This window comes from Cetorhinus maximus, chromosome 5 (assembly GCF_964194155.1).
Source record: "Cetorhinus maximus chromosome 5, sCetMax3.hap1.1, whole genome shotgun sequence".
Classification (NCBI taxonomy): Eukaryota; Metazoa; Chordata; class Chondrichthyes; order Lamniformes; family Cetorhinidae; genus Cetorhinus; species Cetorhinus maximus.
In genome coordinates, this window is record NC_135883.1 from 98,985,398 (window position 1) to 99,057,486 (window position 72,089).

Here is a 72,089-nt window from a genome sequence, read left to right on the forward strand (position 1 = left end):
ATTGGCTATTTTGTGACTGCTACTGCCTGGGATCTTTTGGATAAGTTAAGGAACTGGTGATTCACAATATAGGTAGAGACAAAAAAAAATAACATTGGGGATCTTATCAACACCATTTAATCCTGATTATGTCTGCTGGGAACTCAGATCCCCTAAATCAAGATCAAATTGAGAATGGATGGACAATCAGTAATAAGTCAATTGATTAATTGTCTCTGTGTGGTATTGGCCCACTTTTAAGCATTAAAATGAATTAGCAAGTTGAAAATCACCCCCTGAACCTCTTAGCCATTAAAGATTCTCTCAGAGCTCTATTGCTTTTTACTTTCTAAACATTTTTTGAAACCTCTATTGAGACCAAAGAATCATCGTGGGCAGAATTTTCGGGTCAGTGAGTGGGGTCGGGGCTTGCTCGCTGACACATAAAATGATGTGCTGTGACGTTGGGTGTGCGTCCCGACATCACCGCGCGTCATTTAGATTTTCAGTTTGTCGGGCGCGCAGCCAAGTTAGGAGCGCTCAGCGCTTCTGGGCGAACGTCACGCTGGGTGGGCCTTAATTGGCCCGTCCATGCAAAATGGCATCGTGGACCCGATCGGGGTTACCCTTCGGGTTTGCGCCCGCTCCCGCCCAACCGCACCCCCCCGCCAACGGGGGGAAAATTCTCCCCCATATAATTTGTACAAGTGGAAGATTGTGAACCATGGTGGCCTGTGGAGAGACCATATTGTACTTGTAGAGAGATAAATCTTTGCATTTATTTATGAAGTACATAGTAATGACAACAAGGTAGCAGATGCACCTAATCATGGTTTATGCTATTATAACTCACGGTGCGAAACCTACAACAAATTGCTTTTGTTCTATAAAATGGAATGAAATTGAAACATTGACAGCAGTGTTATGACATGTAAACAGCCTCATTTATTTATATGCTCAGAAGAAAAACATACAGATGTATCCAAACAATTAGAAGCTATCCAAGGCTATTTTATATGATGACAGTTACAGCCTTAAATATTGTTGACATGTCACATATATTGCATGTCAGGTACTTATGCAGGTTTTTGATTTAATGCTTTAAATATAGAGCTAGAAGTAAAATGGACCATAAAATAAATGGATTATCATGCAAGCATTCATTTTTTAAATTCATTCACGGGATGTGGGCTTTGCTGGATGGACCAGCATTTACTGCCCATCCCTAGTTGCCCTTGAGAAGGCAGTTGGTGATCTGCCTTCTTGAACCGCTGCAGTCCATGTGGTGTAAGTACACCCACAGTGCTGTTAGGAAGGGAGTTCCAGGATTTTGACCCAGCGACAGGGAAGGGACAGTGATATATTTCCAAGTCAGGGTGGTGAGTGATTTGGAGAGGAACTTCCAGGTGGTGGTGTTCCCATCTATCTGCTGTCCTTGTCCTTCTATGTGGTAGTGGTCATGGGTTTGGAAGGTGCTGTCTAAGGAGCCTTGGTGAATTCCTGCAGCGCATCTTGTAGATGGTACACACTGCTGCTACTGTGTGTCGGTGGTAGAGGGAGTGAATGTTTGTGAATGTGGTGTCAATCAAGCGGACTGCTTTGTCCTGGCAACTCTCCTGATCTTGATCGCTAATAATAAAAGAAATATCTGCATTTATATAGTGCCTTTCATGATCTGAGAACATTTTAAACAATTTACATTTCAAAAGTACTTCATAGTTGCAATGTAGGAAATGTGGAATTCACTGTGCACAGCAAGGTCCCATAAACAGCAAAGCGATAATGAGCAGATTATCTGTTCTAATGATGTTGGTTGAGGGCTAACTATTGGCCAGGACACCGGGAGAACTTCCCTGCTCTTTGAATAGTGCCATAGGAATTTTTATGTCTGTCTGAGAGGGAAGATGGAACCTCGGTTTAACATTTTACCACTGGCGCCACCATCAGTGCAGCACTATTAGTATTGTATTGAAACGTTAGCCTAGATTTTGTGCTGAAGTTGCTGGAATGGAATTTGAAACTTCTTAATCAGAGCCCAGTGTTACTGCTGAGCCATGTTGAAAGTCCAACCATTCACAGCTTGAAAGTTATGCACCATTTTGCTGCTGAAGGCATGGCCCCTATCTTCAGTTTTTATTCAATTATTACATGTTTTATTTTTAAAAATTTAATCTCTATTTTCATTTCCAGTATTCCTCAGGCAATTCGTTATTGATGTAGGCTATTGTTACTGGACCTCTTGTTGATCCAATATGCTTATTTTTCTATCTATTTATTAAGTTTTAACTTGTGCTATATGACAACATTTGATGTTTCTGCAGAGATTTCCTAATTGGGTGTGTCAGTCGTGCTGGCTCTAATCAAACAAATAGGGTTTGGAAAATGGGCGAGTAAGCCTCAAGTCTGTTTCTTATTCACAGTACAAGGAAAGCTATTTTCTGCCTTGGGCTCACATCATATTTGCTCTATGATAATTGTAAAAAAAAATCAGGACATTTAAAAGGTGGCATAGCTGCTGAAAATGACTTGATGTTGGGCATGGAACCTGCTGGGAAAACCCAGTACAACAGGTGCTGCAATATTGACTTCCTCCCTTACTCCATTTAAATGACAACTTCGGGCAGAGATGGGTTGGGGTGATGGGTGACAAGCTCAGGAAACTGGCTGATTTCCCTGCTGACTCCGGAGTGGTGTTCCAGCCTGAAGCAGTGCTGGGTGGTCTGCTGAAGGATGAGGGTGCAGTAGCAACAATCGCTTCCTCTTCTCTGGCCCTAATCACTAACATTTCTTGGGCCTCAGTTCAGTCCCAAATACTTTGTTGCCTCAGGTGCCAGGATAAGGGAAAGACTGGCTTTTTTCCCCCCAGTCATTGCAGCCAAGTTAGGAGGAAAATATTTAGGAAAGAAAAGGTCTGAATCCCTGAAAAAGAATTTAAAGATATTAGAAGGCACACTTGTAAGCAGCACCTCAAGGATGGCCATCTCAACCATGAGCTGAGATAATAGGAAGGGAGTTTAACAAATCACTAAAGGTATGGATTTAGGTCTATTTTTATGGAAAGTTAGCACCAGATCTGGTGAAGATGGGATCCCACTTGGAAATGCTAGGTGCTTAATCTCTTCTGAGAGTTAGAGTAGTTTTACTGAGACAGAGATGGGATCCTATTAGAAGGCAAATGGCTTTGATCACCTCAGGGAGTCAGGAACTTTCCAGAGTACTTTGTTCCCCCCTTATTTGTCCAGTGTTTGTGTTTTTTCCTTATCTTTACCAGTAGCTCAGTGTTTAGTCAAGTTGCCCCAACTATCAGAAGTGTAGAACAGGCTCGATGGACGATCTGTTTTTCTTGAAGACTCGAAACGTCAACTCTTTTCTTCTCCGCCGATGCTGCCAGATCTGCTGAGTTTTTCCAGGTAATTCTGTTTTTGTTTTGGATTTCCAACATCCGCAGTTTTTTGTTTTTAAATCTGTTTTTCTTTCCGTGTCTGTCTAGTTCTTGATTTGTACCATGGGCTGTATTCAAACAAGGAGAAAGTTAATGAACTGGCAAAACAGATAATTGGAGAAGTGAAGAATCATTTAAATGAGAAAGAACTAGGAGACAGGAAAGTGTAGAGAATGTAGAAGTAAGTAAACATGAAAATATGAATAAAAAGCACCAAAAATGATAGCAGGCAGAAAGAAGAGGGAGAAAAGTAGAGAAAAAAAGCCAAACCTTAACAGGGAAAAAAGCAGTTTAATAAATAGAGTAAATAGCTTTGACAAAAAGATTAAGGGAAAAGGATGTCTTTAACCCAAGGGACAAAAAGATAGCAGGCAACACTCAGTATGGGAAATAAACTTGGGTGGGTGGGGTGGAAATGGGGGCACATTAGAAAAAAATGCCATTCTGATCAGAAAAATGGCTGCAAAATAAAATCTCAGTTTTTTTAGTTTTTAAGATGCACAGAAAAGAATAGTGGCAATATTGGTGAGTGATGTGTGAGTGAGTACAGACTCTAGAGGTGTGTACACAAAGTGTTAGAGATCAAGGATAGACAAAGGCTTTCTGTAGTACCAGAGGCTGTACCACAGATCCTTGAATTCAGAGAGAGAAACATGTGGACTGATAGCATCCTAGACTGAAGGAGGCTATTCTGCCCATCACGCCTGTGCTAGCTCTTTGGAAAAGCCATCCAATTATTCCCATTCCGCTATTCTCTCTATAGCTCAATATTTTTTCCCTCATGTAAGACGAGGAAGATGGGCAAGAAAAAATATTACCAGCTCCTTGAATGGGAATGATGGAGCAGATGGAAAAATAGGAATGGAATTTCTAAAATGCATACTTCATCCTCAAGAAACAGGTTCATATGCTGAGAAAGGAAGATGTTGGTAGATCCAGTTATGAAAAACAAATCAGGCAGATGAGTTAAACATAGGATACAAAAACAAGGTCACTAGATTAGAACAGGGCAGATTTTTGGAAAGATGAGTGAGCTAGCTGAGCAGAAAGAAATTAGAATACAAAACTGTAGATCAACAATGTGTAAATTAATTTCAAAATTTAAAGCATCATGGTTTATGGTTAAAGTTCAGATACATATTCTCCATGTATAATAATCTATTGATTTCTTAGTTATTTGCAATCCCAAATGAATTTCAAAGGAACGTCCTTCATTCTTTCTTGGAACACTCGGTCAAACTTCTCTGATTGAGCCACAGTGAATTGATTTTTCCAGTCTCCAATTATGCCTGTAAAAGGAAAAAGAAGATTCACTTTTGGAATTATTAAATGAAACGAGCAGAATAAATAGAAACAACAAACCAAATGCACTTTGGCATTTTACACACTTTTCAGCATTGTGCATAACCATGGGCGTAACAATGATATCACCCAAAAGGCTAGTGAGTTTCTAATTTGGGTCTGTCTGGAGCATTTTCGTGTTGCAGAATCTGACAGTATTTCTACACCAACAATTTGTGGAACACAGCCAATCTGATTGGTTTGTTTTTTCACTTGATGTACTTATTGTACAGCTGGAAGAGGGCAAACATGCTCTGGCTCCAAACTCAAAGCCCTTTCCTGCCATTAGCATGTTTCACATTTGGGTCAACAATCACTGATACTGCATTTCCCTGCTCTGCAGAGGCTCTTCCAAAAGGCACCCACTGAATCCTTCCTCTTTCAGAGTGTGGATACCATGGACTGCAGCAGTCTCATTTAATAATGTCGCTAGATCAGATACCATCTGAATAAAATCTCCAAGACAGAACCCCTCATTATGCAGCCCAATGAATTTCATCCTCACTTGCTCCTAGTTCTGGCCACAGGTTAAGCATTAAAAGGGCTTGATTTCCCTTCACATACCCACCTCAAATTAAGCAAGATATCAAGAAACAGGGCAAAATTTTCCATCTGACCTCTTAGCCAACTAAACACAAGAATAGAAGTGGCAAGGTATGGTGCAGGTTCCTGACAAATTGATCCTATAGTCTCGGTCAACCCAAGGGAATGTGAGAATGGTGGTTATTCCTGGACTTGTTAGGAAGCTCCCTAGGTAACTGGATGAGGGGACCAGGGAATGGCCTCTTACTTCTGGGACCAGAAACTCAAGGCCAGCCCAAGTCCTTCTGCGCAAACAACTCCAAAGCTCCAGAGTGCGCTCCCCCATTAGGAGCTTGCTTGCCTTTAATGCTGCAGTGGATTTCTTACTGCAGCATTTCCCTCCTTTGTAGGGGTAGACTCTCCATTTGAGAATGCAAGGACATTTCAGAGAATTTTTAAAGATAATGGATAAAGAGTGACAAATAAAAAAGAGATAAAAGGAGGAGGATTGGTGTATTAACTGCCTGGTCAAAAAAGGGCTTTTAGGAAACTTTAACAGTTTAACTGAGGACAGTGCGTAAATGTAGCACTGCTTCAAAGAAAAACAGCCTTTCCTCTAATGGAATCAGGAGTTCAGTGCTAAATACATAGGAAGTTAGGACCCAAATTCCAAGGGCCTCATGCTGCGACTGTTCCCTAGTGAAATTAGCTCTTGTAATTCCAACTTTTCTTAAACGTTGACCACCCTTGGCATTGTGTACTGAATAAGTGCCCAAATAGAACATTTAAAAAGGTATGGATAAAGACACTAAATTGGATAATTCAAATGAAAAAGACCTTCCAGCCCATTTGACCTTATCCTTCCAATATACCAATTCTAACATCTTCATATTATAGCTTTAATGACCATCAGGACCTTTTAATCCAAAGAATAATACTTCTTTCCTTCAGCATTGTAACATACATACCAATTAGGAGCAAGAGTAGGCCACTTGGTTCCTCAAGCCTGCTCTACCATTCAATAAGATTTTGGCAGATCTGAATGTAACCTCAACTCCACATTCTTGCCTACCCCCAAAAACCTTTCACTCCCTTCACAGAATCACAGAATCACACAGTGCAGAAGAGGCCCTTCGGCTCATCGAGTCTGCACCGACATGTGAGAAACACCTGACCTACCTACCTAATCCCATTTACCAGCACTTGGCCCATAGCCTTGAATGTTATGACATGGCAAGTGCTCATCCAGGCACTTTTTAAAGGATGTGAGGCAACCCGCCTCCACCAGCCTCCCAGGCAGTGCATTCCAGACTGTCATCACCCTCTGGGTAAAAAGGTTTTTCCTCACATCCCCCCTAAACCTCCTGCCCCTCACATTGAACTTATGCCCCCTTGTGATTGACCCTTCAACTAAGGGGAACAGCTGCTCCCTATCCACTCTGTCCATGCCCCTTATAATCTTGTACACCTCGATCAGGTCGCCCCTCAGTCTTCTCTGCTCCAATGAAAACAACCCAAGTTTATCCAACCTCTCTTCATAACTTAAATGTTTCATCCCAGGCAATATCCCGGTGAATCTCCTCTGCACCCCCTCCAGTGCAATCACATCCTTCCTATAATGTGGCGACCAGAACTGCACACAGTACTCCGGCTGTGGCCTCACCAAGGTTCTATACAACTCCCTATTTTTGTAATGTATGCCTCAATTGATAAAGCCAAGTGTCCCATATGCCTTTTTCACCACCCCACTAACCTGCCCCTCTGCCTTCAGAGATCTATGGACACACACGCCAAGGTCCCTTTGTTCCTCAGAACTTCCTAGTGTCATGCCATTCATTGAATACTTCCTTGTCAAATTACTCCTTCCAAAGTGTATAACCTCACACCTTTCAGGGTTAAATTCCATCTGCCACTTATCTGCCCATTTGACCATCCCGTCTATATCTTCCTGGAGTTCAAGACACTCAACCTCACTGTTAACCACCCCGCAAATTTTTGTGTCATCCGCAAACTTACTAATCCTATCCCCACATAGTCATCTATGTCATTTATATAAATGACAAATAATAGGGGACCCAGCACAGATCTCTGTGGTACGCCACTGGACACTGGCTTCCAGTCACTAAAGCATCCTTCTGTCGTCACCCTCTGCCTCCGACAACTCAGCCAATTTTGAATCCACCTTATCAAATTACCCTGTATCCCATGTGCATTTGCCTTCTTTATAAGTCTCCCATGTGGGACCTTGTCAAAGGCTTTGCTGAAATCCATATAAACTACATCAACTGCACTACCCTCATCTACACACCTGGTCACCTCCTCAAAAAATTCAATCAAATTTGTTAGGCATGACCTCCCTCTGACAAAGCCATGCTTACCAAACCTTGCCTCTCCAAGTGGAGATAGATTCTGTCCTTCAGAATTTTCTCCAATAGTTTCCCTACCACTGATGTGAGACTCACTGGCCTGTAATTCCCTGGCTTATTTCTACAACCCTTCTTAAATAGCGGAACCACATTAGCTGTTCTCCAGTCCTCTGGCACCTCCTCCGTGGCCAGAGAGGAATTAAAGATTTGGGTTGGAGCCCCTGCGATCTCCACCCTTGCCTCCCTCAGCAACCTGGGACACAAATCATCCGGATCTGGAGATTTGTCCACTTTTAAGCCTGCCAACACCTCCAATACCTTTTCACTCCCGATTTCAATTTGCCCAAAAACCTTGCAGTCTCTCTCCCCGAGTTCGATACCTTCATCCTCATTCTCTTGGGTGAAGACGGATGTGAAGTATTTATTCAACACTCTAGCGATGTCATCTGGCTCCACCCATAGATTGCCCCCTTAGTCCCTTATGGGCCCTACTCTTTCCCTGGTTATCCTCTTCCCATAGATATACTTATAGAATATCTTGAGACATTCCCTACTTTTACCAGCCAGAGCTTTCTCATATCTCCTCTTTGCTTTCCTAATCGCTTTCTTAAGCTCCACCCTGCACTTTCTGTACTCCACTAATGCCTCCGCTGATTTGCATCCCTTGTACCTGCTAAAAGCCTCTCTTTTCCTTCTCATCGTAACCTGAATATCTCTGGTCATCCATGGTTCTCTGGGCTTGTTACTCCTTCCTATCACCCTAGAGGGAACATGTTGAGCCTGTACCCTCCCCATTTCCTTTTTGAATGCCCCCCACTGCTCCTCTGTAGATTTCTCCACAAGTAACTGTTCCCAGTCTACCTTGGCCAGATCCTGCCTTTTTTTTTTAACTAAAATCCGCTCTCCCCCAATCCAAAACATTTTTTTGCAACTTGTCTATTTCTTTGTCCATAACAAACTTAAATTGTACCATGTTGTGATCGCTATCACTACAATGCTCCCCCACCACCACCTCAGCCACCTGTCCAGCTTCATTCCCCAGAATTAAGTCCAGCACTGCGCTGTCCCTTGTTCAACCCTCTACATATTGACCTAAAAAGTTCTCCTGTACACATTTCAAGGAATCCACTCCATCCAAGCCCTTAACACTATGTCTATCCCAATTAATGTTGGGAAAGTTGAAATCACCTAATATAATTACCCTATTGTTATTGTTTTTACACACCTTTGCAAATTGTGCACATATTTGTTCCTCAATTTCCTGCTGATTATCCGGGGGTCTATAATAAACACCTAACAATGTGGCTGCCCCTTTTTTATTCCTAAGCTCTACCCACAAAGTTTCATTCGATGCCCCCTCCAAGATATCATCTCTCCTTACTGCAGTAGCTGACTCCTTAACTAATAATGCAATGCCTCCTCCTCTTTTACCCCCTCCCCTCTCTCGCCTGAAGACTCTATATCCTGGAATGTTGAGCTGCCAATCCTGCCCCTCCCTCAACCACGTCTCAGTGATGGCTACTATATCACAATTCCACGTGTCAATCCTCACCCTTAACTCATCCGTTTTACCTACAATACACCTGGTATTAAAGTAGAGGCCATCCAGCCTTGCCTTACTCCCTTGAAACTTACTGCAGCTGTACTCTCTCTGACTTGGTTGTTTTACTATATTATGATGTGTCCCTATTCTGCAAACATTCTGTATCCCCTCCCCCTGCCCTAATCAGGCTTCAGGTGAATGACAGTTAACTGTCGCACAGTCAGCTGAGTCAGCTATCTTACCAACCTTTTGACTAGACTACAGAACTTACAAAAATTAAAGAGAAATTAAAGAGAAAGACTTACCAGTTCAATTCCCACTGTGCACCAAAATTGCCAATACCCATGCTCACTCTGGTTGTATCTCACTCAGGATGAGCTTTCTCCCATTTGTGTGCTTATCAAGGACCTACCTTTGCCTTTAAAATATTCAAAGGCTCTGCCTCAGCCACTTTTTGAGAAAGAGAATTCCAAAGTTTCACAACCCTCCAAAAGAAAGAGAGAGAAAAAAATCCTCATCTGTCTTAAATGGGCGACCCATTATTTTTTAACAGTGGCCACTAGTTCTAGATTCTCCCACAAGAGGAAACATCCTTTCCACCTCTACCCTGGCAAGTCCCTCAGGGTCTTATGTTTCAATAAAACTGCCTCTTATTCTTTACTCCAGCTGATACAAACCTAGTTGGTCAGCCTTTCCTTATAAGACCACCTGCCCATTCCAGGTATTAATCCAATAAATCTCTTGGAACTGCTTTCTGCTGCATTTATATCATCCCTTAAATGAGGCCAATACTGTGCACAGTACACCAGATGTGGTCTTAACAATGCCCTGTATAACCGAAGCATAACCTCCCTACCCTTGTATTCAATTCCCCTCGCAATAAACATTCTATTAGCTTTACTAATTACTTGCCGCACCTGCATACTAACCTTTTATTAGTCATGCACTGGGACACCCAGATCCCTCTGCATCTCCGAACTCTGTAATCTCTCACCATTTAGATAATATGGCTCTATTTGACGTGCCAAAATGGACAACCTCATATTTTCCCACATTATACTCCATTTGCCAGAACTTTGCCCACTCACTTAAGCTATCTATATCCTTTTTGTAGCCTCCATGTGTCCTCTTCACAACTTACTTTCCTACCTTTGTGTCAGCAAATTTAACAACCATACCAATCGGTCCCTTCATCTAAATCATTATATAAAAAATTGTAAAAAGCTGAGGCCCCAGTATTAATCCATGGCACAGCACTTGTCACAGCCTGCCAACCAGAAAATGACCCATTTATGCCTGTTTTCTGTTTGCTACCCAATCTTCTTTCCATGCCAATGTTACACCTAGACTATGAGATTTTATTTTCCACAATAAATAGTTGATGAGGCAGTTTATAAAATGCCTTTGAAAATCTATGTACAGTACATCCACTGGTGCCCCTTTATCCACAGCACTTGTTACTGCTTCAAAGAACTCCAATAAATTGGTTAAACAGGATTTCCCTCTCACAAAAGCATGTTGATTTTGCTCGATTACCTTGAATTTATCCAAGTGCCCTGTTATAACATCTTTAATAATAGCTTCTAACATTTTCCCTATGACAGATGTTAAGCTAACTGGCCTGCAGTTACTTGCCTTCGGTCTCCCTCCCTTTTTGAATAATGGAGTTAAATCAGCTATTTTCCAATCTAACGGAACCTTCCCGAATCTAGTGAATTCTGGAAAATTAAAACCAATGCATCAATTATCTCACTAGCCACTTCTTTCAAGACCCTACGATGAAAACCATCAGGACCCAGGGACTTAGCAAATTGTTGGAACTGTGTGTTGACAAGTACCATTTCACTGGTGACTGTAATTTTGAGTTCCTCCCTCCCAATTCCTGATTTAGCACTATTTCTGGGATGTTACTTGTATCTTTGATAGTGAAGACCAATGCAAGATACCTGCTCAATTCATCTGCCATCTCCTTATTTTCCATTATAAACTCCCCAGACTCATTTTCTATAGGACCAATGCTCAGTTTGTTAACTTTTATTATTTAAAAATCTATAGAAATATAAAGATAGTAAGAGTTTCAAGCTAGCTTTCTCTCATTCTATTTTTTTCCCTCAATCTTTTAGTCATTCTTTGCTGTTTTTTATATTCTGTCCAATCTTGCCACCCATCTTTGCACAATTATATGCTTTTTCTTCAAGTTTTATACTGTCTTTATCTTTTTTCAGTTAACCACAGATGGTGGATCCTCCCATTGGAAATTTTCCCCTATCGTTGGCATGTATCTATTGTGTATTCTGAAATATCCCTTTAAATGTCTGCCACTGCATCTCTATTGATCTATCCCTTAACCTAAATTGTCAGTTCACTTTAGCTAGCTCTGCTTTCATGCCTTCATTTAAGTTTAAAATACCAGTCTTAGACCCAGTCTTCTCTCCCTCAAACTGAATGCAAAATTTAATCATTTTATGATCACTGCTACCTAGGGGTATCTTCACTATGAGGTCATTACCTAATCCTATCTTGTTGCACAATACCAAGTCTAGTATAGCCTATTCCCTGGTTGGCTCCAGAACGTGCTGATCTAAGAAATTATCCTGAAAACATTCTATGAATTTGTCATCTATGCTTCCTCTGCCTATCTGGTTCTTCCAGCCTATATGTAGATTAAAATCCCCTATGATAATCAGTGTACCTTTCTGACAGGTTGCCACTATTTCTTCATTGATACCCTGTCCTCCCATGTGATTACTGTTAGGGGGCCTGTATTACCACTCCCACAAGTGACTTCTTGCCTTCATCATGCCTCATCTCTACCCAAACTGCTTCTATATCCTGGCTTCCTGAACTTAGGTCATCCCTCTCAATTGTGTTAATGTCGTCTTTAAAAGAGAGCCGCCCCTCAACCTTTTTCTAGCTTCCTATCCTTCCTAAATTCACATACCTTTCAATATTCAGGTCCCAATCTATGCCATCCTGCTGCCATGTTTCTGTAATGGCTATCAGATCATACTTATTTATCTCTATTTGCACTGTCAGTCCAGACTATCTGCTCAAGCACTCAACACTCTAATCCAGCAATGAGTGCTAATTAAATGACCAATTAATGTATTTATGTCAACATTTAGAATTATTACCTTTTCTAAGAAAGGCCCCACTTGGGTTTTTGTTTTCAACATTTTCATAGTTCACCAATGGATTCATTTTCATATTTTTGAAGGTGCTTTGCTTCACAACAGTGTCAAGTTTCTCATCATCCAATTTTTTCCCAAGAAAGTCACATATTTTTTGTACTGATGTTCTTAAATCCTGTAGCATATAAATGTGGTCAATTCATTATTAAGCCTTGGCAGTTCAAAGGTAAGGATAACACCAGTTTTCATGATGGTACATGATGGTAACACCAATATTGTGCAAATACACTTTGAGAAATTCATCACAATTTAGCCCATGAGCTAAACCACAAAATATATTTCTTTAAGCTCCAAAAAATATAGCAGGGCAGAAGTTAACCTGGACAAAGTGGGGTGGCTCTAAAAGGAACAAGTAGCACCTGGTCCAAAGGTGAATTTGCCTCCAGAGTAGGGATCTAAATATTGGGCCCCAAGTTTAAAAAACCACACCACAATGATCTGGAAAAACTTTGACTGTCATGCTGAAGCAAGTTCTCCTGACCTTTTATAGGTGGAGGCTTGCGAAATCCTACAATGTATCCAGGAGTTCATGGACACCCTTTTTGCTTAGGGAATTAACCTTTGTCAACTTCGACAGATAGCAGGGAAGTCAGGAAGCAAGAGGGCTTTTAAATCTCCCTGGCAACAATCAGTCCAGTCAGTATATGAACTGCAAAGGCTTCCATTCTCTCAATGTTCAGTTGTTCTGCGACCATAACAAATGGTTCATGCAGGTGCGTGCGCGCAAGATATGAGGCGGGGACACTTCCAGAGTACATCCTCAGGTCCCAGATCCCTGAGATCTTCCAGGGAGCACATAGAATGCAGTGTTGGCTCCTCAGGGACAAGGGCTATCCACAAAGGACATGACTGATGCCACCAATGCCTCAGGCTCATGGTGAGAGAGAGACAGAAGGTACAATGAAGCTCATGCCGAAGCCTAGAGTTTGATTGAGCACACCACTGGAATCCTGAAAATGAGGTTCCGGTGCCTGGACAGATCTACTGGAGCAACCCAGTACACTCTCCAGAGGATGTCACGCATTACAGGGGCTTGCTGCACACTATACATCACCCAGTTGTGATGGGGAGAGGACCTGGATGATGACGAGATGCAAGAGTTGCACCTCTCTTCCGATGAGGGTGCAGACGATGAAGCCATTGAACCGGCCATATGAGGTAGGCATACTTGAGGCCCACATTGCTTCAAGATTCCAGGAGGATGATGAGATGCAGTGAGGAGAATCCTGAGACTGCTACACACGGTTGTCTGTGATGACTTTGGTGGATGTCCTATGGAAGGCCAAGACCTGGAGGGCCTGGCCTATTTTGGGGTCCTGCTGTGTGGCAGTGCCATCTTCCTTGGCCTACAAAGCTGGAGACAGAGGAAGAAAGGATTCAGATGGGCTGGACACTCCTGGAGTCACCTGGGTGGATGGCCCTGGGGTGTGCACCTGCTGATCCTCCTCCCAATGGGTGCCCAATGGCCCCTGGCTGACTCCTTGAAAGGAAGGGAAAGCTGGACTGAGCTTGAGATACCCAGCTCCCCTCGTGGTGACACTGATGAGTGCCGGGAAGTGCCTCAGCAATGGAGTGCAGCTCCTGCAGCAGTGCAGGACCGATGTCCTGGACCAAGGTCTTCATGGCAGCTGCCATCCTGCCAGTGTTGACCTCTGCGCATTAGCATGCTGGCGCTCATCTCAAATGGACTCCTTCATCATGCCTTGCAGTCTGAGGAATACAGCGGACATTCCTTCCCAATGTTCCCAAGCTTGCCTTTTCAGCTCCAGCAACTGTGACATGACCGAGTCCAGAGGCTCATCATCTGACTCGGACTCAGCAGATTTCTGGCCTCCAGCAGTCCTCCAAGTGCAAGACACCTGGAAAGTCCCTGCCACTGCCTGCTGTGGATCAGATGGTGTGATGTACTTACTAGATTGTGACCCCGCGGCTACTTTAGAACTAGGTCCCACTGAAGTGCATTTCTGCAATGGTGGAGGGTGTGCATGAGTCATGATGGGTCTTCAACTAGGGTGTCAGATTCCTCTTCCAAGGTGTTTTTGAGGCTGGAGTCAAGGACCTGGCTTGTAGACCCCCTCAGCTGCTTCCCTGCCTACAAAAGCAAGGGGAGATAATTATGCATGGCAGGAGACCTCACTCAGTATGGTTGTCTGATGGATGATGCACTCCTGGATCCTCACTGTCCAGCATAGGAATGGTCCACATCATTGCTGGGCAGCTGGATGGCTCTACTTTCAAAGAATGAGGGGGCCTTGATGTCAGGCATTCCTTCACCAGTCTGCAACCTCTCCCTTTTGTTGTGTGCCAGCTTGTCCTGTATGAATACAGATGCAGAGAGTAAGCAGGACACTGCTGCCTGCCAGGTAAGAAAGATGCCTGACATGTGGGTGGTGAGTTGGGCCATGGACAGGATGAGGGCACTATCTGCAGGGCAGATGAAGGTGAGAGAGATTGGTGATATCTCTTGAACTGGATGTGTGATGGGTTTGTGAATGTGAGAGGTGAGAGCTGAGAGTGATGAAAAGATTGACTTACCCTGGCGGAACAGAGGAGATCATTCATCCTCTTTCGGCACAGGGTAGCTGTGCTCTTTGAGGGAGATTGTGCTGACCACTGCCTCCCAGGCTGGGTTTGTCACTTTGGATAAGGTCCTTTGCCCAGAGTGGGGAGAGATGACATCGTGGCAGGCCTCCACTATAGCCAGTAGATGCTCGAGGGAATTGTTGCTAAATTTGGGGGCAGCATGTTTCCTCCCTTTGCCAGCCATCAGTTCCCAGCAGCCTCCTATCCCTTGAAGGGTGCAAGCTCTGTGCAGGGGCGGCCTTTAAATATGGGACTCGGTTTACTGAAGTCTTGATTTCATGGTAGGGCGGGGGAATCAGAGGCTGCCCTGCCAGCGATATGATGTAAAACCTGTGCTTCTCAATTTTTTTGAAACAAAGTGGCGCATGATATGGTGGAAAAAGCTGCCATTGCCATTGGCAGGCCACACACCAATTTCCCCGCCCGATTTTCGGCTTTGCCGATTTCTGGGACGATCGCACCCGTAGTCTAAGTACCTTGGTAACCATACAACGGACACATCAAATCGCTCTCACTCCTCCCCAACTCACCCCTACTCTCTGACCAACCCCCTCCTGACCCGACTAGCCTCAAACTTCTGACTACAACTCCTGACCTCACCACCCTACCTCCTCACCCACTTACCTTCTGTCTGTGGCTTTCCAAAGAAACTTTTGGACATTTCAACAGCTAATCCTGTAAAATAAAAGGGAGGGTGATTTCGGTAGGATCTTCAATTAGAAGATTGCCCCAAAACATTGGAGGAAGGCATGGGTGTCATTTTTCATCTGATCAGGGCCAGAAATGCTCTTTCCGACCCTGAACGTAAGATTCAGGCCAACATTGCTAAAGTAGAGCGGAGTAATTTGGTACTACCACCATGGGAGCAGCCCAAGTTAGATGGTAGTGCAAGCATGTGTAGTGTTAAGGTAACTATAAATAAGGTACTGCAATGTAATCCAGCCAATACTTTGCCAAATGTGAAGGATCTGTTCCCAATGTCGTCAGGAGGCCAGATTTTTTTCAGGTCTGAAACATCTATCTGCAATTTGAGTTAGATGAGTCCAAGCATAATATTTCAGTTTCATAGGCTGCTGTTTAGTGTTTCTTCAGTCCCTGGAATTGAGCCAAATTTTGTAAGGAATTCAAGGAGTAGTATGCCATTTGGATGACACTTATTTAGTCTGACATGGGCTGAATCTTACCTACGTCAGGAGAGCTAGGTGGGAGCGGGCGGGGGCGGGCGTGGAGCTGATCGGTTGCACGCCGCCATTTTACACGGGCGGGTCAGTTAAGGCCCGTCCAGCGTAATACGCGTTCCGTAGCATTCAGCGCTACCTGTGCTGGCAGGGGAGGAGGGAGAGTCGGGGCATGCACGCGAAAGAGCACAGCAATCTCCGAGGCACGGAGCTGCCTCAGGGAGATTAAGTTCCTAATAAAACGTTTGAATAAAGGAAGTAAAAAATTATTTAAACATGTCCCATCATGTGACAGTGTCACATGAGCTGGGACATGTTTGTGAATTTTGCACAATTTAATTATTTATTTTATAAAACCTTCAGGAAATCTCATCCTGCCCGACAATGAGGTTTCTTGAAAAACGCGAAGGCTGCTTGGGCTCTTCATCTGGTTAACTACTTCAGCATGGTTAACCACTTTAATTGCTTTTCTAAGGGTCTTAATAGGCCGTTGACAAACCGAACGCAATATCGAAATGATGCGCGATGATGTCGGGACACACGCCCGACATCATCTTATGCGCGGCGTGTCAGGCCCGCCCCCGCACACTGACGGCAATATTCTGGTCCATGGGTCTGCCTGTTTGGAGCTGAAATAAGATGCTCCAATGTTAGGAAAAGCATGGAGTTCAGGGGAAGGCACACATGTGAAAGGTTTCAAAACTCTGTAGTGTATTTGGGTCACAGGGTAGACAAAGATGGGTTACATCTTACCAAAAGCAAGGCTCAAACAATAAGAAGTGCACTATTCAGTACTAGAGCTTAGATATTTTTGGGCTTAGTGGATCACTACAGTATATTCATACTAGATTTGGCAACTGGAGGATGGATGAGTCACGGCACTGGACAAAAATGTGAAAAGCATTCAAGTTGTGCAAAAGTCAACTGGTAGATAGTACAATGCTTGTACATTATGTGCATCCAAAGACATTAAGCTGGCACGTGATGCTATGCTCTCATGTGTTGGGTGATGGCAAGGAGAGACTGATTGCATTTGCACAAGTTGTATGGCATTTGAACTTTAGTGTAACATTTTTATTAAGGATAATTGTATCCTCTTGTGGCCATTTATGTATATACAGTCAAACCAGAATAAACTACTTTTCAGTTGATGCTTTGAACTCCATGTGCCACACACACTTTTCTGTCCAGAAGTAACCAAAAGATTTTAAAAGTTCTAAATAGAAAGGGAAAGGGTTATAGATAAAAACTCATCAGATTGGATAGGGTGGATTTTAGAACTAAGTTAGGAAGGAACTAGCTGGCAAGATGAAAGGGAAATTCATATTAGTTCCTTCCTCATTCAATTCGAAAATCCACCCTATCCAATCTGATGGTTTGTAATCATAACCCTTCCCCTTTCATTTTAGAACTCATTCTGGGTGGCAAACGGGAGGAAGCCCAGAAAACTGAGGTCTCATTTCTCAACCCAATTGTAACATTGACAAAACCTAGTCAGCACTTAGTGTTTCACTGGAAATATGGGCTTAGCTGTTCTTGGTTAAACATTGAATAATTGTGATATTATCACAAATGCTTGTGATAAAGGGACGGCAATAATCATGTGTGATTGTAATCTACACAAACTAGAAAAAACAGATTGGCAGTAGAATCCTGGATGAGGAGTTCTTAGAATGCTTTTGAGATAGTTTCCTGGAGCAGCATCTTCTGGAACTAACCAGAGAGCAGGTTATATTAGATCTGGTACTGTGTAACGTGACAGGATTAATTAATGACCTCAGGGTAAAGGCACCCCTAGGTAGGAGCAACGGCAATACGATTGAATTTTTCATCCAGTTTGAAAGGGAGAAGAGTGGGTTTAAGACTAGTATCTTAAGCTTAAATAAGGGCAAATATGTGGGGATGAAAGCTGGGCTAGCTGAAGTGAACTGGGAAACTAGGCTAGAGGATAGATCAATAGGGAAGCAGTGACAGACATTTAAAGGGGATATTTCAGAACATTCAGAATAAGTACATGGCTACTATAAAGACAAATTCTAAGGGGAGGACCCACCATCTGTGGTTAACTAGAGATGTTAAGGAAAGCATCAAACTTAAGGAAAAAGCATACAACTCTGCAAAGATGAGTGGCAGGACAGACGATTGGACAGAATATAAAGAATGGCAGAGAATGGCTATAAGGTTAATCAGGAGAAAGAAATTAGAGAATGAGAGGAAGCTGACTAGAAATGTAAAAAAGGATAGCAAGAGTTTCTACTGGTACTTAAAAATAAAAAGAGTAAGTAAAGTGAGTGTTGGTCCTCTAGAGAGTGACAGTGGGGAGTTAATAGTAGATAATAAGGAAATGGCAGGGGAAATGAACAAATATTTTGCTTCTGTGTTCACTATTGAGGATGCAAAAAACGGTCCATTAATAGCTGCAAATCAGGAGGTGGACAGGAGAAAGGAACTTGGTGAAATTGAAATCTCTAGGGAAATTGTATTGAGCAAATTGATGGAGCTGCAGGCTGGCAAGTCTCCGGGTCCCAATGGACTACATCCTAGGGTCTTAAAAGAGGTGGCTAATGAGGTAGTTGATGTGCTGGTGTTAATTTTCCAAAATTCACGAGATTCTGGAAAGGTTTCATCAGATTGGAAAGTAGCAAATATAACCCCTCTATTCAAGGGAGGCAGAAAACAGGAAACCATAGGCCTGTTAGCTTGACATCTGTTGTGGGCTAGTTATTAGAATTGATCATTAAGGAGGTTATAGCTGGGCACTTAGAAGACCTCAAGGCAATTGGGAAGAGTCAGCATGAATTTATGAAAGGAAAAATCATGTTTAACTGATTTATTGGAGTTTTTTGAAGGAGTAACACGCACAGTGGATAAAGGGGAGCCATAGACATACTGTTCTTGGATTTCCAGAAGGCATTTAATAAGGTGTCACATCATATTATGGATAATAAAAGCGCTTGGTGTAGTGGGTAACATATTAGCATGGATAGAAGATTGGCTGACTGGCAGAAAGCAGAGAATATGCATAAATGGTTTTTTTTCTGATTGGTAGAATGTGATGAGTGGCGTCCCTCAGGGGTCTGTACTGGGGCCTCAACTTTTTACATCAATGATTTAGATGAGGGGAGTGAAGACATGGTAGCAAAATTTGCAGATGACAAAGATAGGTAGGAAAGTATGTTATGAAGAGGACACGAGGAGGTTGCAGATGGATTGAGTGAGTGGGCAAAGATCTGGCAAATGGAATTTAATGTGGGAAAATGTGAAGTTGTTCACTTTGGTAGGAAGAATAAAAAAGCAGAGTGCTACTTAAATGGAGAATGGCTGCATAACTCTGAGGTACAGAGGGATCTAGGTGTTCTAGTACATGAATCACAAAAAGTTAATATGCAGGTACAGCAAGTAACTAAGGCAGCAAATGGAATGCTATCCTTTATTATGAGAGGGATTGAACATAAAAGTAAGGATGTTATGCTTCAGTTATACAGGGCATCTTTGTAAAGATGAGACTGTACCTTGAATACTGTGTCCAGTTTTGGTCTCCTTATTTAAGGAAGGATGTAAATACATTGGAGGCAGTTCAAAGAAGGTTTACTAGATTGATACCTGAAATGAGTGGGTTGTCTTATGAGGAAAGGTTGGACAGACTGGGCTTGTTTCCACTGGAGTTTAGAAGTGTGAGGGGTGATTTGATTGAAGTATACAAGATCCTGAACAGTCTTGACAAGGTGGACATTGAAAGGATGTTTCCTCTTGTGAGTGAGTCCAGAACTATGGGGTGCTGTTTTAAAATTAGGGGTCGCCCTTTTAGGGCAGAGATGAGGAGAAATTTTTTCTGAGGGTAGTGCAACTTTGGAATTCTCTGCCTCAGAAGGTAGTGGAGGTGGGGTCATTGGATATTTTTAAGGCAGAAGTAGATAGATTCTTGTTAGGCAAGGGAATCAAAGGTTGTCAGGGTTAGATGGGAATGTGGAAATCGAAACACAAGATGATCCAGCCATAATCTCATTGAATGGCAGAGCAGGCTCGAGGGGCCAAATGCCCTACTCCTTTTCCTATTTCTTATGTTCTTAATTACCTGCTTCAATTCCTCATAACTTATAAATAGGATGTTGAATTCATCTCTGTGGGTGTACCAGTCATGGATATGGTCAAACCAAGAGCTGAATACCACTATTAGAGAAAAAAATACATGATCAATGATAAAATTGAATTTTACAATGCAAATACCAGATAAGTTTAACACCTGCTGGATGCAAATGTTCTTGAGGTCATTGTACCTGCAGAAGGCAAAGTTTTTGCTAATCTTTGGTCCTGGGTTATTTGCATGCAGAGCAGCAGCTAGAAGACCCAGGCTCTGTACATTTGCCTGGTAGGAATGTGGTAGATCTGACTATCTTTGCATGCATGCAGCTCTTCCCCCACAAACACTTGTTCCTGCTGAGGTTGCAGAAAAAGTCATGAATTCTACATAGCAAAGGATGATTTGACCTCAGATGTCTCGAGAGCCAATCTCGGTTTTCCCAAAATATGGCCGACGGAAATGCAAAGCACCCAATTTCAGGGACTGTACATAAAAACTCAAATTCTCATCCTCATTTTTCGATCCCTCCATGGACCTTGCCTATCCCCTTTTTTGCACTTCCTACAACCCCAAGATTTGTGCTCCTCCCATTTTGGCCTCTTGCAGTGGTTGTGAAAAGTGCTATATAAATGCAAGTTTCTTCCCCACCCCCTACAATTTTAATCACTCCACCATTGGTGGTCATGGCTTCAGCTGCCCAAGTCTGAAGCTATGGAATTCCCTCCTTCTCCCCATTATGGTGCTTTTTAATATCTGCCTCTTTGAAGAAGAGTTGGGCCACCTGTCCAAATCTCTCTTGCAGATCAGTTCCAAATTTTGTTTGATAACTCTACTGTTACATGCCTTGGAATGGTTTAGTACATTATAGGGGGTATAAAAATCCAAGTTGTCATTGCTATCGTTAGAATTAAATAACTGTTGAAACCTAAAACCTATAATGAATCATGTAACGATACAGATAACAAACTGACGTGGTTAAAATTAGACTTGGTACTATAATATTTAGTAATTCATGGTCAGTAATTCTATAATCCTATGCTCAGTAAAGAAACCTGACTGCAGATCACTTCAATTGAATGTAATCATGGGTGCAACTGGCAAGAAATGCATAAAGGAAAATGCATGAAAAAGTTAAAGCCAAGGAAAGGATTACTTTTACCAACTAAATAAAAAAAATGGAGCCCACCACCTCAGGTGATGAAAATGGCTGAATCGTTCAGCCTTGAAAGCTGAGGGTGTGGGGCATTCTCTGTGAATGTCAGAGGTTTGCTTCCAAATCCCCACTACTCTGATTGCCGTAGACGCACTCATTAGGCCAAGGACTAAGGAAGAAAGAGAGAAGCACATGCAATGTGAATCTGTCAGATTTATGACTGGTTCATAGGACTGAAAGTCTATAGGCAAGTTCAACTGAAACTTGATAAAGGAAAAAAAAGGAATGGCAATGAATGAAATACACAATATGGTGAATGCTATTATTTACCTTTTCCTTCCAGGAATTTCTCCAGAAAATCTTCAAAACTTGATGGTGTACTTAATACTGTGACATAATTTTGAAAGTGATATAAAGACACAACAGTGTCCTTCGGATTTCGCATTACATAAATAACCTGTGTAAAATATCAGATCAGTCAAATGTAACATTATCAATATTCTAATATGCTATTAGAAGGTGATTACATGTAACTTATATTTCATAGCTTTATGTTTGAAATCATGCAATGAAATAGCAAAGTTGTCAAAATGAACTTCATTGATTTGTTGCTGCTCCCCATTGTTGCAGTCCTGTTAATTGGAGCTAACATTATGAGGTTACCTTTTAATGGTAGCAGTTTAAAGAAAGTTAATTTTGTCTCGATCTTCTGTCCTCACTAGCCCCAATGTCCTTCCAGTCCACCAGTTTCAAAATACTGATCCTCCTCTTCAAATCTCTCCGGTCTTGTCCTCTAACACTGTTGGACTTGTATGGTTTGAAAAGATTGCAGCAAACACCCTCTACACCTGCGACATCATGCTGCTTCATTAATTAGTGGCAGGGCCTTCAGCCACCATCCTCAGTAATCTGCAAATGTCTCTAAACTTACTCACCTTGCTTGCATTTCTCCCCACTTTCAGAAGTGTCCACAATACCCAAGTCTTTGCCCACATTTTCAGTCAACTTCTTACTTCCAACTTGTTTCTACTATCCACAAATGCTATAAAATGTAAACTATTGTTGCCTGGGATATTTTCAAAGCACCCAAACTACCAGTAGATAATGCAACTTACCACACTAGTGCTTTGATAAATTCTCTCTCGACATCTCAATTCTATTTCAGGCACTTCTGCTCTCATCCCTTCCTCTCCCAGGACCATGATAAGGTACCTCTTGCCCTCATATTCAATGGATCATCCTCTGCCATTTCCAGCATGGTACCAGGACCAAACAATTCTCCCCTCCCAGCATTCTGTAGGGGCTGTTCCCTTTGAGATGCCTTGTTTTTTCCACAATCACCCTCAACACTCCCCCCTTTCCTTGCGACACCTTTCCATGCAAGCAAAGGAGATGCAACACAGCCCTTTTGCCTCCTTCCTTCTCACTGCCCAAGAGCCCAAACAACCCTTCCAGGTGAAGCAGAGAGTTATTTGTTTCGACTTGGCATGTTGTATTCAATAATCAAGGTGGTTGCCTCTGCATTGGGGAGATAAAAGGCAGACTGGGAGTCAGATTTGCAGAATGCTTCATTCAGTCCACAAGCATGACCCTGTGCTTCCAGTTGCCCACCATTTTAATTCTCTACCTTGCTTCCACTCTGACCTTTGTCCTTAACCTGCTGCAGGTTTCTGACAAAGCTCAATGCAAGCAAGGAACAGCGCCTCATCTCTTGACTTGGCACTCTTACAGCCTTCGATTCTGTTACCCCAATTTTAGATCGTAACCTGTGCCTCAATATGGTTTGGTTTCTCTCGGATGTCTTTATTTCATTTATTTTTGGACAGCAGTTATTTAGGATCCTGCCATTCACACCTTCTCTACTTGTTTTCCTCTCCATTACCGTTCTTTTTGGCCTTGCACCATAGATCCTTATTTAATCCCTCCGGTCTTCCGCCATTTCACTGACGTTCCCTTTTGTTCTTCATCCCACCCGTTCACTTGCTCAAAACACCTTTACATTTCTAACTTTTCCATTTCTAATTTTTCCCAGTTTCAACAAAAAGTCACCAATCTGTAACATTAATCCAGTTTCTCTCTTCACAGATGCTGCCTGATCTAACTGAGTGGCTTCAGCATTCGGTTTTTATTTCAGGTATCTAGCATCTGCAGTATTTATGTCTATACCAACAGTTGTCCATTTCTTTACTGTTGTTTAGCGACAATTTTCCTGCTAAGAAAAGGTGGTTTGGGGACTGATAGGATGGTAAGGAACTGTCAAATTCTTCAACACAACCCCAACCTCCTCCAAAGACCACACTTCCAGTTTTAACAGAAGCTGTGTACATGTAACCTGCTCAGCTGAGGTGGTTCATCAGATATTTCTACAGGGAATTGAATTTAATAACTCTAGATGTCCTGGGGATTAAAAAACTCACCTGTGAAAAAAGACAAAGGTGCTTCATGAGGGTTTTTAAAAATTCAAGATTACTGGATAACAGGATAGATTAGTTCTTAGTTGTTTTTCAAAGAGGGGAGACAACTAATAGACCTCGTGCTTGCCAATTTGCCTGTCACAGATCCATAGGTCCATGCTAGTATTGGTAGGAGTGACTACCATTCCTTGAGGTAACAAAGCTCTGTTTTCACACTGAGGATACCTCCATTGCATTATGTGGCATTCTCATTGCGCTAAAAGGGATAGATTCAGAACAGATCTAGCAGTTCAAAACCTGGGCATCATGAGGCCGAGGGCCATCAGCAGCAAAATTGTATTCAATCACAATCGGTAACCTCATGGCCTGGCATATCCTGCAGTCTTATGGTCAAGAGCAAACCAGGAATCAACCCTGGTTCAATATTTTAGAGCATGTCAGGAGCAACCCCAGGCATATCTGAAAATGTGGTGTCAATCTAGTGAAACTGCAAACAGATTGCACGTAGTAGGCTGAATTCCCAGTATTTTCAGGCCACAGTTAATCCTGGAGCATAAGTCTTCAGTACTGCTGGCAGGCTATTGTCCAGGATCATAGCCTTTGCTATATACAGTGCCTTCAGTAGTTTGATATCACATGGAGCAAATTTAATTGGTTGAAGACTGGCATTGAGATGTTGGGGACTGGAGGAGGCCAAGATGGATCATGCAATACAGAGGTAAGGGACCCCACAATCAACAGATCAGATCTAAGCTCTGCAGTCCTGGTACATCCAGTCATTAGTGATGGTGGACAATAACTGGAGGAGGTGGCTCTACAAATATCCCCATCCTCAAATGTGTGAGCCCACCACATGCAAAGACAAGGCTAAAGCATTTGCAACTATCTTCAGCTAGAAGTACAAAGTGCAGATTTAGGCTGATCTTGACTTTCATGGGATAGCGAAAGCACGTTAACAACTTTACAACTCTCTCAATTTTAATTCTATGGACTTCAATGAAAACAGAAATGGGGAGAGATGTAAAAAACAGGCTGCCAACTCAGCATCCTATTGCTATTGATAGTGACGAACTCACAGGGAGTCATTTTCTGAGTGTGATGGTGGCAGAGAACCTCAAAATTACTCCATAAACAAGTTGTGGACTATGATCCATACCCTAGCTGTTACTGTAGCTCACTGGTGATCTCATCAGTTCAAATTATTTTATATGATTCATAACCCACAGCTTTGTTAACCTCCTCGACATATTGACCAGACCACGGAAGGACAGCAACCTACTAGTCAGGGCTGCCCAAGTTAAGGAGAGCAGTGGCTGACCAATGGGACACGATGGTCCCTCCCAAAACACAGCCCTGGCAGATGTGAACCAACCTCCCTGGTGTGTTGGGGGGCCGGGGGGTGGAGCTGGGGGGAGGGGGTGGGGGTGGGGGGGTTTGGGGTGGGGGGGGGGGGGGGGTGGGTGGTGAGGGGCGGGGGGGGGTGGAAAACAGTTCTTCTACTACCTTGTGGATATCCCAGGAGAGTTGAAGGCTAAGGGAGTAAACAACTGGTTGATAACGCATACAAGATCAACATGGGACTTGGGGATTGAGTGGGCAGATTTAAAAAGGTCATTGTCAAAAGCAGCAATGACGACATACATGAGGAAAATACATTTTCATGCAATGAGTTATTAGGATCTGTAAAGCACTGACCTAGACTGTGATGGAGGCAGGTTCATCAATTAAGGCATTCAAAAGGGAATTACATTGTTACCCAAGAATATGAAGGGTTATGGGAAGAAGGTGGAAGAATGGCGCTAGGTGAAATGCTCATTTGGAGAGCTGGTGCAGACATGCTGGGCCAAATGACTTCCTTCTGCACTGAAACAGTTCTGAGATTCTGTGAAGAGACCATGCTCACAATGTTCACCTGGCAGGGGAACAGTTCAGAGGAAACATTTTGCAAGGCTGCAAAGTATAGGCTCTGCTACTATCGACGATAGAATGCCTTACGAATGGTTCAGAATTTTTTTTTCTCTCTGCCTCAACTCAAACAAGGTCAGTTAACCTCATGAGTATTTATGTTCCAACGCTCCACTACAGAGTGAATGATCAGTTCTAGGAGGAGCTCGACACTGCTTTCAGCAGAATCCCCAAATCAGAACATCTTAATCTACTCGGGGATTTCAATGCAAGAGTGGGCATGGACCATGAGGCATGGCCCTCCTGCCTGGGACATCATGGCCTGGAAAGAAATAAGAATTGACAGAGACTACTGAGATTCATGTAACTAAACACCTTTAAAGCAAGCCATACCACAAGGTGTCCTGGAGATATCCAAGACACCAGCTGGATCTGATCACCAGATATAACTCTGAACCCAGGCAGCTACCACTTCACTGACTGTGATACAGGTCACTCCCTGGTGTGCATGAGGGTGAGGACATAATACTGGAAAACTTTTCATTCAAAGCAGAAATACTGCACTCATCAACATCAGCCATGCTGTGTACCCAGATAAGAACCAACAGATTCACAATTTGATTGAACAGGCACTCCCAACATTCCCACACAACGCAGACACAAAATGGAACAGAAACCACACTACATACAGGAAGCAAGAGTAGAAAAATGCTACGATGGAACCTGTCATTGAAGCCAAGTGGTCCCCTCTCATTAATTACAAGAGATTGAGTGAGAAAACTCAATGTATTAAGAGCTGCTTGAAGTAAACTCCACCTGCTATGTGGTGTGCCAATGACTACTGATAATGACTTCAATGTAGAGAATGTGAGGGGCATGCATGGAGCAATCAAAAAAACAAGTCCAAAGAAAAACATCTCCAATGAAAACAAATATGTGGGAGGTCATCAAATGGAATAGATTGTTGGAGTGTTAGGATAGTACACTACGGAGAACACCATGACAGAGGACGCTCTAGACACCATAGAAAGCTTGCCCATCAGGGAAGAGCTGTATATCGAACCCATGGTTAATGAGCTTGGCAAAGCTATTGTCTTGCTTACCATGGGCTAAACTCCAGATGCTGAACTCCAAGCACAGGAAACTGGCACTCCTCCAGCATCTGTGCAACTGTCTGAGGGAGCGGTGCCCCAGGATATGCGTGATGCAAAGATTGTGCTCTGTACAAGAACAAGGGTGACTGCAACAACTACTGAGGCAGCTCCCTGTGGGAAAAGTATTTGCTGATCTTGCCCTTTCAGACTGCAGCTCTTGGCTGAAGGCATCTATCCTGAATCAAAGTGATTTTAGAACTGGAGGATGTACAGTTGATGTGATCTTCTCTGTCTGGCAACCGAGAGAGAAATGTGAATGAAAAGGAGATACTATATATTAGCTTCATTGAGCACGAAGCATCAACCAGGTGAGCAGAAGCAGTCTATTTAAGCTGGAGAAAATTGGTTGCCTGAAGCTGCTCAATGTGATTTCCCCTTTCTCTGACCAGACGATGGGGTAACATCAAAACACTTTGAGAGCCACAGTGGGGTCAAACAGGGTGCTCTGGCACTGAGACTCTTTGGTATATTCTTCTCTTTGCTACTATCATGGGTCTTCAGATTATATGAGGGTATCTACTTAATTATCAGAACTGAGAAAGCTGTTCAACCTTGCCCACCTGAGATCCAAGTCAAAAGTGCAACAAGTTCTCACAGTTGTTCTGTGTTGACAATGTTGCATTAACATTTTCCATACCAAGGAACACATTCAGCAGCAAGTGGACAGACTCTCAAGCCCGTGAAGAGCTTGGTTTGACCATCAGCAGCAGGAAGACAAACATCATAGTCTAGGATGTTGCCATGATGCTATCAGCATTGACAATATGATGGAGATTGTTAATTGATTTGGAGCCTAAACTATCACTTGATGCTGAAAATCAACACTTGCAAAAGCTGCAGCTATTATGTCCAAACCGGGTAACATCAGCAACCTGACCGAGGGCACCAAATTGAGAGTCTACTAAGTATGTGTCCTCAGTGCACCCCTCTACATTAGTGAGCATAGGCAACACATGCTCGGCTGGAGAAAAGGCTGAACAGTTTCCATCTTTGCTGTCTCAGATGTATCCTTGGATGTATGTATCCAACTCAGATGTATCCTAGAAGGTTATCTCTAACCTTAATGTATTACTAACTCAATATATTATTCAACTCAGGAAATAGAATGAATATATATGGAGGAAAAACAGAGCTAAGAAAGGAAAAAAAAAACATCTGATTAAAACAACGAGAGAGCAAAGAAAAATTTAAAGCAATAAAAGGTGTACTTACTTTTCCATTTTTCTTTTTCAAACCCGCTGGAACAAAACGCTGAGGCAAATGTGAGACACACAAACGAGGTGAAGGCCGTGTCTGAAAATTTGAGTACGGCATTTCCATCCAGGGAACACGTTCCATTGTTGGTTTGCTTTGTACAACAGCTGCGTCACCATCAGAATAAATTAAACTCAAAATTTGTTGCATCCACACAGTTCCTGGCACGAGATAGAAATAGATTGTAAAGAAATGGTTGCAGAGTAAACCCTAGAATTACAAAATATTACATAAAAAAGTGGTCAAATTGTTAGATGATTTCAGCCCTCAAGTTGACTGTGTCATCTGCAAAATCTCTGAAGAAGTGAATACCTGAGTAAACCAATTTGTGTTCTCTAACCTGCCAACAACAACAAAAAAATGAATGTGCTGCATTGAAATTTCAGTTCTGCAAATCAACCATTCAATTCACCATGTTTCAAATTACAATAGTTCCAAATTGGTTCAGTCAGTTCTCCAAAGTTAATCCTATTCCTTTTCCAATCTTTGATCTCTGTCCGCCAAGTTAGTCTCTCAATTATCAAGGCAAAATAATTGATGTCATTTGTCCATCATTACCTATGAGTTTATGATATGTGTCCCTAATTTTTCCTTATGAGTCCTTTAAGATACTGCTTCTTTTCATACTTGACAGTTTTCACCTTTCTATTGTTCTTATGCCTTCTTTCCCAATCAATTCATATTCCTTCTATCTTTCTGTCACCTGTGTGCACTTTTTCACTTAATTTTTCCCCTCATTTCATTCATCCATGGTTGGGCTTTTTAAACACACAAGGTAAGAAAGTAATTTTGAACACAATCCTGTACCCCTTTCGCTACATCATGCCTGTTTTTGGGGGTTGTCAAAATCTCCATGATTATTTCTAGTGTGCTATATCCTTTACTCATTTCAAATATACTGGGCTGGATTTAATACTCCCCTTTGAAGGTGGGAGGAATGGGGACATGGGGCAGAAATTTCCCCCAACATGGGGGTTGTGCGGGGGCGGGTGCGAACCCGATCGATGCTGTACCGACATTTTAAATAGGTGGGCCAATTAAGGCCTGCCCAGCGTGACGCACACCCGGAAGCACTGTGTGCTCCCTGTGCAGGCAGGGTGGGGAGGGGGATTCCCTGAGTCCGAGCCTGCACTCTTTTACGTATGTCCGAGAGAGAGTGCAGAAATCTCCCTGAGACACAGGGGTGCCTTAGGGAGATTACTTTCACTTACGAAACATTGAAGAAAGGTAAAAAAAAAAAATTAAGGACATGTCCCCTCATATGAAACTGTCACATGAGCTGGGACATGTTCATTAATTTTTTCAAAAATTTTTACTTAATTTATAAACCCTTCATGAAACCTCATCCCATCTGTGGATGAGGTTCCATGAAAAATGTGAAGGCCGCCTGGGCTCTTTGCCTGCCCGCCAACCTTAAGATTGGACGGGCAGCATTCTTAACAACTTTAATTACTTTCTTAATGGCCTTAATAGACCTTTGACAGTTTGGCAGGTGCGTCGCCCACTTGGCTGTGCGCTCGCCAAACTGACAATCTAAATGACGCGCGGTGACATCGGGACTCTCGCCCGACATCACCGTGCATCATTTTACGTGTTGGCAAGCGGGCCCTGCCCCCGCTCGCCACCCCGAAAATTCTTCCCGTGATGTCAGGCAGCCTGCCGGTGGGTGATTTGAGGCCCTCAAGTATCCAATTAATGCCCAGTTAAAGATTTAATCTTGCTGCCATTTAACTGGTAGTGAGAGACCCATGCCAAGTGCCCAGTCTTGAGGTTTGCCTGTGCAGATGGTCCCACCTGGTGGGCAGGGGCCCCTCCTTAACAGCACCCCCCTTCAATGTTTTGGCCCCCAGGTTGCCCTCTTCCCATGGCCTCAAACCCCAGCCCTCTCACCCTGCCATTTGAACTCAGCAAGACCCCTATACTCTTATGAATCCAGTGCTGCATGCCTTTCTCCTGAAACACTGTAGAGCTGCTGGCCTCTGATTAGCTGGCAGCACTGGCGTAAGACTTCCTGATCCAGAAGGGTGGAAGTCCCATCTCCAACCTATTAATGGCCAATTGGCTGTTAAATGGCAGTGGATGTTCCCCTCAGTAGGCTCCTCCTGATTTTAACCAGGTTGCTGGTAGCTGATGCAGGGAATCTGTGGCAATAGGCTGTATTTACCTTCATGTTGGCACAAACTGGATTGCAATGTCAGTATTTGAGTGAAAAAGGTGAGCCTTAATTCAGGACAAAAGACCAGGCTGTACAATATAAGCAATACAAAATGACTGCACCTACATAGGCTCCCAGCCACCAGAGAAGGATATCAAAGGCATGGCATTTTCCCCCCTCTTCCCTGAAATTCCCTTCTTGTAATTTTTGGTAAAACAGTTCATTGCATCAGAATGAATTCTCAACAGCAAACATATGAGGCATTTTTTGAGCACAAACTCAAGAAACAAAAAAAGTGTCTTTGCTTTTGCATTGCAAGACATAGGAATGGTATGCGTATAAATAAACCCTTCACAGGATGTGGATTACTCTCCAGCCACATGGGCTTATTCTGACCCCAAATATCTGCATTAATCCTGAAGCATAAAATCTACTAGATGTTTTGGGAGGCATCTTACAAGCTCAGTATTTCAAAGCAGGCACTGAAGGAACAAGGCTAGTATTATGTAGATGAATGACTAGGTGTGCTAAAAGCCAATGTTAAAAGATCATGGACCTGTTCTGGGTGCTGCAAGACTGGATCGGATGATAAAGAGTGGCTCTGAATCAGGCATCTGTCTCCACATCAGGGGGCAGCTCATGAACCTGTTCCAATCAGTGATTCGGGGGACCCAACATAGGCACTAGAGTTTACACGGTTGACCCCCAGAGTTGACAGCACTGAAGCTGTGGAAGGTGTCGACAGCTTAGCTGATATGGGAGTTGGAGAGGCGGGGGACCTCTGAGGAACCAACCAGGAGTAGATGTTTTCCCTGGGTAGTGAGTCTAAGACTAGGGGACATGACCTCAGAATAAGGAGCAGGCCATTTGAGACTGAAATGAGGAGGAACTTCTTTACTCAGAGGGTGGTGAATCTTTGGAATTCTCTACCCTGGAGAGCTGTGGAAGCTCAATCCAGAAATCAATTGATTTCTGGAGACTAATGACATAGAGGGATATGGTGATAACATGGGAAAGTGGCATTGAGGTAAATGGTCAGCCATGATCTAATAGAATGGCGGAGCAGGCTCACCAGACCAAATGGCCTACTCCTGTTGCCATTCAAGAGTTTTCAGGAACAGACCAGATGGGTGGAGAGCATTCACTGTCTGGTAGAACCATAGTTGGAAGTGGAGCAGATCACAGAACCACTGTAGGAAGGAGGGACCTTGTAGCATTCTGATCTCTTCACTTTTTGAAAACCAATGAAATGGTGCAATATTGCACCAACTAGAGGTAACCAAGTAGCGTTAGCAGGCATGTGATTGGTGTGCTTGACTTTAATATATTCATTCATAGGATGTGGGCATCACTGGCTAGGTCAACATTTATTGTCCAGGTCACCAACATCAACTGAAGTGAGTGCTGCATTCCTAATGAGGCCTTAAATTTTTGACTATATGGTTGACAGACCTGGCAGAGTGAAGTAGGGTCTCAATAACCCCTTTGTCAGGCAGAGGAATCTGCATGTTCGTGAATTGGCCTCATCATTCCCTTGGAGAAAGGCCTTGGGAATGAAGGCACAAGTTTAAAAGTTGTGCTGTGATTTGATAATGTCACGGCAAATGAGATGTCAACCACCTCTGGAGGATGAAAGACTGTGGGGTGTAGGGGGGGGGTGGTGCGTTCTGGAGAGAAGTAGCTAACTGACCTGTTCAATGGGGGCATCCATGTCAAACACAGAGATATCAATGAATGACTGATCGAGTTGATGGCATAATGGGTCACCAAGATGTAGGTGGAGAGAGTGGTGATAAAGGTCTTCCAGGATGGTGATGCATTTTCTGGAGGGAGCAAAGAACTCATGGTAGCAACCTGGAGGTAGTGTTTAACACTTATGTTGGCAAGCTTCTTTGAAGGGTATGTGCCTTGCAAAGGTGGACATGCTTGCAATGAAGGAGGGGACATTTAGACTTTATAGCCTGCCATACTGGCAAAAAAAAATGGATACCTGGCGACCCATCTGGCTACTAATTTGAAGAGGAGGCCCTAATTGGTTCTTTAATTGGCTTCTGGGAGGAAAGACCATCTTCCATCTTCCCACCATGCCATGATGGCAGGAAGGTAATAGGCACATTACCCCACCCACCATCTTTCCTAGTCATATTGTGGCCCATCCCCTGCCTCCCATCCAATTCAGTCCCTAGAGGGATAGTAAAATCCAGTCCTTTAGATCCACGAGTTTAAAGTCCTATTGACAGCCTCATTTATCCCTCCTGTCCCAGTACTGTTGTCAGTGTCTCACAAAATGTTAACCCTTCTCAACCCAGTCTTTAAGAAACGTGAATGCATGGCTGATCTAGCTATATCTTGGCTGGAATCCTGAGATTCCCACTTGTAAGATTCTGTTTAGTTCCTAACTTCTGATATTGCCTTCTCCCTTTTCTTCCCTGTGACATTAGTATTGACAGATCACAACTGCACCTTCCCTCTCCCTTTCCCCAAGTTTCTGAAATTACGGATAGCTTTTACTTTTGAGAAAGGCAACACACTTGAAGATTTTTGAGACCTCAACTTTTCTAATCTGCTCTTCATCCCTATAGCCCTCTCCCTTCACCACCAGGACTGCCTCCTGCTCCATGGTTAAGAATATGCAGTCAACAGCCTACCATCTGTAAAGATACAGATGCAAGTACATCGTTTCTGTTGCTGGAATGAACTAGCATCTACAGGAGCTCCATCTTTATCATTCCTTACTCTGCTGACCACCAGTCACACTGCCCCCACCTTTCTTAACCTGTGTTTTTCTCAAATATGACTGTACCCTGAAATCAATTGAAAAATTCCTTCCCCATTATATCAATGAGTATCATTAACTTGCGCTCCAGCTCAAGCACAGACATGGCAGCCTACCCAAAGTTTCACATACTATTCTGACAAATACCCTGCCATTAGTATTTTAATCTTGAACACAACATCATGGCCTAGATTACATTCAGTTATTGCTTTTAGCTTGATTTCAGATTCATTTTTCAACAAATCTCTGGGCAGCAGGGGAGAAAATTAAGTCAGAAAATTCTCTCGATTAGCTATCCAGTGACCGCTGGTGAAAGTGAATGTGTGATCAAGTGAAAACAGGATTAGGCCTAGCTCTCATCCTCTCCTTTCATTTCCTAAGCTCATACATGAAGACTGCAGGCTTCCATGGGAACTGTATCCAATTACAATCACTGCGTTGTGAAATATAGGGGAAAAATAATTCTGGGGAAATACAATATTTTCTTACCAGATTTTGGATATGTGACTGCAACCACATCACTGTCCCTCATTTCGAAATGATACAATTCTTCCAGTTGTTCTATGTGGTGAATATTGTTGATAAAGTTACAGCCTTTGTACTGATAAAGATCATAATTTTTGGACATTGTTGAGAATCCTAGAGTAAAAAAAACAAACAAACCAATACATCCAATCTCAACCAACAACTTACCTCCATATAACACACATAATACAACGACTTGCATTTCTATAAAAATCTTTTAAGCATGGTCAAACATACAGGAGCCTTACAAAAAATTTGATAAGTCACTTGACATGTTAGGACATGTGAATTTAACAATTTCAGAACTGCCCCCACCCCTATTTTGTTTCCTTTTCTTTGCATGTTACCATCTTACCCTCATTTTGCCATTGGTTTAACAGCCCATGTACATCACTCTGCCATTCACACATGATCTCTTTCCTTGCCCCACTTCATTTGGGATGATTAACTCATTTAATCTCTCCCACCCTATCACAGGCCATGTGTATAAGTTAAATATATAACTAGACAGTCTAAAGTGATGTAAGATCACATACAGAGCATGCCGAGAGATAATTCTGTGTGAAGCACATAGTGGAATAGAATGTTCAACAAAAAGTAGTTTACCAACAGCCAGCTGGCCTTTAGCAGTCTCAATCAATCCAGACCAAGGATAACCTCAGCTAAGACCCACAGTGATAACAGAATGTGTTCTTTTCTCCATCCTCCCCATCTCACCTGCTTAAATGCTACTATATTTCCAAGTTCCTCTGGTTCATATGAAATGTCCAACAACCTGAATGTTGACTCAGTTTCTCTCTCCAGACCTGCTGAGCATTTCCAACACTTTGTTTGAATATCATCATCTCCCCTCGATTTGCCATCACTGACCCCACCTCCCAACTCATTAACAACTTGGGGATACCATTGACCAAAGTTTGAACTAAGCCAAGAGTAAGTAAGAGACTGGGTACTTGATGAATGGTTCACCTCTTGACCCCTCAAAGCCTTCATCTACAAGTCTCAAGTCAGGAGTGCGATTGGATAGTCACCCCTTGCCTGGATGTGCTGGCAATAACAAAAGCATTATCTCACCCAACAAATAAAAACAATTCAAATTACTTCCATTATTCCCCGTTGATCTAACTGCTATAAGTAGTATGAAATAACTCAAGAGCCATAAAGCTCTTTAAATACTTTTTGAAAAACAAACATTGAAATATTTTGTACCATGCATAAATATTGAATGCAATTTACCATCAGAATTATTTAATTCCATAATAAACTCATTTTTCCAATAGTTCAATGATAACATGTTACCATTGAAAAACTTTTCAATCTATAAAACTTTTTAAAAATGGCATTCATCCTACATTTCCTATGTTTTCCTGGAATTTGACAATTTTAAAATGAGTAAACTTTTAAGATTGAAAGCTCATTTTTAGTTGTTTGAAACACCATAAAGTTTACTTTTTTTAACTAAGTGCTTTCTAGCAACCCAGTTAATCTGAACTGGCCAAAAATTAAGAACACAACTTCTTTCAATGAACAGCAATCACAAACTTCATGCAAATACCAAATAACATGCAGAAAAAAAGTTCTGTGTGGTTTTCTTACCTTGGGGGAAATTCCTGCTTCTAAACTTGCCTGTATGCCACAGACATGCAGGAAGTCTCAATTTATGATCGCAATGTATGACGTATTCATATGATTAGCACCTCCCTACCAGTTAGCAATCATTGTAAACAAATCAGTCAAAGTCAAATAAACAGCTTAAAAGGACCTTCACTTAACAGATTGTTTCACGATATTTTCCTCCACTAAAAACATAGGCCAGAATCTTTGGCCTACTCGCCGAAGGGCGGGATGAGGTTTCGTGAAGGTATTTAAAATTTTATAACAACATTCATAGACATGCCCCAGTTCATGTGTACTTTCACATGAGGGGATATGTCTTAAAATTTTGTTTTTCTTTATTAAAATTTTCAGAACTTAAACTAATCTCTTTGAGGCATCTCTGTGCCTCAAGGAGATTTCTGCGCTCTTTCGCACGCATGTGCGACTCCTCAATGCCATGGCATACAAGGCTATGGGCCTAGTGCTGGAAAATGGGATTAGAATCGTCAGGTACTTGTTTGACCGGAGCAGACTCGATGGACCGAAGGGCCTTTTTCAAAGGAAACCAATGGTGCCAGAGATTATGATCTGAAATGATGGAAAGTTCAATTCCCCAGTACTAATATCCCTTACCTTAGTAAGGCATGGAGGAAAGTTATAAAGAGTCAAATGAAAAAAGGTGCTGTTTTTCAAGCCTACAGTGAGCTGCACTGGAACAATATAGGAGGCAGAGGACAGGTCACAAGCTTTGACTGTCAGGCCACCACCACAGCCACTGGCCATCCCTAGAAGGGCTGCCCCTCCAGAATCATGGGCAGGCAAGCTGTTATCGTGATTGTTGGGCTTAGCTCAGAATTTAGAGAGACTGCTGGAGACAAGGCTGTTGGCAAACTTTAACTCTTGCTCATTCTTCTAACTATGTACAGGATAAGATTTATCACAAGGCTTCACATACAAACTCTTCCTCAAAAGGCAGTGGAAGCAGGACCTTTGAATATTTTTAAGGCAGAACTAGATAGATTATTGATTAACAAGGGTGGGGTGTGGGGGGGGGGGGGGGGGGTTGCACGGGGAGCGGTGGTGGTGAAAGGTTATCAGGGGTAGGCAGGAGGTTACAATCAGATCAGCCATGATCTTATTGAATGGCAGAGCAGGCTTGAAGCGCCAAGTGGCTTCCTCCTGCTCCATATTTGCATAATTATTTCTCAGCATACTCTTACATGACTGATGATTGTAGATTGTCTACCTTTACACTTTTCAGGATCACAGACAAAACATCCATATTTCATCAATATTTTTATTATGAAAGTTGTTAACAATGTGATAATGACCAGATAATCTGTTTTTTGTGATTTTGATTACGGGGTAGATATTGACCAGGACATCTGAGATATACTCCCTGCTCTTCTTCAAGATAGTGCCATGAGATCTTTTACATACACCTGAACAGATAGATAGAGCCTCACTTTAACATCTCATCCAAAAGACAGCATCTCCAAAAATGCAATACTGTGGGAGTGTTAGCGCGGATTTTATGCACTAAGCCCTGAAGTAGGACCTGAAACCAGGACCTTGTCATTCAGAGGTGAGTCACCAACTGAGTCACAGCCAACCCCATTTAGGAGCCCAACCCCTGACCTTTAATTGGATGCCACTTACAAAACACCACCATGATACATAAAACATGCCATAAACTAGCCCACATTTCGAATTCTACCCCAATTGAAAATCCAGCTTTGATTTGGAATTCATAACACTCAAAGTTATCCACAAATATATCTACAAAATTAAGACTGAAGGTTCATTTTTATATAAAAGCAAAATACTGTGGATGCTGGAAATCTGAAACAAAAACAAAAATAGCTGGAAAAACTCAGCAGGTCTGACAGCATCTGTGGAAAGGAAGACAGTTAACGTTTCGAGTCCAAATGACTCTTCATCAGGACCAAAGAAAAATAGAAATGAGGTGGAATATAAACTGTTTGAGGGGGGTGGAACAGGTAGAATTGAATAGGGGGCCAGTGATAGGTGGAGGCAAAGAGAGATTGCCAAAGATGTCATAGACAAAAGGACAGAGGGGTTCATTTTTATAGTTGTTTGAAGCACCATAAGATTTAAAAGTTAATTTTATCAAGATTTTCCAGTGACCCAGTTAATCTGAACCAACCAATCAAAAAACAAGAGCAACCTCTTTAATGTGCTGCAATGACAATCTTGATAAAGATAAAGTACTATTAAATAGCAGAAGGTAACTTAAATATACAAAATATATGATTTAAACAACACACACAATCCTGCTTCCAAACTGACCTGTGTACCTGGGAAGCAGAATCTTTGGCTCGGGGCCCGCTTGGCTCGGTGAGCGGGGAGCGGGGGAGCGGGTCCGCTTGGCTCGGTGAGCGGGGGGGCGGGGCCCGCTTGGCTCGGTGAGCGGGGGGGCGGGTCCGCTTGGCTTGGTGAGCGGAGGGCGGGGCCCGCTTGCCGAGGCGTAAAATGATGCGCGGTGACGTTGAGTGTGCGTCCCGACGTTACCACACGTCATTTAGATATTGCGTTTGGCGGGCGCGCATCGGAAGTGGCTGCACATCTGCCGAACTGTCAAAGGCCTATTGAGGCCATGAAAAAAACCAATTCAACTTGTTTGCAATGCTGCCAGTAAGAAAGATTTGTCTTTGGTCTTTCTACCTGCGCTTAATTGCAGAAACTATGCTTGATATATGGATCAATCTCAGATTTCACATCACTAAACGCATTTTCCCCATATGTATGGTTCAGCAATTATACAGGGAAATGAGTAGGCCATTCAGCCCGACATGTTCTGATGTTCAATGGGATCACAGCTGACCTGTGTTCATAACTACATCTACCCGCCTTGATTTTGATATTCTTGCTTGACAGTCTTAAGGTTGGTGGGCAGGCGAATTGCCCAGGCGGCCTTCGCATTTTTCATGGAACCTCATCCACAGGTGGGATGAGGTTTCAATGAACGCTTTTAAAGTGTTTTGAAAGTTTTTGATAAAATTAATGGACATCCCAGCTCATGTGACAGTTTCACATGAGGGGACATGTCCTTAATTTTATTCTTTACCTTCAATATTTCATGAGTGAAAGTAAACGGATGCCTCACGGAGATTTCTGTGCTCTTTCGTGCATATGCGTGAAAGAGTGCAGGCCCCAACTCAGGCAACGCCCCCACCCTGCCCGCACAGGGAGCGCTCAGGGCTTCTGGGTGCACCCAGAAATTGGCCCAGCCGATCGGGGGCGCCGATTGGCTGCGCACCTGCCTGCGCCTGCCCCTGCACAAACTCACCAGCCCCCCCCACCGACAGGGAGAAAATTCTCCCCACAGCAACTCAGAATTTATGATAGAATAATCCATTGCATATTCAAATGTCAGCACCTCATTGCCAATCATCAGTTATGCAATGCAAATGGTTATCAAGGTGAAATAAATGGACTGTTTTAAAGGGATTTTCGCCTGAAGAAATGGTTCCAAAAAAATTGTCCTCATAAAAGAATTGTTTCAGTTAAATGGAAATAAAAAAATATAAATCTGCAGAATAACACGTCTTGGCCAAAGTTGGTGGCGGATCAGAGGAAAATCCTGTGATATAAATAGCTTTGGTGGATTTGGGATGCAGTTGAAAATCCTGTGATATAAATAGCTTTGGTGGATTTGGGATGCAGTTGAAAATCCTGTGATATAAATAGCTTTGGTGGATTTGGGATGCAGTTGAAAATCCTGTGATATAAATAGCTTTGGTGGATTTGGGATGCAGTTGAGGTGGCCTTACAGTTGGAGATGCTTTAAAATCCAAAACTAGTGCCTATGGAACCACCCCCAGCCCCACCTCCCTCCAAGAAGGTTCTAGCTGCCTTTATAAAAGTAATCCTGACCAGAAGCGACAGGCAGACCCTATTTCTCCCTGCTGATCTGGTAATGCTCAGCTACTATCCACAATTTTAACTGTGCAGGCTTTGTAATAATCTGCACCTCAGCGCGCTCTTAAGAGAGTTTCTAAACTTCCAGATTGCTTCTTTCTGACATTTGTTTTTACCTTACTCCCAACTCTACTTCACCATTAGGTGACTGATCTCTTACACTGCCTCAGGTTTGTCACAGTGCTTCTCCTATATTCAGTACCAGATGAGCAGAAATTCCCTCCTCTTAAATATTGTGAAACCCTGCCAAACTCCAATCTCTGAGCACCAATGCCAAGCCTCTCCCTAGCCACTGGTCACCAGGCAGTTTGCCTCTATGCTGTGCTTTTTGGTTATGAGATGAACTTCCGATCCCCCATACGCCCTCATTGCCAAAACCATCTATTTGCCAATCTTTACTGGTGCCTCTGCTCATCTGCCGCTGAAACCATGCCGCTAGACTCAACTCTTCCAATGTTCTCCTGACTGGCCTCCCACGTTGCACTTGCTGTAAACCTGAGCTCATCCAAGGGCTGAATTTTCCCAGAATTGCACTGAGTGGGGTAGTGGGCGGGTAAAATGGAGCCCTACCCGCCGATGAAAATGGCGGGTTTTCACACCGTATCTTCCGGAGGCTGCCTCATTATTTATTCACTCCCATGAAACAGGCCGTTTCTATGGTGGGCGGGCTCTCATTCACCCGCTGCCATCTCCCCGCTGTTGCATCGCACCGGCCGCCATCTTTAAAAGGCAGCCACCAGCAAAGCGCTCATCGCCACCAGTTCACCGCTGCTGCCTGGGACACATGGCCAGCAAAGGCAAAAAGACTGCAGCCCCCCACCACCGCTTCAATGACTGGCCCCTCGAGCGACTGCTGGATGCTGTGGAGGCCGCTGGGATGTGCTGTACCCCCGCTCTGGCTGCAAGATGGGCAGCAATGTCACCAACCCAGCTTGGGAGGTGGTAGCAGCGGTGGTCAGTGCCAACGCCCTTCAGAAGAAGACAGCCACCCAATGCCGCAAAAGGATGAATGATCTCTGCTCCGCCTGGGTAAGTCACTCATTTCATCACTCCCAACTCACACACTCACAAACCTATCACACACCTGAGGGCGCCGGTCAGCTCCCCCAGACTTATAGGGGAGTCAAGCTTTCTGGCGCCCTCTGGGCCGACCTGCGGCAGGTCCTCCCACAAAGCTCTGCGAGCATCCTCGCTGGATGGATCCAGAGAGAACAGGACAGTATAGTAGGATTTAGCAATGGCCCTGATGCCCTCCGGATCTGAGGCAAGGGATCCATCGTTGGCCAGCAGCGTAAGGAGCTGCTGATGGACTCAGTGCCATTTTTCCAGCGAGTAGAAGAAGGGGGAGCCGCTGTCCAGGTCCTTGAGGAACTGGATCCGCCACCTCACATACGCACCGCGGGACCTGACAAGTTTCAGGTCCTGCAGCGCGCCCTTCTTCTCATCGTACACCTGCCGCAGGGCCAGGTCCGCATCGGGCTGACAGAGACCTGCCTCCAGGTCAAGCACCTCCTTCTCCAACTCCTCGACCCTGGATTTCTGCCACTTTGTCGCTACCCTCGCGTACTCCTGACGGAAAATGCGGAAGTGAGCCTTGCCCACCATAGCCTCAAGGAGGGGAAGCCTCCTCGCTTCCTTCTCCAGCTGGCCCAGAAACTATGGAATGAGTCCAGGAACTGCTCGTCCTCCAGTGGCAGGTTGTTAAAGTGTCAGTACGCGGACCCCGTCCAAGCGCAAAACGGATCAAGCTGCGCCCACACCAGATGGTATTCTGTGCACGGCACCCACCGCACAGAAGCCGCCGGAACGCAGGACACTTACGCCTTTGAAACGTAAAGGCATTCGAGCCTGGACGCGCTGACTCCAGGTGACACAAAAGTGAAAACGCTGGACTCAGGATGGAGATTTCGCTAGACGCCCACCAAGTCGAAGGACCCAACTAGGTCCCGCAACTTACTCACACCTAGCCCACGTCGATGGAGCGCAGATGAGTGGACACTTCGTCAAAGAAGCTCGCTTGCACCTGCATGCCCAGGGGAGTGTACACATTCACAAAGTGAAGCGCCGCGCCCCCCAGGCGCACAGTAAGGGGCAGCAACCAGCCTGGCACCGGCTCCCTGACCCCCAAGATCTCCAGCTGAAAATGTGGGGCCAACAAGATAGCCACGCCGCCCGAATTGGAGACTCATGTAGACCCCCCCAGCCACTCCAGGAGCCACGTTGCTTTGTCTTCCGGAACGGTATGGGTTTCCTGCAGGAAGCACAGCGCATACTTCCCGTCCCGGAGGACCGAGAAGTTCTGGCACCTGCGCTGTGCGTCCCTGCTGCTGTGGGTGTTGAGGCGGCTACGGTAGCCTTCATTGTCAGGAGTATGTGCTAACATCACCCGAAATAAAAGGAGAGGATTTTTTTAAGTCTTCCTCTCCTTCAGGAGCCCAGCGAGAAACGTATGGAAACCCCGCTGGTCGTTCCTGTCCAACTCGGGGGCCTTTAAAGCCTCACGGGTGGACCAGAACACCAGCGGAAACGAACGCCACCGGTCCATGGCCAACTGGACCCTGTCTCGGTGACCGCGATTATTCGCTAAAAAGCCCTGGAGTTTCCACAAAGGGATGAGGGGAGAGTCGGCGGGGGGCACCAGGAGATCCACCATCTCACCCGACAACGACTCTAAGTCGTCCCAGGTGCTCACCACCGAAACCCCGCCCTCCTCCAGGTCATTGCCTCCAGCTTCCAACCCCTCCCCCGTATTGAGTACGGGGGCTGGTTCGGAGCTGCCAGTCGGCTCCACCTCCACCTCGATCCCACCCCCAGGATCGAGGCCAGAGGGATCTTCTCTGGTCTCAATCTTGGGGAATTGGGTCAAAGGGCGGTGGCGGCTCAGAGCCCCGCTCCCCCTCAGGCACCGGGTCGTCCGGTGAGCCCGGAAAAAGCTCCGGGCCTAAAACAGTGACGTCCAGCGCTAAAGGTTGGGAGGGAGCAAGGAGGCCTTCTTCACCACTGCCACCCAATAACCCAGTTATAGGGGCCAAAAAGGCTGCCACAGTCCCCTGGCGGGCCAGATGACATCTCGGGGGTACAGGGTGGGTCAAGGTGGGGCACCACCACAAGCATGGTACCCTCAGCGACCCCCAAGGGGCCCTGCTCAGGGCACTGCGGCAAAGTAATAGGGGTGACAGGGGTTTGGGCTCCCCCCAGAGGGCAGAGCGAGGACTTGTGTGGTGGAGACGCCACCACCTCTTCACTGGGGGAGGGGACACATCCAACCTCATCAGTCGGAATGTCCTCCTGCTCCGAGGGGTGACCTCTCTTCCGGGGTAGGCTGGGGGCTGGGGAGACCGCCATCCGTGAGGCCCCCTCTGCCTTGTCCAGCCCTCATGGGTGCTCCGCCCTCTGGGGTTTGGGCATGTCCACCCTTTTAAATGGGACAAGCAGCACCTCACCCCTGCTGGCCCTGGGAACCCGCATGGGGACGACGCCAAGGCCCAGCACATGGCGATGAGGTGCACATGGGCCCGGGAGCACGTGCAGAAACGACCCCAGGGCCAGATGTTTTTGTTTCCCCTGAGCCGGTGCCTTCAGGGCTCTGGTGTTCAGGATTGTTTTGGGGGGGTTTGAGGAGTCTCGGGGCCGCCCCCTGATGGCGGGTCTCCCTCTGCACCTTCTTGAGGAGCGGGATCTCTACCCCTGCCTCGCCGGCAACCGAGATGATGATGGCTGCCGGCGACACCTCCCCTTGTGGGGAGGGAGATAGAGTGATGGCGGGAGGAGGTGTGGCGGTGCCAGCTGCGGCAGCCTGGTTGGTGCTGGCTGCCTTGGAGGTGGGGCAGTTCTTTCGGACGTGCCCCACCTCCTTGGAGTCATGGCATACCGCACGCCATCTGCAGTCCAGAAAACTCTGTAGGTGGCCCCATCAAATTCCAGGTTGAAGGCCACCTCCACGCACTCCTCCCGGGCCTGGCAGATGAAAACCTGGCGCTGGAAGGAGTACACATGGCGGAGGGCTGTGTCCTTGCGGCCGAGCGGGATCGGCACAACCCCTGACCTAACCTCCCCCAGTCGATGGAGGTGGGGGGAGGAGGAGCTCACTGGGGACAAAGTTGTGTGCCATGGAGAAGATGGCATCCGTGACCTCATGGATGCATTTGTGGATGATGGATTGTGAAATCCCACAGAGGTCACATGTGGAGCCCTGAACATAGCCACTGGCATAGAAGTTGAGTGCCGCGGACACAGTCACAGCTACTGTCAGTCGATGCCTTTCATGTCCCCTTGGCGCCAAATCCTGCAGTAAGTGGCAGATGTGAGCCACCAGGTCCCTGCACATGCGCAGTCGTCGGAGACACTGGTTCTCAGTCATCTGCAGGAATGGCAGGCGGTATCTATAGACCCTGGGTATCACTTGGTGCTGACCAGCCAGGGCTTGCTGTTGCTCCTGGGCAGTGTGTGCGGGAAACCCTGCTGCCCCTTCTTCATGATGCTGCTGATCCTGCCTTTGCATAGCCAGGTGCCTCAGTCGCTCTCTCCTCAATGGATGGAAATACATTTAAAAATAATGGAAATGAGTGGGAAAAGAAAAATCTATATAAATTATTGGAAAAGAAAGGGGGGGATCAGAAAGGGGGTGGGGATGGAGGAGAGAGTTCATGATCTAAAATTGTTGAACACAATATTCAGTCCAGAAGGCTGTAAAGTGCCTAGTCGGAAGATGAGGCGCTGTTCCTCCAGTTTGCGTTGAGCTTCACTGGAACAATGCAAATTTTTTCTTTTTTTCTCTTTTTTTCCAATAATTTATATAGATTTTTCTTTTCCCACCTATTTCCATTATTTTTAAATGTATTTCCATCCATTGTTTTATCTCCACCTTTTAGCCTTTTTCGATTCCTTCACCCCACCCCACCCCCACTAGGGCTATCTGTACCTTGCTCGTCCTGCTTTCTACCCTTAATTAGCACATTCCTTAGATAATATCACCACCTTCAACATCTCTTTGTCCTTTTGTCTATGACATCTTTTGCTTATCTCCACCTATCACTGGCCCTCTATCCAGCTCTACTTGTCCCAACCCCCCTTAAACCAGCTTATATTTTACCTCTCTTCTATTTTTACTTAGTTCTGTTGAAGAGTCATACGGACTTGAAACATTAACTGTGTTCCTCTCCGCAGATGCTGCCAGACCTGCTGAGTTTTTCCAGGTATTTTTATTTTTGTTTTGGATTTCCAGAATCCGCAGTTTTTTGCTTTTATCTTCAATGAACCAAGCTGTTTGAGATCTGAACAAACAAATTTCGGAGACGACAGGGAGGCGACAGGAGGAAATAACGACCCTCAATTCCACAGTTAGAAAATCAAAGCCGGAGTTGGGAAAACTCAACCAGATGTACAGACAGGCAAAACAGCAGGCAGAAAAGGTACACAAAAAAGTTGCAACTTTGAGAGACTTCTTGAAGAATCAATATATCACAATGGAAAAACACGAGGAGCTAAAAAGGATGTTGAATATTACTTCAGAAAAAGCTGGGTTGGAACTTTCAGTGGCAACAATGAAACAAGTTAACACTTTGCAGGAGACAGATCTGGCCAATAGTGAAAGCAAAATGAAGGACAAGGACAACCCCATTTGACCAACATCCCCCCTCCCCCACTGACAATCCCATACTGACCACTCCCACTGACCACATCCCACCCCTCCTTACCACACCCTCCTCCCACCCCCAACCCCATTCTGCCCACTTACCTTCTCCCTGGCTTCTCACAGTGGCTGGACCTTTTACTTTTACAGCAGCTTTTACTATATAAAAAAAGGCGGGGGGGCATGGATTCCTTACCTTGCTCCCCTCAGGATGTTTCTCATCCAGCCCAAGTCAGAAGGTCAGGCAAGAAAGGTGCTTTTTTTAAATTTGCTCATGGGATGTGGGCATTACAGGCTAGGCGAGCATCTATTGCCCATCCCTAATTGCCCTTGTTCACAAGGCATTTTAAGAGTCAACCACATTGCTGTGGGTCTGGAATCACATATAGGCCAGACCAGGTAAGGACAGCAGATGTATTTTTACAATGGCTTCATGGTCATTATTAGATTTTTAATTCCAGATTTTTAAAACATTTATCTGCTATGGTGGGATTTGAACTCAGGTTCCCAGAGCATTTTCCTGGGTTACTAGTCCAGCAACAATACACCATCACCTCCCCTACAAGGGGTAAGAAGCTCTGCTGTATTTCAGGGTAAGTAACTAGGAATGAAATAGCAATCCAATTGTGATTGCCACTCCAAGGGAGTTATGGACCATTAATTTTTAACGATAGCCCTCAAGCTTATGTCATCAAACAGCTATTGAATTACAAGCACCGATTGTTTTCAAATCAGAGACACAGCAGGTTGTTCTTTTTCAAAATTTGAAGAGCAGGGGAATTAAATAACTAAACAGCTTGACAGTTCCATAGGCCTTATTCACCTTCTATACACATTCAAGTCTACTGTTAAAAATTGTAAGCCAGATTCTGTGGAATACAGACCTCGCTCTAGTGAAAATGGGGTCTGTTTGAACTCAGGGCTGAGTTAAAATGGCCCTGCTGAGTTCTGGTTTCCTCCATGTGTGAAGCACATCCAGCCACTTTTCTGCCCCCAGTGAAAATAGCATCTGTCAAAAATGAGGATTGGACTTCTGGATCTGGAGTCTTGGTGCTATGTTGGAAAAGGCACAGAGTTTCCATGACTCTGTGAAAATCCAGGACATGATGTCTTTCCTGACAGGGTTATAAAAGATAACCACAAATATAAAAATTAGGCATTGCTGAAATTTTTTTAAATGCTAATTCAGAATGCTTAAGTGGTGCAAAATGTGTTTTGAAAGCTGAAAGAACATGCCACAAGATAACATTGATTGACAATGTCATGGTTTGTCTTCTTTTGAAATACAGAGCAATTGATTTCAGAAGCAAGTTGTACTGAAAAAAAGCTTAAGAGATATGAAACTTATCAAGGAAGGATTTAACCCTATCATTTAAACAAAGAATTCAAAGTATCATTGTAGCTTAAGGTGGTTATTGATAGGACAGCATGGACCCATGTCCACCTTGGAAAGAAAAGTATAAAGATCATTATGAAGAGTGATTCAATGTTGCAGCCAAGCAAATTGGTCAGTTGAAGAATACAATCAACAGGGATTGCCCATTCATCAGTTTGATTGCTTGTATAATCTCATGTAAAGCATTTGTGACTAATGGGTGTATTGCCAACGGGTTTATTGTATTGCTAATTTTTAGAAGATTCATGGGATATGGGCATCACTGACTAAGCCCGCATTTGTTGCCCATTGCTAATTGCCTTTAAGAAGGTCGTGGTGAGCCACCGTCTTGAACAGTTGCAGTCCCTGTGATGTAGTTACACCCACTATGCTGTTTAGAAGGGAGTTCCAGGGTTTTGATCCAGCAATAGTGAAGGAACAGCGATATAGTTCCAAGTCAGGATAGTGTGTGGTTTAGAGAGGAAATTGCAGGTGGTGCTGTTCCCATGCATCTTTTGCCCTTGTCCTTCTAGGTAGTACAGGTCATGGGTTTGGAAGGTGCTGTCGAAGGAGCTTGTTGAGTTGCTGCAGCACATCTTGTAGATGGTACATACTGCTGCCACTGTGCATCGGTGATGGAGGGATTGAATGTTGAAGGAGGTGGATAGGGTGACAATCAAATGGGCTGTTTTGTCTTGAATGATGTCAAGCTCCTTGAGTGTTGTTGGAGCTGCACTCATCCAGGTAAATGAAGAGTACTCCATCACACTCCTAACTTATGCCTTGTAGTTGGTGGACAGGCTTTGGGGCTCCTTGTGGATGGTGTACAGGCTTTGGGGAGTCAGGAGGTGGTTTACTCTCCACAGAATTCCAAGCCTCTGACTTGCTCTTGTAGCCACAGTATTTATATGCCTGGGCCAGTTCAGTTTCTATCAGTGTTAACACCCAGGATGTTGATAATGGGGTATGCAGCGATGGTAATGCAATTGAATGTCCAGGGAAGATGTTTGCATTCTCTCACGTTGAAGATGATCATTGCCTGACACGTGTATGGCATGATTGTTACTCTCCACTTGTTAGCCCAAGCCTGAATGTTGTCCAGGTCTTGCTGTATATTTCCACGGAATGCTTCAGCATCTGAGGAGTTGCAAATGGTGCTGAACATTGTGCAATCATTAATGAACATCCCTACTTCTGACTTTATGATGGAGGGAAGGTCATTGATGAGGCAGCTGAAGATGGTTGGGCCTAGGACACTGCCGTGAGGAACTCCTGCAGTGATGTCCTGGGATTGAGATGATTGACTTCCAAGAACTACAACCATCTTCCTTTGTGCTATGTATGACTCCAAGTAGTGGAGAGTTTTCCCTCTAACTCGTATTCCTACCAAACTTAGTAAGGATGTCAGTGTTTAATTTGACATTTGAGTGCTGCCTCTTTATTCATCATAATCCTCATGTTTGAACCATACAGTAACATGTCAAGGGTAGAAGGTTATGACTTACACTAGTGGCCTCTACAAAACTGGTGGGAAGCTGCTGTCAGGACCCTTAACATTCTCTTGGATATTGATTTCTGGGTGCTCGAGTGTGCAAGCACCTCGCTGATGATTACTGTACCTCAGCTGTTGGATTTCTGGCACCATGGAGGTTATTGGTTGTTGAGTGGTAAAGGAGCAGATGCGCTGACATCCTGAGGGTGTGTAACATGTACTGCCCCCATAGTACCTACTACCACATCTGTGAGGCTGAAGCATATCATGTGCACTGCTCTGCAGGAAGCCAGACTGCAGAAGATGAAAGCATTTCTGTTCATTTCGGCCACTAGTCTATCCAACTAAACTAACTAACAGTGTGAGCTTTTATCTCATGCAGAAGTTACTTCTGATTAATATATTAACCAGTTTTTGTCTAGCTGTCTTTCTCAAAATAAAAGTGAAAATCTACATTACTGTTAACAAAAGAAACATTAAAGCAGCTCCTTATCCACCTGATTTCTATGGAAAAATGTTAAAATCCAGAAATGTGATACTCCCGTTTGCCGTTTTCTCTCTAATTACTCACATTCAATTACATCTGCCGCCAGACATCTTATTCCACTAACTTATATCTTACTGAAATATTTTAGTTTATCTTGCATATTGACGAACTCTCTACTTCTGTGTAATCAGCAAATTTTGATTATTATGTTCAATATGTCCAAATTATCTATACATATTGACAGCAAAAGTCCATTGACCCTGGCTTATGTCTTCTGTTCTTTCTCTGATGTAATTAATGACCTTTAAACTTAATCTTTTATTTTCTGCCCATCAACAAACTCTCTATTCATGCCGGGACAGTGTTAGGGCCGTGCATCCTGTGCAATTGCACCGAGCTTAGTCAGTGAGAAGCCCTGACTGGATCCAATGATGTTATTGCCGATCACTCAGTACCCAATCTTGCACTGGTGATGGTGAAGCTGTGTCTATTCCTAAATGATTCTCTATAAGCCAAGTGTGATATGAAATGAACAAAGAGGATACATAGAAAAGTTCCCAGAGTCCACAGCTCCTGCTCAGGCCCTGTGGCAGTGAACAACTTCAGGCAGTACCTGTTCTTCAGGCCAGGCTGAAAGGGAGCTCCAATACCACCATTTACAGCTAATACTGCTCTGCTAGGATTATGATCTGATTGGGCTGGGAAAGTCCTGGAAAGTGTCATCAGTTTGGGATCCTGATGTGATCCCACCCCTTCTGGCTTTCCCTGGGGTATATTTGTAGGTGAGTGGGGAACACCCTTGTTTCTGTCAAATAGGTAATTAGGAGCTTGTCATCCATGCCTGTTTGGTTGGAGAAGTTATCCACTTATTCCCATCCTTTTTTTATTCATTTATGGGATGTGGGTATCGCTGGCGAGTCTCGTGTTTATTGCCCATCCCCAATTTCCCTTGAGAAGGGGGTGAGGTGCTGCTTTCTTCAACTGCTGCAGTCCATGTGGTATAGGTACACCCACAGTGCTGTTAGGGAGGGAGCTCCATAATTTGGACCCAGCAACAGTGAAGGAATGGTGATATATTTCCAAGTCAGGATGCTGAGTGGCTTGGTGGGGAAATCCTAGTGGTGCTGTTCCCTTGTTTCTGCTGCCCTTGTCCTTCTAGATGGCAGTGGTCATGGGCTTGGAATGTATGGTTTAAGAGCCATGTGAGTTCCTAAAGTGCATCTTGTAGATGGTACACACTGCCACCACTGTGCGTCAGTGATGGAGGGATTGAATGTTTGTGTGGATGGGGTGCCAATCAAGCAAGTTGCTTTGTCCTGGATGGTGTCAAGCTCCTTGAATGTTGATGGAGCTGCACTCACCCAGGCATGTGGAGAATATCCCATCATACTCCTGACTTGTGCCTTGTAGAGGGTGGACAGGCTTTAGGGAGTCAGGTGGTGAGTTACTCACCACAGGATTCCTAGCCGATGACCTGCTCTTGTGGCCACAGTATTTATATGGCTAGTCCAGTTCAGTTTCTAGTCAATGGTAACCCCTGGGATGTTGATAGTGGGGATTTAGCAATGGTAATGTCATTGAATGCCAAGAGGTGACATTTAGATTATCTCTTGTTGGAGATGGCCATTGCCTGGCACTTGTGTGGTGTGAATGTTACTTGCCACTTATTATCCCAGGCCTGGATATTGTCCAGGTGTTGCTGCATTTATACATGGCCATGTTTCAGTATTTGAGGAGTTGCGGATAGTGCTGAACATTGTGCAATCATCAGCGAACATCCCCACTTCAGACCCTATGTAGGAAGGAAGGTCATTGATGAAGCAACTGAAGATGTTTGGTGAGGAACTCCTGCAGTGCTGTCTTGGAGCTGAGATGATTGACCTCCAACAACCACAACCATCTTCCTTTGTGCCAGGTATGACTCCATCCAATAGAGAGATTTCCCCCTGATTGTCATTGACTCCAATTTTGCTAGGGCTTCTTGATGCCACACTTGATCAAATGCTGCCTCGATGTTAAATGCAGTCACTCTCACTTCACCTCGGGAATTCAGCTCTTTTTTCCAAATTTGAACCTAGGCTGTAATGAGGTCAGGATCTGAGTGGCTCTTGTGGAACCCAAACTGAGTGTCAGTGAGCAGGTTATTATTGCAAGATCTACTTGATATCACTGTTGATGACCCCTTCCATCATTTTACTGATGATCGAGAGTAGACTGATGGGGCAGTAACTTGCCGGGTTGTATTTTCCCTGCCTTTCGTGTACAGGATATAACTGGAGAAATTTCCACATTGGTGGGCAGATGCCAGAGTTGTAGCTGTACTGGAACAGCTTAGCTAGAGGCACAGCATGTTCTGGAGCACAAGTCTTCAGTACTATTGCCAGAATATTGTCAGGGCTTATTGTCTTTACAGTATCCAGTGCCATCAGCCATTTCTTGATATCACGTGGAGTGAATCAAATTGGCTGAAGACTGGCACCTGTGACGCTGGGGGTCTCTGGAAGAGGCTGAGATGGATCATCCACTTGGCACTTCTGGCTGAAGTTTGTTGAGAATGCTTCAGCCTTATCTTTTGCACTGATGTGCTGGGTTCCTCCATCATTGAGGATGGGGATGTTTGTGGAGTCTCCTCCAGTGAATTATTTAATTGTCAACCACCATTCACCACTGGATGTGGCAGGACTGCATAGCTTAGATCTAATTCGTTGGTTGTGAAATCGTTTAGCTCTGTCTATTGCTTGCTGCTTATGCTGTTTGGTATGCAAGTAATCCTTGAGTGAACCACCTCAAAGCAGTTGTGACGTGATGTGCTCGATAGGTGAAATGCTTTCCTCACTGCAGTTCATTCAAATCCTGCAGCAGGGCCTAGTGCACCAAGGGGCTGCGAATTGTATTGATCCCTCAGGCTGTACAACTCACAAGAAATGTATGCAATGAATACTAAATGTATCATGATTGTATTGAAGCACCTCAGAGTGCAGCATGCTGTATGTCGATAACTCCAATACCATTACACTGTCTGACTGTCTGTAATGACCATATTGAAATGACTGTAATATTCATTGATTGTATTGAAGCATCTCATGATCCAAATGTAAAAGTTGAATCTGATTGCACTTTTTGTGATGGCCATTTAGAAATGTTTTGTAATGTTTATGAATAAAGCATATTTTTTCAAAAAAACAGTGAGAGACCTGAAGGCCCAACTTGCCCAGGTCTCTTCTGGTGGTTGCTGCAACCCCAAAAGCCCTGGGGCTGGTGAGATTCTCCGAAACATGACATTTCCTTTTAATTAGAAATGATTCCATTGACAGAATGGGCATCATCCCACTATCTTGACTCAGGGAGCCCAGAAGTAACTCTTAATTGGTTTGCTCTGGAGAAGAGTAACTGGCAGGAATGCTGTGCAGGGAGTTGCGTTCTAGACCCAAAAATTGTCCTACCATTCCAACAGGGACAAATATGGAAAGCTCACTCCCTCAGTCCCCAACCCAAGTCTGAATCTCAGACCTGCATTTTTGCAGAGTTGTGGGGACTCCACTCCTTATTGAAAATAGCACTGGACCCCAGATCCTGAAACGTGGTTCTGACAGATTCTATTTTCGCTGGTAGGGGAAAAGGGGCAGAATGTTCCTCCATGTGTTCACACATGGGGGAACCCAAAACCCACCAGGGCAATTTGAACTCAAATGGGAGCCCATTTTCACTGGAGCAAGGTCAGATTCCCGCAGTGTGTGATTTACGATTTTTAAGAGTGGACATGAATGCTCATAAAAGGTGGATAAGGTCTGTGGAACTGCCAAGTTGTTGAGTTATTTAAACCTCCTACCATTTAAATTTTGGAAAAAAACAGCCTGCCATGTTTGAGTTGAAAAAGGTCAGTGCTTGGAGTTTCAATAACTATTTGTAGACATAAGCAGCCCTCCTCAGCATTCGGCTGCCCCTGCTGCTGCCTCTGAGCTGTTTCTGGGGGTAGCGTGCCCAACTCCAACACGCACCCAGCCTCCGCAGAATGAATATCCCGCTATTCAGGGCACTGTTAATTCCCCGGCCCTGCACCCCTGGCTCCAAATGAAAATCTGAGACTCAGTCTGCAATCCCAATCTGAATCTCCATTCTCAACTCTGCTTAAATCATAGTGCCTAACCCCAGTTTGAATTTCAATCCTCAATCCCAGTCTGAATCTCTGTCCTCAATCCCAGTCTGAATCTCAATCTCTAATCCCAGTCTGAGTCTCAGTCTCCAATCCCAGTCTGAATCTCAGTCTCTAATCCCAGTCTGAATCTCAGTCTCTAATCCCAGTCTGAATCTCAGTCTCTAATCCCAGTCTGAATTATTAAATCCTTTTTTGAGATGATACTGAACTGTTAGAATTTGATGATGTTGTAAAAGAATGAAACTGATTATATTAGCATAGATGAACATATTGGACCATAACTTCCAACTAGCGCCGGAAAGAGATGGCCGTCAGGAGTTAGAAGAAATAAATACATACTTATCTGCCCTTGAAAATTACTCTGACCCTTCCATTTGGCAGAGCTGCTTGGGGCCTGAATCGAGAGACTCCTCGCAGGACCCAGCAAAGTTGGAAGTTAAGGGGGTTGGGGGTGGGGGGGTGGAGTATCAGAGGTCAGGAAGGAAGTGGGGTTGGGAGGTTGGAGGTCAGGTGTGGGTGGGTCGGAGATTTTGGAGGCATGGGGGGTTTAGAGGTCGGGGTGCCGGAGGTTGGGGAGAATGGGGGTGTCGGAGGTATGGGGAGTTGGGGGTTTGGAGGAGGTGGAGGGAGTGGGGGGGTTGGAGGGGTTGGAGGTCGAAGGTTGGGTGGGAGAAGATTATGGTGGCGGGTGGTCGGGGTTGTGTGGGGGGTCTGATAGGGGTCGGTCTGGGTGTTTATAATAGTTACACTGGTAACCATTGGTGTAACCCTGGCAGAATCATCCGAAGTCTAGGATTTAAATTGCATCTTCGGATGGTTCCCGGCACAGGGCAATTGTCCAGTGTGCACTTCTGGGCAATTGCCATGCAAACCCTTACCTGAGAACTTCTGAAAGGGATTCCCCAGCACATCTTTGGAGACTGGGGAGCTCAAAAGTTGTGACATTGTTTTAGATAGAATTAAGAAGTTAGATAGAGCAGCAGGGCCAAATCATATCCATCTAAAGTCCTCTGGAGATGGGATGCGTGCTGAGCAAGCACCTGGCCTGTATTTTTAACAGGTCACTTGACTCCGAGATGTTTCCTGTAGACTAGAAGGAAGCTAATGTAGCCCTTACCTTTAAAAAAGGTGACAAGACGGAGCTAGGTGACTATAGGGTCAGCAGTTTGACATCAGTGATAGGTAAGATGCTGGAGGGAATAGGGATAGAGTATATGATTACTTAGATAGAGAGGTGTTGTAAAGTTTAATCTGATAACTCACTGGGAGGCCTGGAGGCTTGTATGGTTCAACATTCATTGGTAACCTATATCTATGTACATACCCCATGCATGTGTGCTTTCTCCACGCTGGCTCCTTCCTGGCTCTACTCACCAGTCTATTATTATTTCACTCTCTACATCATACCTTGGATGTACTGTTCTCCAGTCCCACATTAACCCTTGTTCTGCCGAGCACCCTTATGCTAACAATGGCTTGCTGCTATCCCTTAAAGGCGTACACTACAAGAGGGACCTAACGGGATCACAAAATTTGGTTTCAAATAAAGGATGCCATGTGTTAGGAACTGGAGTTAATTGTAAATAAGTTATATTTGTATTGGTGGGTCTTAGGAATAAGCTATTGCTTTAAGTTTAAGTTTTAGCTTTAAGTTTCAGTTTCATGAATGAGATTTATGCATCACTTTCAGAAGAGGTTTCCATGGATTATGATGCAGTAAAGGAGGCTATTCTTAGTGCGGTTGAGTTGGTTGCTGAGGCTACAGGCAGAAATTTCATAATGTAAAGGAACAGCCTGGGCATACCCATATTGAATTTGAGAGGATAAAGCAAAGTAATTTTGACCATTGGATACAGGAATTAAAGGTAGGGACAACATATGAAGCTCTTAGGGAAATAATTCTCCTGGAAGAATTTAACTCCCTCCTGTAGTTAGAACCCATGTTGAAGACCAGAGGGTTTAAATGGCTAAACCAGCAGCAGAGTTGCCTGACGATTATGAGCGGATCCATAGATCCAAACACTTTTTTCCATTACCCCCACAAACCCAAGAAGGTAGAAGGTGGGAAGGTGAAAGGAAGGCAAGGTCGCCAGGGAAGAGAAGGGGCAGCTGGGAATTCCATGAAAATTTCTCCGCAGGCCAGAAAGAAAGGTGCTGAGGGTGGAAGTGACATGTGAAGGCCAAGTGTTTACATTGTAACAAAGTGGGACATCTTCAGCAGATTGCTTGAAACTAATGGGAGACCTATTGCAGTACTAGGAACACCCATGGAATCCCCAGGAAAGGTTGCATCAGAAAAGGAAATGGTTGTTAAAACTGTAGCAGTGGAATAGGTGAAACGTGATCTCTCAGAGCCTGCGCGAAAGAGGTAGGATAGCCCAGAGAATTCTTCTTTGTTACTGCTGAAGGGGGTCAGGCTATAAGAGGTTCTGGATGTTTTGCCTTGAAGGGAGAATTGTTCCCTTATTCGTCCAACAAAATAAGTAAACAGATCAAAATCTTGAGAGATACTTGGGTGGATCAGCCATTGATGGTGGCTGATGATACAATTTGTGTTCTGGATAGTTTTATGAAGGAAAGAGTATTAATAAGGGGTATTAATGGAATTTATGAACCTGTTTCTTTTGTGTAAAGTCAATTTACAAAGTCACTTCGTAAATGGAATTGTTGCAGTGGGAATTATTCCTAAATCACCTATTTATTCTGGGAATGATTTATCTAGTGGAGAAAATAATGTGGTGATGACTGTATTGCAACAGGCAGTTGATGATACTGATCTTAACCACCTTCAAAAAATTACTGTGGCCAAAAATGAAACACCTATTGCTGATTATAAATAATTGAAGGAAAACCTGATAATGTAGAATACCAACTTTCATGTATGAAAGAGGAGTTTGCTAATGAGAAATGAGAATTGTTAAAAACAATTGAGAATCAGTCACAGAGGGTATAACATTTGACTGATAACTTGAAATGTCATAAACTTGTAGAAGCAAATTTAACAAAGGTTAATCTTCAGTTAAAACTTGATGAACTTCAAGCATCAGAAGTTGTTATGAAATATCATGGAAAATGCCTTCAATAGGAAAAGGAATTTTTGGCAAATCAGGATAATTGGTTGAATGCAGAATCAAAAACCAAAACTAATGAAATGTTAGAACTCCATTGTGAAAAAAAGCAATGAGATTCTAGAACCTTGAAATAAACTGGAGGAAATGAAACAAGAGATGTGTGGTATGGAGTGTCACTGTTCCGAAGTTGTTCCTGTGAATAAAGGCTCCTTGCCGATTTGTGGTCCAGTTGAGCAAAGAACTGATCCAACTAATATTATTGGTGAATCAACCTCAGTAATGGCCAGTACAAAAGCAACTGTAGTGCCTGCAGGATTGGAAATTAAGAATTGTCAACAAAAATGACTGAAAGTGCAAAATGACCCTTCCAGGCCAATGACCAGAGGCACTGATTTACAAGTGCTTGCCAGTGTTAATGCACAAAGTACAGCAGCTGAAATCCAGGCAAGTGAACAGTTTGTAAAAGACCATTCAAAACCTACTGAGGAGTGGAATGATGTAGTTGGTAAATTATGCAAAGCTTTGAAGAGTTAGGATGAATTATGAAGCTCCAGAGGGAGAAAGTGATTGACATTGCTCAAAGGGAATTGGAAAAGTGCTGTTTGAAATGGGATTGAGAGATACAAGAAGATCACAAAAGATTTAAAGATTAAACCAAACAGGAGTATGAAACCCTTTTCTGTGAACAAAAGAAGCAACACACTTGAAATGGTTAAAAGAGATTTTGATCGAAAAAGAAATGAGATGTTTATGCAAAGTGAAAGGTTATGAATTAAAGGGAGAAAGCTGCAGGAAGTAGATTGAAAGCAAAATAAGCTTGCAAGAAGCCAGAAGAAGGGCAAGCGGGTGAAGTGACAGTTGGCGACCATATCGGGAACAGTGATCACAATTCAGTTAGATTTAGCATTACCATGGAAAGGAACAGAGATAAGGCAGGAGTAAAAGTCTTGAACTGGGAGAAGGCAAATTTTGCAGAAATGAGAAGGGACTTGGCTGAGGTGGACTGGACAGCACTGCTGGAGGATAAAACAGTGGAAAACAGGTGGGAAGCACTAAAAAGCGAGATCCTAATTGTACAAAGTAGACATGTCCCCTACAAAAATAAGAGCGGTACTGCCAAATCTAGACCTCCCTGGCTGTCTAGACGAATAGAGGGGAAGATCAAACAGAAAAAGAAAGCGTACGATAGACACAAAGAACTAAGCACTGCAGACAGCCTAGACGAATATAGGAAGTGCAGGGACAAAGTAAAAAAGGAAATAAAGAATTCAACGAGAGGGCATGAAAAAAGATTAGACCATAAGACCATAAGACATAGGAGCAGAAATTAGGCCATTCAGCCCATCGAGTTTGCTCCGCCATTCAATCATGGCTGATAAGTTTCTCAACCCCATTCTCCCACCTTCTCCCCATAACCTTTGATCCCCTTACCAATCAAGAACCTATCTATCTCAGTCTTAAATACACTCAATGACCTGGCCTCCACAGCCTTCTGTGGCAATGAATTCCATAGATTCACCACTCCCTGGCTAAAGAAGTTTCTCCTCATCTCTGTTTTAAAAGGTCTTCCCTTTTCTCTGAGGCTGTGCCCTTGGGTCCTAGTCTCTCCAACTAATGGAAACATCTTCCCCACGTCCACTCTATCCAGGCCTTCCAGTATTCTGTAAGTTTAAATCAGATCCCCCCCTCATCCTTCTAAACTCCATCGAGCATAGACCCAGAGTCCTCAAACGTTCCTCATACGTTAAGCCTTTCATTTCTGGGATCGTTCTCGTGAACCTCCTCTGGACCCTCTCCAGGGCCAGAACATCCTTCCTAAGATACGGGGCCCAAAATTGCTCACAATGTTCTAAATGTGGTCTGACCAGAGCCTTATAAAGCCTCAGCAGCACATCCCTGTTTTTATATTCTAGTCCTCTCAAAATAAATGCCAACATTGCATTTGCCTTCCTAACTACCGACTCAACCTGCAAGTTAACCTTAAGAGAATACTGGACCAGGACTCCCAAGTCCCTTTGCACTCCAGATTTCTGAATTCTCTCCCCATTTAGAAAATAGTCTATGCCTCTATTCTTCCTACCAAAGTGCATGACCTCACACTTCCCCACATTGTATTCCATCTGCCACTTCTTTGCCCATTCTCCTAACCTGTCCAAATCCTTCTGCAGCCTCCCCGCCTCCTCAATACTATCTGTCCCTCCACCTATCTTTGTATCATCTGCAAACTTAGCCAGGATGCCCTCAGTTCCTTCATCTAGATCATTAATGTATAAAGTGAAAAGTTGTGGTCCCAACACTGCCCCCTGCGGAACTCCACTAGTCACTGGCTGCCATCCTGAGAAGGAACCCCCTATCCCCACTCTCTGCCTCCTGCCAGACAGCCAATCTTCTATCCATGCTAGTACCTTGCCTCTAACACCATGGGCTCTTATCTTACTGAGCAGCCTCCTGTGCGGCACCTTGTCAAAGGCCTTCTGGAAGTCCAAGTAGATAATATCCATTGGCTCTCCTTTGTCTAACCTACTCATTACCTCCTCAAAGAATTCTAACAGATTTGTCAGGCATGACCTCCCCTTGATGAAACCATGCTGACTTTGCCCGATTTTACCATGCACTTCCAAGTATGCTGAAATCTTATCCTTAATAATGGACCCTAAAATCTTACCAATAACCGAGGTCAGGCTAATCGGCCTGTAATTTCCCGTCTTTTGCCTCACTCCCTTCTTAAACAGGGGGGTTACATTAGCGATTTTCTAGTCCTCTGGGACCCTCCCTGACTCCAGTGATTCTTGAAACATCACCACTAACGCCTCCACTATCTCTTCATCTATCTCCTTCAGAACTCTGGGGTGTAATCCATCTGGTCCAGGTGATTTATCCACCTTCAGACCTTTCAGTTTTCCTAGCACCTTCTCCTTGGTAATGGCCACCATACTCACCTCTGCCCCCTGACTCTCTTGAACTTTGGGGATGTTACTCGTGTCTTCCACCAATAAGACTGACGCAAAGTACCTATTCAGTTCCTCCACCATTTCTTTGTTCCCCACTACTACTTCTCCAGCGTCATTTTCCAGTGACCCAATGTCCACTTTTGCCTCTCTCTTACCTTTTATATATCTAAAAAAACTCTTGCAATCTTCTTTTATATTACTGGCTAGTTTACCCTCATATTTAATCTCCTTCCTCCTTATTTCTTTTTTAGTTGTCCTCTGTTGGTCTTTGTAGGCTTCTCAATCCCCTGGTTTCCCACTGCTCTTTGCCGCATTGTATGCTTTCTCCTGAGCTTTTATGCTGTCCCTGACTTCCCTTGTCAGCCATGGTTACCTTGTCCTCCCTTTAGTATGCTTCTTCTTCCTAGGGATGAATTTTTGCCGTGTCTCCCAAATTACTCCCAGAAACTCCTGCCATTACTGTTCCACTGTCTTTCCTGCTAGGCTCATCTCCCAGTCAATTCTGGCCAGCTCCTCCCTCATGCCTTTATTCAACTGTAATACCGTTACATCTGATTCCAGCTTTTTCCTCTCAAATTGCAGGGTAAATTCTATCATATTATGGTCACTTCCTCCTAAGGGTTCCTTCACCTTAAGCTCCCTTATCAAATCTGCTTCATTACACATCACTAAATCTAGAATTGCCTGTTCCCTAGTGGGCTCCACCACAAGCTGCTCCAAAAAGCCATCTCGTAGACATTCCACAAATTCCTTTTCTTGGGATCCACTACCAACCTGATTTTCCCAGTCTACCTGCATATTGAAATCCCCCAAGATCACTGTAACCTTGCCTTTCTTACATGACTTTTCTATTTCCTGGTGTATCTTGTGCCCCACATCCTGACTACTGTTCGGAGGCCTGTACATAACTCCCATTATGGTTTTTTTACCTTTGTGGTTCCTCAACTCTACCCACACAGATTCTACATCATCTGACCCTACGTCATTTCTTGCTATCGACTTAATTTCATTTCTTACTAACAAAGCAAACCCACCCCCTCTGCCAACCTGCTTATCTTTTCGATAGGATGTATATCCTTGGATATTTAGCTCCCAGTCCTGATCCCCTTGCAGCCATGTCTCCGTGATGCCCACCACATCATACCTGCCAATTTCAATCTGTGCCACAAGCTCATTTACATTATTTCGTATACTGCGTGCATTCAGATACAACACCTTCAGTCCTGTATTTCCCGTCCCCTTTCTCATTGTCGTCCCTTTATCTGATGTGCTTGTAGTTAGATTCCTAGCCCTTTCCAAACACTCTATCCTATTTTGTGTTCTGGAGACTTTAATAGCCTCTCCTGGGCTCTCCTTTCTTTTCAATTTTTTCATAATTTTCCATGAAGTTGAATCCACCCCCCCACACGCTAACCTGCTGCTTTGTTTCCCATTAGTCATACTTCTTGGAGTTTTACTCTTCCCTTCCCCCCCACTTTCTAGTTTAAAGTCCTGTTGACCACCCTGTTTACCCTTTTCACTAGAACATTGGTCCCAGATCGGTTCAGGTGGAGACCGTCCCAACGGTACAGATCCCTCCCGTTCCAATACTGATGCCACGAAATGGAACCCCTCTTTTCTGCACCACTCCTTTAGTCACATGTTTACTTCCCTTATTCTCGCATCGCTATGCCAATTTGCACGTGCCTCGGGTAGTAATCTGGAGATTATAACCCTTGAGGAGCTGTTCTTTAATTTAGTTCCTAGTTCCGGATAATCCCCAAACAGGTCCTCTTTCCTAGTCTTACCTATGTTATTTGTCCCGACATGGACCACAACAACTGGATCCTTTCCCTCCCTCTCCAATATCCTTTCAAGCCGGTCAGAGATGTCCCTCACCCTGGCACCGGGCAGGCAACATACCATGCGGGACTCTCGATCCTGCTTACAAGGATGCTATCAATTCCAATAATTATAGAATCCCCTACAACTACCACTTGTCTTTTTGCTCCCTCCTCTTGAATGGCCTCCTGTGCCACGGTGCCGTGGTCAACTGGCTCATCTTCCCTACAGCCCTGTTCCTCATCCACACAGGGAGAAAGTACCTCATACCTGTTGGACAAGGTCAAGAGCTGAGGCTCCTCTGTTCCTGAACACAGGATCCCACTATCTGCCTCACTTGCGGTCACACCCTTCTGACCCTGACCACTGACCGAACTTGAGGTACTTAATCTACCGGGTGTGACCGCCTCCTGAAACAAAGCGTCCAGGTAACTCTCCCCCTCCCGAATGTGCCGCAGCGTCCGGAGCTCAGACTCCAGCTCATCAATTCTGAGCCAGAGTTCCTCCAGTAACCAAGACTTGCTGCAGATGTGGTCACTGTGGCTCGCAATGGGATCTGTCAGCTCCCACATCATACAGCTACAGCTCATCACCTGCCCAGCCATCTCGACTTAGTTAATTAATTTATTAATTAGTTTTGCAGTTTTTTTTTCAAATTTGGTGCAGATTTCCTACCAACCAATCAGGTCACAGCTTTCCTGTGATGTCACTTTTTCAGTTTTGGCTTCAGTTTCTCTGTGCCCCGAGGTCACCGCTCCGGTGCTCCTCCCTCTGAGTCTCCTCCCTGGAGACAAGGCTGCGAATTCCCGAGGTAAGTTAAATTTATACTCACTGCTCCGGTGCTCCTCCCTCTGAGTCTGCTCCCAGGATTTACTCACCAATCAGCTGCTTTTTCTTTAAAATCCACTTTCAGAAGAGTGTCCCTCGCAGGTCTGGTGCACTCCTGAAGGCACTGCCTCTTCCTCTCTCTCTTTTTTTTAGGTTTGAGGAGGAGGGAGGGATGGAAGCACTACAGCAATGTAATGTTTGTTTACCACTCACTCTTTCACGTACTCCCTCACAGCTCCATCTGGTCATCTCTTCTGAAGACTGCCTGCTCAGCCTTCACCATCTTGAGACCACTAGAGCAGATCAACATGTGTCCCATGCACATCCTAGGATACCTCCTTCCTCAGCACAGGACCTGCCCTACAGCCTCTTCACTTGCCTGAGGCCCCTTCCCCAAGCAAGCCCTAGTCCTGCAGCCATTGAGAAGCTACCCCTGCCTTATGGTGGGTCCGGTAGGTAGAGATGGCCCCAGAGGCCCCCTAAAAGTGATATGGTGCTGTCTGCAAAGCCTTACACTGATGTTTGCAAGTGCTGCCTGAAGCAAGGTAGGCAAACAAACCTCAAAGCCCCAAGTGAAGTGCAGCTCACCCGGTGCACGTTGCTTGTGTGCAGTTGTGAAACACGTCAGTGTGGTTGCACGGCTGATCCAGCGTGAGGGGTGATGATCCCGGTGAGCTGGGCTTATAATGATTTGCAGATGCAATGAGGTTCCCAGCTTCCAACGGTGGGAAATGCGGCTCGCTATTGACGGGCAGAGCGGGCGATTGCAAACCAGTTTCATGACGTTGTGAAACTGATTTTTATCCTTCTCACCCATATTGTCCACTCATGCCACCAAGCACGCCCAACTCCAGCGGGAATATTTCACCCTGTGACTCTGTTCTGTAGCCACCCTCCAGCTTTCTAAACAAAAAATAAAAGTTAGAATCTATCAAGCCAGGTTCCACCTTGGGATCTGACTTGTCCAGCGGTAACACCAGCTGGGATCATAAAAGCTGGCTTCCAAACTTGACTCTAATTTTTGAAGAAGAACAATAGTGGGTGTGGCAAGCCCTGTGGGCATTGTCTGCCTAGGCTTCCAAAAATCCTTTGATAAGGTACCACACAAGAGGCTTCTTTAAGATCAAGGCTTTTGGTTTTAGTAGTAATATATTGAGCTGGATTGAAAACTGGCTGGAAAGATGTGTGTTTGCAATGTTACTGTTTACTATTTTTATTAATGATCTAGATGTAGGTTTGTGAGCACGATCTGAAAATGTGCAGATAATACCAAGATCTCTGTGAGTGTTAGGTCTGTAGATGATGCTGTGCTGCTTCAAAGATCTGAAGGATTGTGTTCATGCCTGAGAAATGATGTTTAATTTGGAAATGTGCGGTGTTATGTGTGTGGGCAGGCTGAATGTTCAACATACATACAGCCTTCAGGGAAAGATATGGATGTAGGTGGAGCAAATAAGAGATCTTGATGTTCTAAATGTCCATGAGCAATGTTGTGATGTAAAGGGAATAGGATGTTTGGGTACATTCATAGAATAATTGATTATAAGACAAGGCATACCTTGTACAAGGCCTTTGGCAGGCCTCATTTGGAATACTGTGCTAAGTTTAGGTCTCTTCACATATCGGTTGATGCTCAGGCTTTTGAGAGGGTGCATAACAGGGCCACTAGACTAATTTCCAGTTGTCAAGAGAAGCTAAAAGCACTGAGACTCTAAACTTTAGGGAAACATAGACTTAGGGGCACTCTGAAGTTTATAAGATGATAAAAGAGCTAGATTGTGTTCAAGTTGACTTTGTTTTACAATTAAATATATTATAGAGAAGCAGGGGTTACAATTTTAAGATGTCTGTGTTCAAATCTAAGTTAGATGTCCGGAGATTGATTTCTTCCCAGGGAACAGTGGACCTCAGGAACAGGCTTACAGCTCGTGCACTAGACAGCAATTCGCTGAATTCCTTGAACCGAAAGTTGGACCAGTATTTTGTCTGGGGCAGAAATAACCTCTTAAATCAAATAGATACTGTAATGAATTCAGGCTGATCTCTGAGCCTAGTTTCAATCAGCCAGTGAGATCGGAGAGGAATTTCCCAGATATTTTCCTCCAGATTGATCTGGGGCAGAGTTTTTCGCTTGGTGGGCAGGCGCGTGCCCAACCCACTCGAGCGTGAAATGACGCGCATTGACTTCGGTCAAGCGTGCTGATGTCAACATGCACTCTTGTGATATTTTGCTAGACAGGCATGTGAGGGAGATGGAGGTGCGCCAGCCATTAATTGTGAAGCTCGTTACGGCCCCTGATGCACCAATTGTCTCCGAGTTTACGTAGCCCATGTGAATTTTCGACCATCGCAAGGGCAAAACGGGCAGGCGGGCAGGTCACAACTTGCAAAAGCTTATCCACGGGTGGGATAAGAAGGGTCAGCAGCATTGTCAATATCAGTAATGAGGGGTTTTGGAGATCATGTGCTACTGATTACTTTTGTGAACTGGACAGCTTCATCTTGCTTCAGAGCAGCTTTCAGAGCATTTCTAGGCTTCATTTCAGGACTCATTGTTGTCTTCCAGGCCCCCAAAGGATTCGTACCACGTGGGCCCTTCCAGGTATCAGTCAGCCTTCCATAACTCCGGTAATAGGGATTGTGGTCTCTGCTGCTGGCACTTCCTCTGAGGAGGAAGAGGGGGGCAAAAGGGAGAGGAGGCCAGTTGTCTCTATGCAGCTTCCAGGGGAGACACCTGTGGGGGGGAGAGGCGCAGGCACAAGGGAGCAAGGCCAGCTAGCAATCCAAGGCGGAAGGGGCCACAGAAAACTTCTCTATTCTGCTGCCATGGCTTACAGGCGGCGATGCAGCTACCTCAATATGTCCAAGGTGCAATGTTGAAGAAGGCTCTATCTCTCAAGGGAGACCGTGATCTCCATTTGTCAGATGATCGGGCCTGAGATCACCTCCAACTGTGTGGGTGGACACCCCATGCCAGTGGCTCTGAAGTTCACTGTGGCCCTCAATGTCTATGTCTCCGGCTTTTTCCAGGGCTCATTGGGGAACCTGTGTTGAGTCTCCCAATCAGCTGTTCACAGTTGCGCCAAGCTGGTGAAAGACCCTCTGTTCAGGCGTGCATTGACTTTCATTCATTATCAAATGGACGAGGCCAGCCAGGCCGTGCGAACCAGAGGCTTTGCAGCGATTGCTGGGTTCCCCCGTGTCCACGATGCCATCGACTGCGCACATGTGGCCGACAATGCGCCAACGGGTGAGCCTGGTGCCTTTGTCAAAAGGAAGGGATTCCGCTCCATGAACATGCAGATAGTATGTGATCACAAAATGCAGATTCTGCAAGTTTGTGCAGGGTACCCTGGAAGATCCCATGACACTTACATCCTGAGGGTCTCTTCAGTGCTCCAGCCCAACTGGATGGATGGCTGCTGGGTGACAAGTCCTATCCCCTGAAAAGGTGGCTCATGACGCCTCTCCGCCACCCAAGAACAGAGGCCGAGCAGCGGTACAATAGGAGTCACGCCTCTACAAGGCGGTGATAGAGAGAACCATAGATCTTCTCAAGATGTGCTTCTGATGCCTGGACTGTGCCGGGGGCGCACTCCAATACCCCCCTGTGGGCGTGTCACTGATAGTGGTTGCATGCTGCGCTCTGCACAAGCTGGCACTGACAAGGGGGGACCCAGTGGAGGAAGAGGAGGTTGATGCGGCTGCACAAGTAACAGATGATGAGTCCAGTAATGAGTCCGAGGACGAGCATGGTGAGGAGAACGCTGAGGGCATGGACGCTGACCTGGGTAACCTCCAATGCTTTAATCCAATGCTCCTTCAGCTTGCTAAGCAAGTAGGAAACACCACAAGGTGGTGCTGCAGGCTCCATACTCGATCTCTGACAGGACCGTTTCCTTGGCCAGCAACATATACTCTGTGTCTATGCAATAAAGTTTCAGGAGACACACGTCCATCATTACATAATGGCCTACCCTGCACCTACAGAACAAATGAAGCACACAGAGACCAACAGCACAAAATAACATCTCATTTAATTGTGCATGTGACGCATAGCCGAAATGAACATTAACCGGCGTTGTTTATCATACCATTAAAAAAGTTAAAGCAAAATGGAGGAACAGATATCACCTGTGATATGGCGGCCTTGTGCTTAACGTGCTCTACATTTCCATTTGCGGGTGCTACGTCTAGGTGGCACCAGCATTGGAGACAGCCTGCTCACTCTGCTGTCTTGTTTGGCCTGGATGACTTTGGCAGTTGTCCTCTGGCCCATGGAGCTTGTGAAGGACAGAGTGGCCAGTGCCATGGCTGGCATCTCCCCAGGCCCTGCAGTCTCTCAGATGCCACGGTCACTGGCAGAGGGGCGTAGGAGCTGCTGGTGTCATCCAGAGCGCCCTGAGAGGACCCCGCAGAGACGACAGGCAGCTTGTGCACCTCCCGGCTCATCATTGATGGATGGGCCTCTAGCTGGGATACTGGGTGTCCAATCCATCTCCCACACTGACACTGAGCAGCTGACGTTATTGTTGGTGTGTGTGCTTGCAGGTCTGAGTGCATCCCCAGGGACCCCTGATTGTGCCTCTCAATGAGAATCGTCATTCTCTCCATGAAGGAGTCATTGCACTCGACCATGAGGGTCAACAAATTGGTCATGTTCTGCAGGGACTCCTCCCAAACAGACAACATGGCACTCATACTCTCATGTATCTTTGCCAGATCATCCCGCACACCCTGCTGGACATCCAGCATCTGCTGCATAATGTACGACTCCAGAGGCCCATCATCAGCCATCGACTGAGCATTGTCCTGGTCCCCAGCAGTCTTCTGACTGTTGGCGCCCTGGGAACTCTCTGCCTCCACCTGCAACTCAAGCAAGTGTGAAATTCACTCATCAATGTGCACCGAGATACTAGGCGGCAATCTTATGCCCATCGAGGTGCTGGTATCTGCACTTGTGCCTGCTTGACAAGAGAGGGTGTGACGCAGCTGCATGCTGAGCATGGTGGAACTCCGGGGTCAGGGGTGGGCCTTCAGGCTCCTCATTGTTAGTGCATGCTTGTGAGCCTAAAAGGGAGAAGAAGGACAAGTCATTAGTTTAAGTCATCACACTGTTGGTGTGCATGCCAGGCATCCTGGTGAGACAACAGATATCTGCATCATGGTGCCCTCGTCTTTCCATTATCAACAAGGAATCCAGTTACGAGGCTCACATCAATATAGAGACCACACTAGAATGGTTGCAATATCCGATATTCTCACCTCAAAGCACTGCACTCTTACCTTCGTCTGGCACCCCAACCTCACCGCGGCCGGTTGACCGAGGCACATGCCCCCTCTCGAGCTCCAGTGCCTCCTGCTCATAGTGCATCAGGATTAGGAGATGTGGGGTCCCCTGCCAGTCTGTGGCCTCTCAATATTGTTATGGGATATCTTCTCCTGATAACATAGAAGAGCACTGATTAGTTCACTCTGTACCTGCATCGCCATTGCAGCCTGGCCAAACCCAGCTGAGGAACGCCTGGCTGGGCTCAACTCATTCATGGCCGTTGAGCCGCAAAGCACTCAGTCCAAGCAGCCAGGGCTCACCCCCTTGGCCAGCTCCAGTGTCACTGCTGATTGCCACTCACACTCTAACACCCCTGAGATTTCGGGGGGATGGCCAGCCCTTAACCGTTCTCCACACTGACCCATGTCAACACGGTACTCACCCTTTCTGATCGCAGCAGAGCATTGAAGCGCTTCCGGCACTGCACCCATGTGCGCCTTGCCAGGTCGTGGCTGCTCACCCTGGATGCCACCTCCTCCCAGGCCTTTTTGGTGAGCTGAGTGGGCCTCCTCCTCCCGTCTCTGGGGACTAGGGTTTCCCTCCTGGCTGCCACCTCCTCCAGGAGGGCAGCGAGGCCGGAGACATGCGGGGCCGACTTCCCCGCTGACCTACCCTCCCGCTTGCCGTGTCTAACCGCACTGGAAACCATCGAGAGTTCTGAGTCTTTCCTGACTGCCATATGAATTGCACTGAAGGCGAAAACCTAAAGATATTTTGCTAAATTTACAAGGCCTGAAACACAGAATAAGGCAACAATTTCATTCTTCTTTGTTGTTGAGCTGCAATCAGAGTTTGAGAGGCAGCCAGCCAGGAGCTTCAAGCAGATTCTTTTTCTGTCATGGGATGTGTGTGTCGCTGGCTTTTGTTGCTCATCTATGGCTCATCTAAAATCTTAATATCTATATTTTAAGATGTTCATACTTATTTATTGTGATTACAATCACCATCCCTGGGTATGTCCTGTCTCACCACAGCAGAACAGACCCAGCAGAGGTGGCGGCACAGTGGTATACAGTCAGGAGGAAATTGCCCTGGGAGTCCTCAATATCGCATCCGGACCCCATGAAGTCTCATGGCATCAGGTCAAACATGGGCAAGGAAATCTCCTGCTGATTACCACGTACCACCCTCCCTCGGTTGATGAATCAGTGCTCCTCCATGTTGAACATCACTTGGAGGAAGCACTGGGGGTGACAAGGGCACAGAATGTACTCTGGGTGGGGGACTTCAATGTCCATCACCAAGAGTGGCTCAGTAGCACCGATACTGACGGAGCTGGCCGAGTCCTAAAGGACATAGCTGCTAGACTGGGTCTGTGGCAGGTGGTGAGAGAAACAACAAGAGTGAAAAACATACTTGACTTCATCCTCACCAACCTACCCGCTGCAGATGCTTTTGTCCATGACAGTATCGGTAGGAATGACCACAGAACAGTCGTTGTGGAGACTAAGACCCACCTTCACATTGAAGATACCCTCCATTGCGTTGTGTAGCACTACCACCGTGTTAAATGGAATAGATTTCAAACAGGTCTAGCAGCTCAAGACTGGGCATCCATGAGGCGCCATGGACCATCAGCAGCAGCAGAATTTTACTCGAACACAACCTGTAACCTCATGGCTCGGCATATACCCCACTCCAGCATTACCATCAAGCCAGGGGATCAATGCTGGTTCAATGAAGAGTGTAGGAGGGCATGCCAGGAGCAGCACCAGGCATACGTAAAAATGAGGTGTCAACCTGGTGAAGCTACAACACTGGACTAATCACGTGCCAAACAAGATAAGCAGGAAGTGATGGACAGAGCTAAGTGATCCCACAACAAACAGATCAGATCTAAGCTCTGCAGTCCTGCCACATCCAGTCGTGAAGCAACTCACTGGAGGAGGAGGCTCCACAAATGTCCCAATCCTCAATGATGGAGGAGCCCAACACAGCAGTGCAAAAGATAAGGCTGAAGCATTCGCAACAATCTGCAGCCAGAAGTGCCGAGTGGATGATCCATCTCAGCCTCCTCTGGAGGTCCCCAACATCACAGGTGCCAGTCTTCAGCCAATTCAATTCATTCCAAATGATAACAAGAAATGGATGACGGCACTGGATACTGCAAAGTCTATAGGCCCTGACAATATTCCGGCAATAGTGCTGAAGACTTGTGCTCCAGAACTTGCTGCGCCCCTAGACAAGCTGTTCCAGTACAGCTACAACACTGGCATCAACCCGGCTATGTGGAAAATTGCCCAGGTATGTCCTGTACACAAAAAGTAGGACAAATCCAACCCAGCCCATTACAATCCCATCAGTCTACTCTCGATCATCAGTGAAGTAATGGAAGGGGTCATCAACAGTGCTATCAAGGGGGCACTTGCTTAGCAATAACCTGCTCTCTGATGCCCAGTTTCGGTCCCACCAGGGCCACTCAGCTCCAGACCTCATTACAGCCTTGGTTCAAACATGGACAAAAGAGCTGAACTCTGGAGGTGAGGTGAGAGTGACTGCCCTTGAAATCAAGGCAGCATTTGACTGAGTGTGACATCAATGAGCCCTAGCAAAACTGAAGTCAATGGGAATCAGGGGTAAAACTCTTTGCTGGTTGGAGTCATACCTAGCACAAAGGAAGATGGTTGTGGTTGTTGGAGGTCAGTCATCTCAGCTCCAGGACATCACTGCAGGAGTTCCACAGGGTTGTGACCTAGGCCCAACCATCTTCAGCTGCTTGGGCTAACAAGCGGCAAGTAACATTCTTGCCACATAAGTGTCAGGCAATGACCATTTCCAACAAGAGAGAATCCAACCTTCACCCCTTGATGTTCAATGGCATTATCATCACTGAATCCCCCACTATCAACACCCTGGAGGTTACCATTGACCAGAAACTGAACTGAACTAGCCATATAAATTCTGTAGCTACAAGAGCAGGTCAGAGGCTAAGAATCCTGCGACGAGTAACTCAGCTCCTGACTCCCCAAAGCCTGTCACCCATCTATAAGCCACAAGTCAGGAGTGTGATGGAATACTCCACACTTGCCTGAATGAGTGCAACTCCCACAACTCTGAAGAAGCTGGACACCTTCCAGGACAAAGCAGCCCACTTGATTGGCACCACATCCACAAACATTCACTCCCTCCACCACCCACGCACAGTAGTAGCAGTGTGCATGGTCTACAAGATGCGCTGCAGGAATTCACCAATGCTCCTTAGACAGCACCTTCCAAACCCACGACTGCTACCATCTAGAAGGATAAGGGCAGCAGATAGATGGGAACACCGCCACCTGGGAGTTCCCCTACAAACCCTCACCATCCTGACTTGGAAATATATTGCCATTCTTTCACTGTTGCTGGGTCAAAATCCTGGAACTCCCTTCCTAACAGCACTGTGGGTGTACCTACACCACATGGATTGCAGCGGTTCAAGAAGCCAGCTCACCACTACCTTCTCAAGGGCAACTAGTGATGGGCAATAAATGCTGGCCCAGCCAGCGAAGCCCACATCCTGTGAATGAATAAAAAAATGTTACTTACTTGTATTATCAACTGCTTAACATTTTACAGACAATTTTTACATCAGATGTTGCAAACATCTGTTTCGCCATTGAAAGTAAGCAGATTCAAAGCCAAACCAAGCAAATGCACAATGAAATGCTTGCTGCATTGCGAAACTTGCCAGAAATCCTGTGGTGAATGTCAAGGACACCGATGGGTGCAGCACCAACTCCTCAAAAAACTTTCTGAAGAGTTGGAACTCAAACTCGTCCTTTCCAGCAGGAAAGTGGTGGACAAAGTGGTTTACACACTTCTGGATTCAACCATGGAGCAGTGTCTGATGGCCAATGTTGAAGCTTTCATTACATAGCTGTAGCCATTAACTCTATTAGTAATCATTGAACCATCTGTCTCTTACCTCAGATCCTTTATCCACACATTGTGACCCTGAATCATGAACCTTTTAGCCCATCCTCGCTCCCCCCAGGCCCTTATGCACACCTTCAGCCTTCCTTTTGCCAATTCCTTCTCCTGTCTGCAATTGGCCACCCTCCAACCCCTCATCTCAGGGTGTTGCAGGTTCAATTACTCCCCACCCCACCCCATCACCGATCTCGTGTCTGTCACATAATTGACCCCCACTCTTCATCTCCTGATATGTGGCCTGCCCCAAGAGTGCCCACCCACCATTGCCTGGCAGCCTGTCAATTGTCCATTGAGGCACTCATTACTGCCTCTTTACGAGAAGAATATTAACTGCTCCACCCTACCAGCTCATCGTCCATTGTATCCACTGGTGGCTAATCTTGCCTATCACCTCTCCCAGAGTTGACCCTGTGGACAGTGACCAGTGGATCAGCTCTCACTCTCCTTTCCTGCATGTCTCCCGAATGTCCACTCACTTGTGAACAAGGCCCTTGCTGCATTAACATATTATGGATGACTGCATCAACATCATGGACTTGATGGAAACCTAGCTGGGGGTAGGGGGGCATGCAGGGTTTGACATCTTCCCCCGAAATGAAGCCTCCCCTTCTGGCTCTACCTTCCCCCACTTGCACAGCCCAGGCTGTTGTGGTGGTGTTGTGATTCTTACCACCAAATTACACTTTGGCTTGTCTTCCTACTCCTTTGGCACTTTCTCCTCCTCTGGATCCTTGTCCTATCTCATCATCTTTCATTTAAAATCCACACTGTCTATACAAATATGATGCCAAATTTCACACTAATATATCTTCATTGCTTTCTTCCCTCAGCATCCATATTGTGATTGTTCTTCCTCAGTGATTTGAACCTCCTGCTCAACTCATCATGGTTTCTCTCATGTCTGAGTACTCCAACCTCCTTTAATAAGTCCATATAAACTCACTAATTCATATTCATGGCCACCCCCTCCCCCTTAAAACTGCCACATCACATGGCCTTGCTACCCCTATTGTGGCAATCAGAGTTAAGTCCATACTCGAGTACTTCCTTATATCACTCTCCGTCCACATCCCCTTTCCCTCTCCCTCCCTTCAAGCCTACATCCTTCAATGTCCATTCCTGGAAAAGACTCTCTCTCAATTCATTTAAAACCACATTTGCAAGTTCCCACCTGTCTTGTCTTTGGCCTCCAATCACCACAATACTTTTGCAGTCACACCCTTAGCTCCAACATTGCTGCCTTTGTTCCCATGAAAACCTTTCCTCTGTCTCACCTTGCTCGCCCTCCTTGGTATGACCCTCATCTCCACTCCCTTAAGTCCAAGGGATGCAGTGTTGAACAAATATGGTGGGTAATTGGTTTAGTCTTTCACCTTAGATCTGGCTGGACCACATAAAGAACTATCAGGTCCGGCTCTCGTGAGCCAAATCTGCTCGCTATCCCAGGGTCATCCAGGATTGCAAAGATAACCTGTGGTTTCTTTTCTCTAACACAAGCTGTCTTCTAGCTGCCTTTCCCAAGTCCTCTTCACCCCTGTTTCCACCAACAAGTACGAGAAGTTAATGGACACCTTTGTTGCTAAGTTTGAGACCATCCACTCAATCATCTCTGCCACATCCCTTCCTTCCTATAGCCCACTAAGTCTCTCTCCACCCTAGCCCTGAATTCACATCTTTCTCTAGGTTTTCTAGTATCTCTCTGGCAACCCTCTCTGATCTCATTGTTTCCATGAGGCCTACCTCCTACTTCCTCAAATTTATACCCATTAAACTGCTGACCACCTGACTTCCCTTCCAGGTCCCCATATTATGTGATATTGTTAATGGTTTTCTTTCCTCAGGTACAGCATGCCCCCCCGCCCTTTTAAATCTGACATCATCAACCCTCTTTTTAGAAAAGAACAGCCCTTGACCATTGTCCTTGCAAACTAC

At 44.9% G+C, this 72,089-nt stretch overlaps 1 protein-coding gene across 1 annotated transcript; it reads right to left on the minus strand.

Moving 5' to 3' along the window:
- Positions 1-4,511: 4,511 nt before the first annotated feature.
- On the minus strand, positions 4,512-37,614 carry LOC144680325 (amine sulfotransferase-like). Its single transcript, XM_078541307.1, has 7 exons — positions 37,469-37,614; positions 33,527-33,676; positions 28,065-28,267; positions 21,710-21,836; positions 20,221-20,315; positions 12,328-12,499; positions 4,512-4,710 (listed from the first exon to the last, which is right to left on the minus strand). Exons 2-7 carry the CDS (start codon positions 33,663-33,665, stop codon positions 4,595-4,597), a joined length of 852 nt encoding a protein of 283 aa, XP_078397433.1. The 5' UTR covers positions 33,666-33,676; positions 37,469-37,614; the 3' UTR covers positions 4,512-4,594.
- Between the last annotated feature and the right edge of the window lie 34,475 nt (positions 37,615-72,089).

Excerpts from the sequence above, each read along its gene's own strand:
- LOC144680325 (XM_078541307.1), bottom strand. The coding sequence starts at position 33,665 with ATGTCCAAAAATTATGATCTTTATCAGTACAAAGGCTGTAACTTTATC. Across the intron at positions 20,316-21,709 it reads GAAATTCCTGGAAGGAAAAG|TGGTATTCAGCTCTTGGTTT; the intron begins GTAAATAATAGC and ends TTTCTCTAATAG. Across the intron at positions 4,711-12,327 it reads TGGGGCCTTTCTTAGAAAAG|GCATAATTGGAGACTGGAAA; the intron begins GTAATAATTCTA and ends TTCCTTTTACAG.